Source organism: Stomoxys calcitrans, chromosome 2 (genome assembly GCF_963082655.1).
Source record: "Stomoxys calcitrans chromosome 2, idStoCalc2.1, whole genome shotgun sequence".
In the NCBI taxonomy this organism is placed as follows: Eukaryota; Metazoa; Arthropoda; class Insecta; order Diptera; family Muscidae; genus Stomoxys; species Stomoxys calcitrans.
The window spans coordinates 15,086,378-15,158,466 of NC_081553.1; the positions used below are offsets into that span (position 1 = coordinate 15,086,378).

General features: G+C 37.8%; 3 protein-coding genes across 4 annotated transcripts; 2 read left to right on the forward strand and 1 right to left on the reverse strand.

Moving 5' to 3' along the window:
- Positions 1-17,733: 17,733 nt before the first annotated feature.
- Positions 17,734-26,875, forward strand: LOC131995176 (uncharacterized). Of its 2 annotated transcripts, none has more exons than XM_059363339.1 (3): positions 17,734-17,999; positions 18,129-18,243; positions 25,683-26,875. In XM_059363339.1, the coding sequence occupies exons 2-3, from the start codon at positions 18,227-18,229 to the stop codon at positions 26,494-26,496; spliced, it is 831 nt and encodes a 276-aa protein (XP_059219322.1). In that variant the 5' UTR covers positions 17,734-17,999; positions 18,129-18,226; the 3' UTR covers positions 26,497-26,875. The 2 variants fall into 2 exon arrangements, with proteins under 2 accessions (XP_059219322.1, XP_059219321.1); XM_059363338.1 differs by having other exon boundaries at positions 18,142-18,243.
- A 1,846-nt stretch (positions 26,876-28,721) lies between these two features.
- Positions 28,722-40,114, forward strand: LOC106082200 (uncharacterized). Its single transcript, XM_013244575.2, has 3 exons — positions 28,722-30,479; positions 39,076-39,278; positions 39,342-40,114. Exons 1-3 carry the CDS (start codon positions 28,722-28,724, stop codon positions 39,766-39,768), a joined length of 2,388 nt encoding a protein of 795 aa, XP_013100029.2. The 3' UTR covers positions 39,769-40,114.
- On the reverse strand, positions 40,034-47,094 carry LOC106082205 (alkaline phosphatase 4). The gene is made up of 3 exons (XM_013244580.2): positions 46,668-47,094; positions 43,935-44,710; positions 40,034-40,380 (listed from the first exon to the last, which is right to left on the reverse strand). The coding sequence occupies exons 1-3, from the start codon at positions 47,064-47,066 to the stop codon at positions 40,149-40,151; spliced, it is 1,407 nt and encodes a 468-aa protein (XP_013100034.2). The 5' UTR covers positions 47,067-47,094; the 3' UTR covers positions 40,034-40,148.
- Positions 47,095-72,089: the final 24,995 nt, after the last annotated feature.

Below are 72,089 nucleotides of genomic sequence, written 5' to 3' on the forward strand. Positions count from 1 at the left end.
GTGGGTGGGTGGATTATTATTGCCCACGTATTATCCTTGTGAGTGGTGGTGCCTTGTATGCCTAGAGCCAGAGAGAATGAGTGGATGGTACGATTCCATTGGATTGGTGGTTGTAGTCAACGTCTATTGATAGGTCGTTATGCTTCAGGCTTTGCAACACTCCCCACCTCACATGTGCTGTGGGCCACAGAAATCTAATTTTAAAAATCAGTTGCTGCAGGTGTCCTATAGCGACGCAATTTCAGTTAGCATTCAGTGCTTGGCGACGCGTCCGACAATAAGGATTAAAGTTCTTCATTCAACGGTAGTGTAGTGTGAAAAAAAAAAAACAAAGTAAAAAACAGAATTGAAAAATCAAATACATTGGAAAATTTTCAAATTAAAAGCAAATAGATTTGACAAACAAGCCTGTATTTAAAAAAATTTTAGATCTTATCTGTGCTGAATAACTATAAATGTTATATATTCAAAGGATACGCGAGTGTATTGTTATTAGGCAAAGTGCAATAAAAAACTAAGCAAAATATAGGTAAACAAATTTTTCCACAAAAAAAAATTCCTTAAATAAAACTTAAATTTAGATGACATAATGATGCTGCAAAACCACTTTAATTCTCATTTGGGACAAATTCTTATTAGTGACAGATTTTTGAATTCTAATAGTTATCTCTAACCTTGGTGATAGTAAAGCAGATAAATGTTATTTCTAAAGCTTTATTCTATAGCCACATATCAGTACAACAGATTGCCTCTGAGTGGCATATCGTGTATATCGATCGCAATTTGACCAACAAAAAGGATATTGCAATTTCTATTTAGTTTATTCGGTATTATAATTTAAGATACTGGAATATTTGGTAAAATAAGAGCTAATATTCTTTATTGAGTTGGCTACATCAACCCCGCTTACTTTCAAACGGTTTAAACTACACGTCTAGAATTTTTCAAATTTTTTCTTTGAGAACTTTGAGTGTCAAAGTACAGTGGAACCCCCTTTATCAGAACCTCTATTAACCGCCTACCCCTGTTAACCGGCATGCTAAGGTTTTGGTTTTAAATCTCTATTAACCGTGGTCTTCAAAAATACTCCCTCCGTTAACCGTGCTCACATGATGTTTTTATGTAAAATTCGGGAATTTCCCTTCCTATTTTGAGTTAAAGCTGTAATTGAAAGTTGTCTAGTCAAGGTATTGGGTGGAAAATGGCTCCAACCACTAAAGAGAAAAGAGTACGTAAAGTTCTTTCAATTAAACAAAAATTATGACTGATTACAGTTCACAGTAAAAACATGTCAGAAAAATATGACGTTAGGCAAGTAAACTTCAAGCGATTTAATAAAAAAAGTAAAGAATTTTTAAATATTACTCTTGAAGTAAATCTATGGATGGTTTGCCATTGGATAAGATAAAACTAGATGTAAATCTTCTGATGTTACAGTAATATTTCTTCAAACGAATTCTACAAGCTAAATTCATCCTATGGATCGAGGTGCAATCCGAAGCTTCAAACACTGTAAATTAATCATCCAAAAACTTTTGGCTTCAGACAGCAGACATGATTTTGCTTAGAATATCATTACCACAAGTTTAACCTAATGCTTGGAACAACTTGTTGTCCCAAGATAACGAAAGGCGCATTCTGCTGCTGTTATATAATCAAACATTGTATTGGGTTGCCTAAAAAGTAATGGCGGATTTTTTAAAAGAAAGTAAATGCATTTTTAATAAAACTTAGAATGAACTTTAATCAAATATATAATTGCCATTTTGTTCGATATCCTTTTGCCATCTTCCTGGCAAATTTAGTATTCCACGTTCATAGAACTTCTGGCCTTTATCTGCAAAAAACTGAACCAAGTGCGATTTTATAGCCTCATCATTGCCGAAGTTTTACCATTTAAGGAGTTCTGCAAAGATCGAAATAAATGGTAGTCTGATGGTGCAAGGTCAGGTCCCAGCCAAGCTCACTCAGTTTTTGGCGAGTGACCAAAGATGTGTGCGGTCTAGTGTTGTCCTGGTGGAATATGACACCTTTACGATTGACAAATTCTGGTCGCTTCTACTTGATGGCTGTATTCAATTTGTCCAATTGTTGACAGTAAACATCCGAATTAATCGTTTGGTTCCTTGGAAGCAGCTCAAAATATACCACACCCTTCCAATCCCACCAAACAGACAGCATAACCTTCTTTTGGTGAATATCAGCCTTTGAAGTGGTTTGAGCTGGTTCACCATGCTTCGACCATGATCGTTTTCGACTAACGTTGTTGTAAACAATCCATTTTTCATCTCCAGTTATGATTCGTTTTAAAAACGGATCGAATTCATTGCGTTTAAGGTGCATATCACAAGCGTTGATTCGGTTTGTTAAATGAATTTCTTTCAATACATGTCGTACCCATATTAAAATTAACGCCAAACAAACAAATGTAAACAAAATTTCGCGCACTTTTTTTCTAAATCAAGCTAAAAGTAACAGCTGATAACTAACAGAAGAAAGAATGCAATTACAGAGTCACAAGCCGTTGAAAACATTTGTCCACGCCGACTATATTACTACTATATTACCGACAATTACTTTTTGGGCAACCCAATAGTAACGCTGGATGGTCAATTTATGACTTCCAAAGTAGATGGAGTGCGATGATAATGACACATCCCGTGCTTAATATATAAATTTTATATGTTATCATAGAATCTCTCTATGCTATGAAGATAAATCATAAATAAATAAATATATGAAAAAAAAACTCTTTTAATCGTGTTTTAGATTTTTCTAGCTTTATGTGCAAATTTCAGCCAAATTTGCGCCTTCTAAAGTCTCAATAAGTCATATCTGAATATTGCTTTGTATAAGAGCTATATCAGGTTATAGACCACTTTGGACCATACTTGGCGCGGTTTTTAAGAGTCAGAGCACAACTTTGTGTACCAAATCGCAACCAAATCGGATAATAATTATGCACTCTAGAGGCTCAAGAAGTCAAGATCCAAGATCGGTTTATATGGCAGCCATATAAAAACATGGGCCGATACGGCCCCTTTACCATCCAAACCGACCTACACTAACAGAAAGTGTTTGCGCAAAATTTCAAGCGCTTAACTCTGCTTCTTTGAAAGTTAGCGGGCTTTTGACAGACGGACGGATGGACATGGCTAAATTGACTTAGAATGTTGAGACAATCAAGAATATTTATACGTTGTTAGGTTTCAGACCAATATTTCAATGTATAACAAGCGGAAAAGTGAAATTATTATGAGTATAACCCCATCCTATGGTGGAGGGTAAAAAACTATAAGAGTTTGGAGTTCATGTTCTCATTTTTTTGTAGGTCAATTCGAATTGTAAATGGGCTAAATCGTACATGTTTTTATGAAGCTTCCATATAAACCAATCTCCCCACTTTTTGATCCTCTAGAGGGCTCAATCTTATCCTATTTGCCAAAAATTTGACATTTTGGCGTTTTTTTATGACATGGTCCCTGAAATAACTCCCATAAAAACCGATCTTTGACTTATTAAGACCCTACAGGGCGCAATTCTTATCGCAAATGGCTGAAATTTTGCACGTGGCGTTTTTTATGACTTCCAACAACACTGCCAGATGAGCAGAGTTGTTGGATATAGCTTCGACTGACCTCCCGATTTTTCTTCTTGAGCCATCTAGAAGCCCTGGATAAACTGATATAGCTTCTATTCAACCCAATATCTCGATTTAACGCCTTGAGTACCTAATCTTATACCTTATCTCAATATATGAAAATGTCTATAGGATTTATTACTTCACATTTTATTATAATTTTTATACCCTCCACCACAGGATGGCGGTATACTAAGTTCATCATTTAGTTGTAACACCTCGAAATATGCGTCTAAGATCCCATAAAATATATATATTCTTGATCGTCATGACATTTCAAGTCGAACTAGCCATGTCCATCCGTCTGTCGAAAGCACGCTAACTTTTAAAGGAATAAAGCTAGCCACTTGAAAATTTGCACAAATACTTCTTATTAGTGTAGGTTGGTTGGGATTGTCAATGGGCCAAATCGGTCCATGTTTTGATGGACCGATCCGATTTGACTGAAATTTTATACATAGTGTTTTAATGTCTCTTCCAATAATTGTGCTGAGTATGGTTTAAATCGGTTCATAATCTGATATAGCTGCCATATAAACTTATATTGGGTCTTGACTTCTTGAGCCTCTAGAAGGCGCAATTCTTATCCGTTTTGGCTGAAATTTTGCACATGGTGTTTTGATATCAATTCCAACAACTGTACTAAGTATGGTTTAAATCAGTTCATAACCTGATATAGCTGCCATATAAACCGATTTGGGATCTTGACTTCTTGAGACTCTAGAGAACGCAATTCTCATCCGATTTGGCACAAATTTTGTATAACGGTTCGTCCCATGGCCTTCAACATACGTTTGCAATATGGTCAGAATCGATCTATAGCTTAATACAGTTCCCATATATACCGATCTCCCGATTTTCCTTCTTGAGCCCCGAATCGGACTATAACTTAATATAACTGCTCCTCCGTCCTTACTCATTATTCTTTGTTTGCCTAAAAAGAGATATTGCTTAAAGAACTCGACAGATGCGACCATGGTGGAGGGTATATAAGGTTCGGCTCGGCCGAATTTAACACGCTCTTACTTGTTTAATTTCTGCCTTAGAGAAACCGTGCAAAGAACTTCACAAATGCTTTCCATGGCGGGTGGTATCAGAGATGGTCTGTATGTCGGTTTTTTAGGGTTTCGACTGTCAAAAAGTTGCAAACGTCGAAAACGTCATATACATGTATAAAACGTATACAAAGTAGTAAACGTCATAAGCCTCGAAATTGCTCCGCTTCTTGTTTATTTCAACAACATATCATTGTTTTAGAATTGTTGTTGTTGATATAGAGCCTATGTAAATACTTCAAAATTTCAAATTAGATAAAAACAAATTTTATTTTAAATAAATTTATTAAAAATTAGCGCTCTGCCTTCCGGAGGAATTTGACCACATAACGATGTTCACAAATATTGCCAGTATGCATAGTGAGGGAAAATAAAAATGTTTTCGCCAGGATTGGAAGTCAGACGTTTCTGTTGTAGGCGCAGTTTAGGCTAGGTTTATGTTTCAATATCGCTTCTATGGTTTTCTCTACGTGATTTCATTGCTTCAAATGGCTGGCATTTCTTCAGCTTCAATTGTTTTTGGTAACAAACATCAACAATGTAATGCATTTCAACCAGTTATGTTTTTATACCCACCACCGAAGGATGGGGGTAAATCAATTTTGTCATTCCGTTTGCAACACATCGAAATTTTCGAACCTATAAAGTATTTATATACTTGATCAGCGTAAAAATCTAAGTCGATCTCGCCAAGTCCGTCCGTCTGTCTGTTGAAATCACGCTACAGTTTTTAAAAATAGAGATATTGACCTGAAACTTTGTACAAATTTCTTTTTTTTTTGTCTATAAACAGGTTAAGTTCGAAGATATCTTATTATATTATATATTATTATATCTTATTATATCCCCATATAGACAGATCCGCCGATTTAGAGTCTTAGGCCCATAATAGCCACATTTGGTATCCGATTTTGCTGAAATTTGGGACATCCTTCTTCAGTTTGGCCCAGATCGGTCCAGATTTGGATATAGCTGTCATATAAACCGATCTCTCGATTTAAGGTCTTGGGCCCATAAAAGACATATTTATTGTCCGATTTCACCGAATTTTAGGACAGTGAGTTGCGTTAAAGTCTTGGTCCCATAAATGGCACCAATCAGACCAATATTTTGTTCTACTACATTGAACAATGTCTTGTCCGTATCGAATTTGGTCCAATTCGGACCATATTTCGATATAGCTGCTTTTGGGATCATATATTATGAATTTTTCACCGGGTTGGGACGAAAGATGGTTTTTATAGACACCCGAGATGGTGTGCATTCAAAGTTCAGCCAGATCGAACGTCTTTTTATTTGTTGAAAAAAAAAGAAAAATTTTTCAGTTAAAAAAATTGCACATTTAATTAAAAAAGTAGATTGAAACTTTTTATACTTTGAATTATTTTTTTTATTAAAATTTTCAATTAATTTTTTTAATTGATCCAATTAAAAAATGATAGCGACATTTAAAAATTCCAATTAATTTTTATATTTGATAATTAAATGTGTAACTGGAACATGAACTTGCGTTCTTTTGGCAAAGCTCCGTGGTTCTCAAAAAACATTCGAGTTTCGGGTAGGGGTGCCCTATAGATTTGTTGTTGATATCGAAGCAGTGTGTTGTGCACTGAAGCGGCAGCCTTTGGCCGATTAAGGACTCCATCGGGTTAATTCAGAACATAGAACCGGCTACCATGGTATTGCTATAGATTTGTCGAAATGTTTAAGTAACAAAATAGCCTCTTATTTAAGTTACTTAAGCACCATACCTGAAAAACTGTTAAGAGTCGAAAAAAAAAATAGATGAATCAATTAATTTTTTTAATTGACAATTACAAAATTTTCAACCACGATTTAATTAAAAAAGATTTTCAGATTCAATTAAAAAATTAATTGAAACAAGTAAGAGCGTGCTATGTTCGGCCGGGCTGAATCATATATACACTCAACCATGAATCGCATTTGTCAAGTTCTTTGGGCGGTATATCTTTTTAGGCAATCAAAGAATAATGAATAAAAACTATTAACTATTGGAGATATATCAAGTTATAGAATTGCGCCTTGCGCGGGCTCAAGAAGCAAAATCGGGATATCGGTTTATATGGGAGCTATATCAAGCTATAGATCGATTCAGACCATATTAGACACGTATGTTGAAGGTCATGGGAGAAGAAGTTGTATAAAATTTCTGCCAAATCGGATAAGAATTGCTCCCTCTAGAGCTTCAAGAAGTCAAGACCTTAAATCGGTTTATATGACAGCTATATCAGGTTATGTAACGATTTGCGCCATACTAAGCACAGTTTTTGGAAGTCTTAATAAAACACGTCGTGCAAAATGTCATACTAAGTACAGTTTTTGGAAGTCATAACAAAAGACATCATGGAAAATTTCAGCCAAATCGGATAAGAATTGCACCCTCTAGTGGCTCAATAAGTCAAGACCCAATATCGGTTTATACGGCTGCTATATCAGGTTATGAACCAATTTGAATCATACTTAGCAAAGGTTTTGGAAGTCTTAATGAAACCCCTCATACAAAATTTCAGCCAAATCGGATGAGAATTGCGCCCTCCAGAAGTCAAGATCCAAGATCGGTTTATATGGCAGCTATACCAGGTTATGAACCGATTTGAATCATACTAAGCACAGCTGTTGGAAGTGGTACCAAAACTCCACGTGCAAAGTGGTACCAAAACACCACGTGGTACCAAAACACCACAGCCAAATCGGATAATAATTGCGTCCTCTAGTGGCTCAAGAAGTCAAGACCCCAGATAGGTTTATATGGCAGCTATATCAAAACCCGGCCCGATTCGACCCATTTACAATCCCAACCGACCTACACTTATAAAAAGTATCAATGCAAAATTTCAAGCGGCTAGCTTTACTCCTACGAAAGTTAGCGTGCTTTCGACAGACAGATGGACAGACGGACGGACATAGCTATATATACTTTATGGGGTCTTAGACAAATATTTCGAGGAGTTATAAACAGAATGACGAAATTAGTATAACCCATCCTAATGGTGAAGGGTATAAAAATTATCAAGAGATGCATGCAATAAACAAATTTAAATTTAAATTTAAAGATGTGAATATTCTCATTTCCAAAGAATAGTGAGCTGTTGTAGTGGGAACTTCACCAGATTTTGACTTATATGGATTCTAATTATATCATTGAATATATATTGATAGATGTAAAGGCTAACACAGCTATGAAGATTTGTTTCATTTACAATTCCATGTGTTTCTATTATTACCACAATGACAAACAAAAGCGGATACTCGTACTCGTTAAAAATTTCACAGTCGACTTGAAATCTGACAATACCCACCTGTTTATACCCACCACCCCGACCTAGGGTGGTGGATATAAACAATATTTGTTCCTTGCAAATAGAGGTGCCAAAAGCAACACTTCTCTGAAATGTGAAACTGAACCCATGTAGATTGTAGATTAATACAACTGCAAACAGGCGTGGTATGTCAATAGAAATTTAACACATAAAAAATTTTAACTACTCCCCACATCAGTGAGTTGATACTAGGGTTGCTATATAAATTTCTGGACAATAATGAAAATACAAATTTTTATCAGCAAAAAGTTCGAAGGCGTTAAGTTCGGCCGGGCCAAACTTTGAATACCCACCACCTCGGGTATATATGTAAACCACCTTTCGTCAAAATCCGTTGAAAAATACATACCTTATGTCCCATAGCAGCTATATCGAAATATGTTCCGATTTGGTACGAAGGCGTTAAGGCAGGTCATCTACCGGAGAAGGACGAGGGAGTTGCTGGCGTTCGATAAAAGGTTGATGAGTACTTTGACAGGTGTCATAATCAGACACTGTGGCATAGGCCGCATGGCGGCGCGCATGGGGATACCGCACAATGACTTCTGTAGGAGTTGCCTCGAAGAGGATGAGTAGAAGACTATTCAGCACTTGCTGTGTTCCTGTCCGGGTCTGCAGAGACGTAGGCTCTCCTTTCTGGGGAGCTGCTTCTTCTGTGATCTGGGTGAACATGCAAACGTTCCTCTGACATCTCTCCTGAGGTTTCTTGAGGGAACATGTTGGTTCCGACGGGGGCGTAGCACAAGCTCCGGCGTAGGTAGATCCTTTCTTGCGAAAGGATGGGCGGATCTTCACCCCCCGCTCGGGTTTCTCCACTCCTACTGTCCTTTTCTTTTATTCGTGTATCACCTCTAGTACGAGGTCACATATTTTCTTTTTCTTCCCTTTCTCTAGGGTACCACAATGGATCAAACTGGCCTCCAAGTGGTGGGCGAGCCATTCAACCTAACCTAACCTAACCTACGCTCCTCAATATCCTTCAGTTTCTTCCAAATCTGACCAGATTTTGATATAGCTGCCATATAGATCCATCTCACGATTTAGAGTCTTGGGCCCATAAAAGGCGCATTTATTTTTCCGATTTCGCTGAAATTTGGGACAGTGAGTTGTGTTAGACCCCTAAATATCCTTCTTGAAAATGGCCTAGATCGGTTCAGATTTAGATAAAGCTGCCATATAGATCGACCTCTCGGTTTAAGGTCTTGGCCCCATAAAAGGCACATTTATTATTCGATTTCGTTGAAATTTGACACAATAACATATGTTAGGCTTTTCGACATCCGTGTCCTATATGGTTTAGATAGGTCTATACCTGGATATAGCTGCCAAAAAGACCAATATTGAATAGTGATTTGTATTTGTTACGATTTGCAATTCTATGAAGTGAGTCCTCTTGGTTGTGATGGACACGGTGGCTAAGCCGGCTACTCGTCAGCAAAAGGGCAGATTCTTCCACCAGAGAACACTTCGAAACTGTAACATTAATATTTCGTGTCCAAAATATCATTAATTATCTACGGGATACAGATGAATCGGACTGACAAAGAAAACCCCAAAAAAAACAAGACTAATAAACAGATACGATACGTCCTGGTCGATAATCAGTCAGTCGGTTGGAGCCGCCCTCCCCTTCCGCCGTTTAGCAAACCAGCGGCCTTCGTATTGCTCATGGCTCAAAATCTACAGCAATACCCTATCATAGATAAACTAGTCTGAATGTCTACATTATCTCTTGGTCAGATGAAACCAACAGATAAAGCTTTTATTTTCCTTCGTTTTGTTCCCTCTCTTCATGATCAGCTGTTCGCCAACACCCCCCCACATCAACCAAAGAGAAAAACTTACTCCAACATCATTGTTTTAGCATAATCCATCAAAACGAAACTGTCGTACCATGCAATTCAAAAGAGAACATAGTTCTGTTAATTCTTTATTACTCTCTTCACAAACATTGATAAGAGAAAAATAGAAAAAAAAATGTACAAAGAATGAAAAAGAATACTCTTATGAGATTATTAAAAATAAGTGTTATACATTTAATTTCAACAATAAGAGAAAAGAAAAAAAAAAAAAATAATAATAATAATAAAGAAAGATAACAAAAGTTGTTGTTTATTGCTTAACTCTAAACCTGACTTACCCCTGTTGTAACAGCGCTGTTGTACCCAGGAGAGTATATAAAAAAAAAATCGTAATCTTCGATCTGTTTAGCTTTTTTTTTCTTAGTTTCGTCGAACATTAAGGTAGGGAATATAAACTATGTTTGACATATATTTCAAATTAATATATATGTCTATATATATTTTCTTATATAATTATTTAAATATAATTTATACTCGTTATAAGTAGAAAATTTTAAATTCCTGCATGCATTTATTGACAAAATTTTATATATATTTTTTTTTTCTTTTTGTATAAATGATTTTTTTTTTGTTTTTTTTTTTCTTATTTATTATCTTTATTTTTCAATTATCATAATTATTCTTTTTAATAGCAAAAAAAAAATATTTTTTTTTTTTTTTTTTATAATTTGGAGAGACAAAAAACTCTGATTTTACATTGGCAGCTTTAAATCATTGCATGGCTCCGAATGCTTAGCTCGCTCTCACTCTGAATAGAAAATTACTTGGCTCTTCGTTTTGGATGATTGGACATATGTGTACCCGTGTGTACTAAAAATGCGAAGTCGTCATAGAGGGTACCAGTTTAAACCGTTAAATATATTGTGATTCTGGAGCAAATGCCTTCTTCTTGATAGTTTTATGTATTTCTGGCAATGAGGCACGAATTGATTCCAAAAACAAAAACAATCACAATTTGGAATCTATAAAGTTGTTGTTGTATATTGACATTTTTAGGTACTTTGGAATTTTATTGTCGTGTTGGATGTTTGGTGGTTTTATCACATTTGTTATAATTTCTGATTTTTATCAATCTTATTGTTGTTTGTTCGAGTTTACAATTTATAACATAATTTCTGATTTTTTTTTTTTTCCATTTTTTTTCACAAAGTTTTATCTCTTTTTTTTTTTTTTTTTTTTTAGTATTAATAGAAAATATTTTTCACAAATTTTTTTATGTTTATACGCGTTTCTTTTTTTTGTTATTTTTGTACAACAAAAAAAAACGTGTTGAAATTATTAAAGTACTTAGATTTCTTTTCAAATTTTTTTTTTTTTTTGTTATTTTTCTTTCATTTTTAACTATGAGTTTCAAGGTGACACAACTTGATCGATTCACGATCGCTAAGCCAAAAAAAAACAAAAAAAAATCATCTCGGAAGTTTCCTTAGCTAATTCTCTTCTCCTTCTTCTTCTCACTGAACAATAACTATTATCTTAAATCAACATTGTTGTATTCAACATTCTTTGTCATCGTTTGACCGTTAAATTTAATTTAATATTTAATTATTCCTGCATGCAACACGCTCGCACCCGTCGATACTGGGGAACCAGCATGGAACGTGTGCGTAAAAAAAAACAAGTTCAAAAGAAAAAAAGTACGAAAATCAGCAATCATAGGTATCCGGGTTCAATGTGTGGCATCGACCCACGAACTCAAATAAATATGTCTCTAGCTTCAAACAGCAAATAAGTCCTTACCATGATAAATGCCCATAATCTTTCCATCTTGTCCTGCCAACTTGAACATCGAATTCCCAAGGATTTAACATGGCTAGGCCCAAGTTTCGCGTTATAATTATCTGTCTTTTTACTATGTTTAAAATTTCTGCGAAAAACCATTTGCCCTTTCTTAAATACCGTTGCTTGTGCCCTCAGATTATAATTCTTAGCAGAACGATCATGTGCAATTCTCAAACTATCGTAAATCTTCTCTCTAATCAATTGCAGTCGATCCTCCTTCTGAACTGTCCGAACGTCTATATCTTTTACCGGCCCAAGACTTCTTATTATGTTATAAGTATTGGCTTGTTGGATCATATTTACACCAAACACGGCATAAAATGGTGACATCCCTATCGAACTATGGTAAGTGCTTCGAAGAGCAAAGGCAACGTCGCTCAGATGTTGGTCCCAATTGCGTTGATCTTTGCCAATAAACGACCTTATCATCTGGAGCACCGATCTGTTGACCCTCTCGGCCGCATTCGACTGCGGGGCATATAGGGCTGTTCTGACGTGTTTCACTTCATATCTCTTTAAAAACTGCTGGAATGTATCCGAAACAAATTGCTTTCCATTGTCGGAATGGATCCATTCGGGTACACCGAACATATGAAAAACCCTTTTCTCCATGAAATTGACAACGTTGATTGCAGTGGCCGCCCGCATAGGTTCCAAAAACACGAATTTACTAAAATGATCAAGGCATACAAATATGAATGTATTACCATCCTTGCTCCGCGGATACGGTCCCATAAAATCAATATATAGCCTCTGAAAAGCTCGTTCGGTTAAGAGTTGTTGACCCATTAGCGGTTTCTTAAAGGCATTTGAGGTTTTATTCGCCTTACAGACGTCGCAAGATTTCACTACCTTCTGTACGTCCTTAGCCATGCTTGGCCAGTAATATTTTTCACGTAGGCGTGACAATGTTTTATGTATACCGCCGTGTCCTGAAGAGGGAGAGAAATGTGCAGCTAATATTAAATTTTCTTGAAGTTCCGTAGGAACCCACAACTTCCAGGTTTTGTCCTCTTCGAGCAAATCTCCAGGATAAAAGCTGGTCCTTTTGTAGATAAAGTTGTCCGAAACGCATAAGTCGGGTATTTTCCCCTCTTCCTTTAGAATATTACTCCGAAGACGAGCGTATTCCTCACTCTCAAAGTATGGGCTTGACAGGTCAACGTCCAGGAGTCTAGAGTCTATCAATATTTCCTCCATATGTATCCTTGATAATGTATCTGCCACTACATTAAGGGAACCTTTGCGATGTTGGATATCGAATTCGAAAGCTTGCAGTTTCAAGCTCCATCTCGCAAGCCTGCCTGACAACTCCGATTGGCTCATCAGCCACTTGAGGCTGGAGTGGTCGGTGATGATGGTAAACGGCAGTCCTTCGATATAGGGACGGAACTTCTTTACGCCCAGAACCGCGGCATAGCATTCAAGTTCCGTCACACTATAATTACGTTGCGCCTTATTCAACTTAGCCGACATATAGGCGATGGGATGCTCGTTGCCATCGTCATCCACTTGGAATAGCACACCTCCAACCCCAAGTGTTGATGCGTCACATTGCACGAAGAACCGACGGCCAAAATCGGGGTTTACTAGGACAGGAGCCGAGGTCAGGCAATCCTTAAGACCCTCAAAGGACTCTGTCGCTTCCTTGGTCAAAGAAAAGTTGCGTATACGGTCCTTCGTCAAACAGTCATGAAGTGGCGCTGCTATAGTCGCATAATCGCGTATGAAACGGCGATACCACCCGCACATACCAAGGAATCGCCGGAGTTGTTTTGGCGTTTTAGGAAGCGGAAAATCCCTTACAGCTTCCACTTTGGCAGTGTCTGTTCGGATACATCCATCTCCAACGACGAATCCTAAATACCGCACCTCCTTCTGGCAAAATTTACTCTTTTCTACATTAATAGTAAGTCCTGCTCCACTCAACAGTAAGGCAACGTCCAGCAACAGCTTCAGGTGCGCATCAAAATCAGCCGATACCACTAGAAGGTCATCGAGGTAGACGAAAACACTCTCCCTGATGGATGCAGGTATAACCTTATCCATCAGGCGGCACATTCGCTGGGCGGCATTGCACAATCCAAAAGGCATAACTGTATATTGGTACAATGGCCGCCCAGGGACTGTGAATGCTGTCTTCTCCCTCGATTTCTCTTCCAGTGGTATTTGCCAGAATGCGTCTTTAAGGTCGATTGCCGAAATAAATTTTGTATCCTGAAGCCTACTGAGTATACCTTCAATATGAGGCAGTGGATATGCATCCTTTATGGTCCTGGCATTCACCTTTCTGGCATCGAGGCATAATCTAATCTTGGACTCCTTACGCACTAAAGTAACTGGAGAACTCCAGCTGCTATTACTTGGCTCAATAACACCTAATGCAAGCATGTCGTCTAGTTTATCGTAAAGGACCTTCTGTATTGCCGGCGATACAGGGTAGTGCCGCTGTTTGATTGGTATGCCTTCGTCTGTCACCTCGATAACATGCTGCTCTAAGTGGGTGCGACCCAAACCTAATACCGCAAATGAAGGAAATTTACCCTTTACCTCAGACAACCGTGTATATTGTTCCTCCGTCAATTGATGCATACCCTTATCTTCAAAATGGATCTCACTAATGGAATTATATGTCGTCTTTAATTCTGAGTTACTCATCCTGTTGGACACTAAAGGTCCTACTACAGACAAATTGAAAGCTCGCCAAAATCCAATACCAAAATAGCATTCCTGTTCCAACTCAGGCACAATTAAAAAATCCAAATCTTTAGTAAGATTGTTCCATAAAACTGGCAAGGTAATAACACCCTCTACGATGACCTGTCCTCCATTAGCTGTCTTCACCGTTTGGTTCTTCAGCTTCAAGACCTGATGTTCTAAACCCCTCAAAAATTCATTTGCATTACGGCCAATACAACAGGCACCGGCACCAGAGTCTAGCAAAGCTACTACCTTCTTACCTCCTACAAGCGTGCTAGCAAAAAATCGGTTATCATCACCCAATGTTACTACTGTTTCTATTATCATTCTCTTCGCTCTTTTTAACATCGTGGCTTTCTTTCTTAATTTTCCAATTTTACGATAATTTCTACTACTAACTTTCAATTCCCCCAAAAAAATCCTTGCTCTAGCTATCTCATACTCTTGTTTTCTAATATGGAGAGGTTTTCTATGCGACAGAATGGGATTCTTCTCCTCCACACGGCCATCACTGTCTCTGGTCATTATAGCTATTGTTGTTGGGGCTCCGGGATTTTGGGGTTCTGGCAGCAGTTTCCCGTCAACTCCGCCACCTGAGCATTTTTTGGGACATATTCGCAAAATGAATCGGACCTTCCACATGAAAAACATTTCATATCGTGAAATGTCGATTTACAGAAATTTTCCTGTTTCAAGTTTTGGGCATTTTTCCGATAAAAATCTCCGGGCATACCGCATGTGAAACAGAGATTCATGTGAAAAGGTGACAAGCAAAAACCGGCACCTACGTCCTTACCGGCAGGTTGCTGAAAAGAGTTACTTGTCGTTGATTTGTGCTGTAAGTCATAAGAGTTACTTGTCGATGGTCTTTGCTGTAAGTCGTAAGATCTAGTAACTGTCTTGGGATTGGAAGAATTTGAACCCGACATATACCCACGCTGTCTTTCTCGAATCGACATAGCCTCGATGTTCAGAATGTCTTCCTCTTCAACCTTCGGATCAAACACATTCAGCTCGCTCACAGGTTTTGGCCTCTGTCTACTGTCCTTCACCAATTTCTCAGCCCGCTTACATTCCCTTTTCAACTCCTTTATAGTCTCCACGGTCGAAGAAAAGATAAGGCTTGCGATATTACTTTTAAGATTTCCTCTTACTATTTGCACTAATTCTTTTTCTGGGATCCTCTTCTGTAAGCGAAATGTTAAATTGTGAATTTCGGTGTAAAAATCCTCAAAGCCTTCTCCAGGTTGTTGTTTTCTGTCCATAATTTCCCGGATTATTTCGTAGTCAGAATCAGCGGATTTAAAATGATTTAACAATTCTCTCTTCAAAGCGAAATAGTCAAAGTTAACCTGATCGGCATGGTCTTCCAAAATCTGCCAGTACCATTTGGCTGCACTTCCCGAAACGAGACAATGAAAGTCACTGAACAATTGGTCGTGCGTCAAATTGTATTGTTGACGCAACTTTTCAATCCGAAAAAGAAAACTTTCCACCGTCATATCACGCCCAATTCCATCAAACTTCACATGCCATCTATCTAAGTCCACTGGCTTTCGATTGTTAAGTTCGCGATGGCTATATGATATACCAAGATTATCTCGATTTCCGGCTTGGTCTTGGTTCCTGTGTCCCTCAGATGTGGAATGTCTTCCTGGAGGGGTTTGATCGCGATTGGTGTTGGTCTCCACTCTCTCTACGTTCTCTCGTCGACAAGATGTCGCATCCCCTGGGGTAGAACTAAAACCCAAATCATCCAAGCGCGGGTCAGTCGACTTATTTTCCACCTCCACTACACGATGGTTAAGAGACTCTACTTCTCCCCGTATTTGACGAAGTTCGGTCATATAGTCATTCATTAGTCTATTTTGATGAGCAATCATGGACATTATCTGCGCCATAGCGTTATCTTGCTGATCTGTACCTGCCGGTACGGCTGCTGCACCTTCTTCATGAGACATGTTGCAAGCTCTTTCTAATTTGCGTGAAAAACTGAGAGATAATTCGTTCGGACCTATAATAATTTCGTCAGTAACCCTTACCACTGAATCGTTACCACCAGATGATGTTCTGCCAAAAATTACTTCGGTACACCTATTCAAATAATCGGTTGGAATGAAATCAACGGGTCTGGGGATGCCGGTATCTATCTGGTTTAAAATCGAGCCCACTACTTGGTTGTCTAAAGCGCGAGAAACACTCCGAGTAATACGCCTATCTTGAGAAATTATACCAGTAAACGGACGTTCCGGAATTTCCTTCCTATCCATATATAGAAATATCCTGATAAAATCGTGAAAAACTTATAAATCTTGTAAAAATCAAAAAAGAAGAAAAATATGGTCGATGTTTTGGGTGCTGGTCAAAAAGCAAAATCATATTGAAAATTGGGAAACAAAAGAAAACAGAACAATTCACACTCACATGCGGTTCCACACACATCCTTATATTCCATTCTGAAATAAAATAAAAGGGCTGTCCAGAAAACAAAAAAAACAAACAAACCCCCTATTAACCCAAGAAACATTCATGCACTCATTAAAGTGTGCACGAAGATTCTTTCAAAAAAACATCCTACAAAGTAAAGTACTCAATTTGGCCAGTTAAACAAACTAACTCCAAAGCAGCACTCTAAGACATAAAATAAGTCCACTAAAGTCATACTAACGACCCGGTTCAGATCCTTAATGCCCTCTAATCGACGTAAGACAATATACTAGTTAAGGTATCCGGTCGTTGGGCGCCATATGTTACGATTTGCAATTCTATGAAGTGAGTCCTCTTGGTTGTGATGGACACGGTGGCTAAGCCGGCTACTCGTCAGCAAAAGGGCAGATTCTTCCACCAGAGAACACTTCGAAACTGTAACATTAATATTTCGTGTCCAAAATATCATTAATTATCTACGGGATACAGATGAATCGGACTGACAAAGAAAACCCCAAAAAAAACAAGACTAATAAACAGATACGATACGTCCTGGTCGATAATCAGTCAGTCGGTTGGAGCCGCCCTCCCCTTCCGCCGTTTAGCAAACCAGCGGCCTTCGTATTGCTCATGGCTCAAAATCTACAGCAATACCCTATCATAGATAAACTAGTCTGAATGTCTACATTATCTCTTGGTCAGATGAAACCAACAGATAAAGCTTTTATTTTCCTTCGTTTTGTTCCCTCTCTTCATGATCAGCTGTTCGCCAACACCCCCCCACATCAACCAAAGAGAAAAACTTACTCCAACATCATTGTTTTAGCATAATCCATCAAAACGAAACTGTCGTACCATGCAATTCAAAAGAGAACATAGTTCTGTTAATTCTTTATTACTGTTGAACTGTGTTCAACAAAGTAGGTTAAGTTTAATAATAAGTTAATAATGAATTACTCTTATAATGAATGTGGATTTTTAAATTGAATTTAACGGTTAAAATATTAGCTAGTTTGCATCAATGGAAACCCTTGGCACAATCAACCTCACCAAAGGCTAGAGCTTTCGCTCAAATTGCCCAATAGTTTCCATCTTGAAATAATATTCCAATTCACCTTGCGCTGAATTAGCCCTTTTGCTATGTATGAAATACTTTGTCTCTTCACTTAAAAAGAAACCAGCTTACTCTACGGTAAGAACGAAGCTCTTTACGGAGACCAAAAAATAAACTTTGAATTGCATAAACCTAACTCTGGCTTTTTCTATTTTTTTTGTTCTATTTGCATGGGTTTACAATTGTGAGTTTCACACTAAAATACAGTCCACTATTGCAGAAAACCTCACAATTGTACATGGTCCTTTTCGAGCCTTTTACGAGGAAATTGACAGCTAATAAATAGAAGTTACTTATATTTGGAGATGAGCCAAAAACACAGGTACGTTAAGTTTGGATGAAAAAGAATAGTACGGTTTGGCAAACTCGGCAAAATATAAGTGTTATGGTAACCCCTTGAACGCTCATTTAATTGTTTTTTACGAAACGAGAAAATTAAAAAAAAAATCTGGATTACATATCCATGTGCATTTCTACGAATGTTACATCATAGCCTTGCTAAGGAAAGAGATACGAACCTAAAGAGCGTAATCAGCGTAATTTAGAATTTGGCGCATCATATCTGAATGTTTAGCAACATTTTTTTTAAATGCCCTCGTGCGGAAGCTCTTACATTTTCTCTTGGTAATTAGTGCATGTCCGTCTGGTTTGCTCTTTAAGAGGTTGACTGATTGCTTGATGTAGGAGTCACTGTTGGCAAGAGATCTTACTGTCGTCTCTTATTTTCATCGACACTGTTACTCTGGTTCAGATAACGTAACCGGTTTTTTGTTGTGACTGAGTTTAAATTGTTATTCCATCTATGCATAGTTATTTTGTTTTTGCGCTTTATCTATTACTTCCTCCTTCTATTCTTTCGCAGTTGAGCGAAGACCTTTGGGGGCGTTTATGAAGTAAATGTCAGTTGACAGCTTGGTTTGACGGTTATGGTCTCCACTGCACCCATCGTTTCACGTGTGAATGACAAGTATGCCAAAATTGATTTGTGGAGTTTTAATTTATTAATTAAGTGGAATGAGACAAAATTTTAAGACTATATGTCGCAACAGCTTAGAGAGGGAGAATTAATTTGAAAGTGAATGATAGTGAAGACTACACTAATGAGTGTAACTAGTGGCGATTGAATGAACAAGTGCATATACATAGGAGAGCGAGAGGATTGATGCATACAGTTTGGCAGCTTGCTTTGCCCATCGAATTCATGAGGAGGAAGTGTCAACAATTTTCTGTCCACGAAAATTAGGTATACCAAGCCAGCGAAAGAGATTTGGCTCCGTACCATAAGGTGGGTCAGAACTTTGAAGTACTAAATATTTTGCAAGAATTATGAATTTTAACTGTAAATAAATATTTGGATCTGGAATTATAAATGAACAAGTTATTTTATACGTAATTTTATCAAAGTTATATGTTGGTTTTCCATCTTATGCGAATTTATGAACCAGAGTATATCTAGAAGATTGGTATTAAATAGAGGAAGAGGATTGATGTTTCCTTGACCTTTGAGAGACGAAAGTGGAAGAGATTTTCTTGACTTAGAAGGAAGGCCTGATGAATTTCTTAAATACCTAGTGTCTCGAGATGAGTGCATTGAATTATACGTGAAATATTGGTTTCTTATGTGGCATTACCATAGAAGATTGGATTTGAAAACACATTCGGAGCGTGCTACCCGGTAGAAGAAACAGCGACAGCTATGTTCAATGTTAGATATGCGAACAGTGGAATGCTTAAATAGATTGTTCTATTTTACTAATAAACCTATTCTAGGTTTAAATTAAATACCTATATTTGGTTTGAGGCCAAATGATAGAAATGCATTTCTATGCGAATTCGTACGCCTATTAGTCTGTCGAGAAGAAACTGCTTTCAGGAACGTAGATTGGAAGCTAATTTTACACCTGCTGTGATCAAAACTTGACGGTTATATTAGATTTATTCGCTGAGAAAGCCGAGTAAGAGCTTTTTAAAGGAAGAGAAATTGTTTGGTATCTTTCTTTCAGAAGTTGTTTGGAATTAGGTTTTGAGGAATAGATACTCTGATTTTACCTGCTGCGAAAGTAAAAGGTAAAACGATTTATTTTTCTTGATATAGAAACCATTTCAGTGCCTTGTCGGATATTTGGTGGAAATTTTTTTTTATAATTTTGTTTGATTTTATGACCTTATATTAAGAGAAATGATTTTTTAGCTCATTTCTTTATTTCGCCAGTTCAAACTGCATTGAATACCCCTTTCCTGACTCGGGCTAGAATTTTTCTAGGATAGCACTACGCTTAGATACTTTTATACCCAGTCGGCTTTGATTGTATTAGGCGACATAATTTTGAAACGGATATAGCTGATTTAAGGTGGATATTGTATTGGATAATAAGAGGGATACTGGCCTGACACAAATACTGTTTACGCAGTATTTTTAGATAAAATCCCTTATTTGATAATTTGATCAACTATACGGTTGATATTTCTGTTATTGTGGGTAAAGGGAGACAAGATACTTAAGAGATGAATTCACAAAGATTCGTTTTCTTTTCGGACCAAGTGGTCACATTTTGCGCGGCATTCGCTGACATACCAATTCAAGATCATACGACCTCTAGTTTGGAAGTAGAGTTGGATGATTTAGAACGTCGATGGCGTCAATTGGTGCAGATATATGAGTCTGAGATGACGTCAGATGACCCGGCGTATACAAAAGAGATGAGGCAATCGACTCATTCAAAATTTTCTGTATCATGTAAAACCTACAAGGGATGTAAGGCACAGATATTGGATTTGCTTCAGATTGAAAGACAAAAGGCGACCAAGGTGCCTATCGGTTCGGAGACTGCTGGGGCATCTCCACTTGACACATCATTTTCGTTGAAGCTTCCACCGTGTGATACGGAGATCTTTTCTGGGGGATATGAAAAATGGCCAAGTTTTCGCGATATGTTCTCGGCTATTTACGATAAGCACCCAAAGCTATCTGCCGCTCAGAAATTGTTTCACCTTAGAGCTAAGACACGCGGAGAGGCCGGCCAAATAGTGAAACAATTCGCCCTTTCGGACGACAATTATAGATTGGCATGGAATGCGTTGGTACAGAGATATGAGAATAGACGAATTCTCATTAATAACCAATTGAGGAAGATTTTTGCCCTGGAGAATGTAGTTTCTGAGAAAAGCAAATCCTTACGGAATTTGCAATACACTATGAATAACTCGATTTCGATTTTGAGGACATATAACATTTCTGTTTTGGCATGGGATCCTATTTTGGTATATTGGGTGTCTTCGAAGCTGCCGGAGGAGACACTGACGGCATGGGAAAATTCCATTGATGACCATAAGGAGATGCCTTCATGGAACCGATTGAATGAATTTATATCGAAGAGACTGGACTTATTGGAGTCTATATCCGATATTCGCAGACCTGGGTCGAACTCGAACGCGGGGGTGCAACGGTCCCAAAATCATCATGTCAGTTCTGACGGTACATATCGCCAATGTAGAATCTGTGGTGAGGAGCATAGACTCAGAAAGTGTCCTCAATTCCAGGCTATGACAGTTTCCGAGCGGAGGAAATATGCTGAGCAGAACCAGGTGTGTTTTAATTGCTTGACACATGGACACAGTGTGAACAGCTGTCGTAGTAGTAGCCGATGTCAGGTTTGTCAGGCGACACACCACACCTTTTTGCATGCTGAATCGACTCAAAATTCTCGACGGTATCAAACCCGTTCTATGAGTTCTCAGGTTCAATCCCAGTCATTTCATCTTGATTCTAATCAGGACGGACCTCCGGCCGAGATAATGTCTCATTCGGGTCTCGATAATGACGTGCAGGTTAATTTGTCTCAGTCGGGGCATCGTACTGTACTTCCTACTGCATTAGTGGATATCGACCACTTGGGCCACCGGTTTACGGTACGTGCTTTTATTGACCAAGGCTCTCAGGAGACATTCTTGGCGAGTGGGGTCGTTGAGAGATTTTCAATCCCTACGATGAGATCAATTACAAGGATATCCGGCCTTGGCGGTACACCCCTTGAGAACTCTTCACGAGTATGTCGGATAAATCTCAGGTCTCGTAGATCCGACTTCTCATTACCGGCCACGGCTGTTGTGATTAGGAGTCTGAATCATTTTATGCCAACCGAACATACTAGGATCACTGATTGGAGTGATCTGGAATCTTTGGAGTTAGCGGATCCTTATTTTTATAAGCCGGCCCAAATAGACCTACTGATTGGCAGTGATATTCTGCCACAGATATTGAAACCAGGTATTCGCCGGAATATCTCGGGTGGACTCATGGCACAAGACTCTGAATTCGGATGGTTTGTGAGTGGTCCTCCAGAGGAGAGAATTGTGACTTCATTTGCGACGTGGACTTCAGATGTGTCTTTGGACGAGGCGGTGAGAAAGTTCTGGGAGACGGAAGAGATTCCTGAAAAAATTCAGAAATCTGATTCGGAACTATGGTGCGAGAAGTATTTTCGAGAAACGACAATACGTCGTGATGATGGACGGTATGTGGTTCGGTTGCCATTTAAACCTGGATTTCCAAGGGATGTTCACTTGGGTAGTTCCCGTAGGACGGCCTTGGGCCAATACTTCCGAATGGAGAAATCCTTGCGGAATTCATCCAATCTTGGTCACGAATATTCTGCCGTACTTAACGAGTATTTACAGCTCGATCACATGACCTTGACGGATTCTAGTGAGATTACCGATGGTGCGCGGTATTTTTCGTTCTACCTCCCACATCATGCCGTTATACGACAGGAAAGTAGATCTACAAAAATTCGAGTAGTCTTCAATGCTTCGAAGAAGACTACTAGTGGTTTTTCCTTGAATGATGTACTTTATACGGGTCCGGCACTACAAAATGATCTTATGAACGTCATTTTACGATGGCGGTTATTTAGATTTGTGTTTGGAGGAGATATCCAGAAAATGTATCGGCAAATACTTGTCGATGAAAGGGACCATCAATATCAGAGGATTTTATTCCGGGAGTCTGTTTCTGATACAGTTAAAGATTATGCTTTGAAGACGGTCACATTTGGAGTTAATTGCGCTCCATATTTGGCGATACGGACACTGCTGCAGCTAAGTGAGGACAACATTCAAAGTTATCCTGTGGCCGCAGCTATCCTTAAAGATCAGACATATGTTGATGACATACTGTCTGGTGGGCATAGTTTGGAGGAAGCAAGGACAGCGCTCTTCGAGCTGAAATATGTACTGGAGTCAGCGGGATTTCCGCTCAAAAAGATTATGGCAAATAATACGAAGTTGCTAGAAGGAATTCCAAAAGACGATCTTTTTGACGAAGATTTTTTGATGTTTGAAGATAGTAGTGAGACGAAAATTTTGGGAATACGATGGAACGCTATGACTGACGACTTTTTCTATAGCGTTTGCGCTATTGATCTGCCTCCGCGGAATATCACAAAGCGAACAATTCTGTCTTTGGTGGCGAAATTGTTTGACCCAGCTGGATGGTTATCACCAATCATTATTGTTGCCAAGATGCTATTACAACAGTTATGGATTGATGGTACCAGCTGGGACGAGGAAGTCAGGCCGCATTCGTTGGAGAGATGGGCATCATTCGTTCAGAATTTTTGTGATATCGCCGATTTCAGAATCCCTAGATGGGTACATTGCACTCAGAATGAGAATGTTGAACTACACGGTTTTTGCGATGCTTCTGAGAAGGCATATTGCGCCTGTGTTTACATAAAGACGTCGAATGGGGACAATGGAAACTCTTCATTCCTCTTGGTGGCCAAGAGCAAGGTGGCGCCTTTGAAGACAATTAGCCTACCGAGGCTTGAACTATGCGGTGCTGTTTTGTTGGCAAGGCTTATAAAGTCTATTGGCGAGAATTTAAAATTTAAAGACTGCCATATTTTTTTGTGGTCAGATTCGACCATTACGTTGTCGTGGTTAAGAAAACCCCCCTTCGAATGGAATACCTATGTCGCAAATAGGATTTCAAGGATCTTGGACAATGTTGGAAATGCTAGTTGGATGCATGTTCCAAGTGGTGACAACCCAGCGGATATTGGGTCTCGAGGATGTACGGCCGTGGAGTTGAGAAACAGACGACTCTGGTGGAACGGACCTGATTGGTTGCTGAAAGAACCAACGGAGTGGCCAGAACAGCCAACATTAGCTGAAGTTAATTGCGAAAGGAAAACTAAGGCATTTACCATACAGAGCGACCAAGAGGACATTTTGGAAAGGTTCTCTTCTTACAATAGGGCATTGCGCGTCTATTGTTACGTATTTCGGTTTGCACAGAGATGCCAGCGCAAACCATTGTTGGAAAACCGGAAGGACTACATCACCGCTGCTGAATTATTGTTTGTGAAGTACCGATTGGTAAAATTGGCACAGATTGCGTATTTCCCTTCTGAATATAGGGCCCTAGAGAATAACTTACCTATCAGTCAAAAAAGTAGGCTGCTGACACTAAATCCGTTTCGTGACGAAGAAGGACTTTTGAGAGTTAACGGCCGTTTATCTGATTCCAACTTAAGCTTCAATGAAAGGCATCCCATTATAATGCCGGAAAGGGCTAGACTTTGCAAACTCTTTATAGAATTTACCCATAGGGTTTTACTTCATGCGGAAAATAACCTGATGCTTCGAGCAATTCGACAAGAATTTTACGTTATACGGTTAAAAAATTCTGTCAAACAGTGCGTTAGAAATTGCAAGATTTGTACGATTTACAAACATAGGATTCATAATCAAATCATGGCCGCCTTACCCCCTGAGCGTTGCACGTTTTCTTTACCTTTTACCTATACGGGTATTGACTTTGCTGGGCCGTTTGATGTCAAAACATCTCGATTGAGAAATTCAAAGATACAGAAAGGATACGCCGCCATATTCGTTTGTTTTTCAACACGCGCTATTCATTTAGAATCATGTTCGGAACTGACATCAGAGGCCTTCCTTGCAACCTTTGACAGGTTTGTTGGACGGAGAGGACTACCTGCTAAAGTATTTTCGGACAACGGAACCAATTTCGTTGGGGCCAGCCGGGCGCTACAAAGAGAGTATCGCCAGTTTCTTCAGAAGTCCGAAGAACATATTGTGAATAAATTTGGCTTACATGGGTTCACTTGGAATTTTATTCCGCCCCACGCACCCCACATGGGGGGGTTGTGGGAAGCCGGAGTAAAGAGTATGAAATCTCATATGAGGAAGACTGCTGGAAATATCAAATTTACGTTTGAGGAATTTACGACCCTACTGGTACGCATTGAAAGTGTCCTTAACTCCCGGCCACTTTCTCCAATAAGCGAAGATCCCTCTGAGCTCATTCCGCTGACGCCTGGGCATTTATTAAAAGGAGCACCATTAGTTGCTGTTCCGGAATGTTATTCAGACAATTTGTCGCTCATCAACCGTTGGCAAAAATTAAAGATCTTACAGATCCATTTTGCTAAACGATGGAAAAACGAGTACATCTCGGATATGCAAAGGCGGTATAAGTGGAAAACAGCTCAGGCTAATTTGAAGAAGGACGATTTCGTCGTAGTGAAAGATGATCTTTTGCCGCCAACAGAATGGCGACTAGGAAGGGTTGAAAGAGTTTTTATGGGTTCTGATTCCAGGGTTCGAGTAGCAGAAATCCGGACTCAAAATGGACTCGTCACTCGACCATTAACCAAGCTTTGTATTTTGCCAGTTGCCTGATTTATAAAGCCGTATTGTCTCTTTTCTTTTCAAACTTAACCCTAATTTCCTCAACAGCCAAGCCAAATGTCGAGTATGTTCAAGTCAACATCATCTGAGATTGTGTCCTGATTTTAATCGAATGTCAGTAGCAGCACGATGGGAAGCTGTCAAAAGCCGTGGCTATTGTTTTAATTGCCTTTGCCTATCACATACTCGGGAATGGTGTCGCTCTCGTAATAAATGTGAAGTATGTAACAAAGCGCACCACACTAAGCTTCATACCGACAAAATACAACAACAGTCAGAGGAAAACCGAAGTAAAAATCTGTCCAACCCGGTCACACAATGTAAGAACTCCATGTCGAAAAAGGAACAGGGGACTAGAAAACCAGTCCAAGAAAGACTAGGCAAAAAATTACCTACCAATGTTTTTATGCCAACCGCTTTGGCCAAAATTATTACAACAGAGGGACCCCAAAAGGCAAGATTATTGATAAGCTCCGGTCAAGTACAAACACTCATTGCAAAGTCGCTTGTACATCGTTTAAGTCTTCCAACAACTATAGCCGACGATAAAGAGTTCTGTATTGTGTATCTTCTGTCATACCACGACCATACGACCAAATTGCAGGTGCGCGGTTTAGTTAAAAACCACCTATCAATTACTATGCCACCAACATCCTCCGATAAAAAATTCCAAAGCATATATGGCCACATAATCGACTTAGCCGATCCTCACTTTTATAATCCCAAGGATGTCGAAATAATTATTGGTAGCGACTTGGTGGCCTCCGTTCTACGGGCTGGTCTTATACAGACTTCAAAGAATATGCCAGTATTACAAAGCACCATTTTCGGTTGGGTGGTTTCAGGAGCTTGTACTCTCTAATTTTGCACTGCGGCAAGAGGTGGCGCCATGTTGAACTGTGTTCAACAAAGTAGGTTAAGTTTAATAATAAGTTAATAATGAATTACTCTTATAATGAATGTGGATTTTTAAATTGAATTTAACGGTTAAAATATTAGCTAGTTTGCATCAATGGAAACCCTTGGCACAATCAACCTCACCAAAGGCTAGAGCTTTCGCTCAAATTGCCCAATAGTTTCCATCTTGAAATAATATTCCAATTCACCTTGCGCTGAATTAGCCCTTTTGCTATGTATGAAATACTTTGTCTCTTCACTTAAAAAGAAACCAGCTTACTCTACGGTAAGAACGAAGCTCTTTACGGAGACCAAAAAATAAACTTTGAATTGCATAAACCTAACTCTGGCTTTTTCTATTTTTTTTGTTCTATTTGCATGGGTTTACAATTGTGAGTTTCACACTAAAATACAGTCCACTATTGCAGAAAACCTCACAATTGTACAATTACTCTCTTCACAAACATTGATAAGAGAAAAATAGAAAAAAAAATGTACAAAGAATGAAAAAGAATACTCTTATGAGATTATTAAAAATAAGTGTTATACATTTAATTTCAACAATAAGAGAAAAGAAAAAAAAAAAATAATAATAATAATAAAGAAAGATAACAAAAGTTGTTGTTTATTGCTTAACTCTAAACCTGACTTACCCCTGTTGTAACAGCGCTGTTGTACCCAGGAGAGTATATAAGAAAAAAATCGTAATCTTCGATCTGTTTAGCTTTTTTTTTCTTAGTTTCGTCGAACATTAAGGTAGGGAATATAAACTATGTTTGACATATATTTCAAATTAATATATATGTCTATATATATTTTCTTATATAATTATTTAAATATAATTTATACTCGTTATAAGTAGAAAATTTTAAATTCCTGCATGCATTTATTGACAAAATTTTATATATATTTTTTTTTTCTTTTTGTATAAATGATTTTTTTTTTGTTTTTTTTTTTTCTTATTTATTATCTTTATTTTTCAATTATCATAATTATTCTTTTTAATAGCAAAAAAAAAATATTTTTTTTTTTTTTTTTATAATTTGGAGAGACAAAAAACTCTGATTTTACATTGGCAGCTTTAAATCATTGCATGGCTCCGAATGCTTAGCTCGCTCTCACTCTGAATAGAAAATTACTTGGCTCTTCGTTTTGGATGATTGGACATATGTGTACCCGTGTGTACTAAAAATGCGAAGTCGTCATAGAGGGTACCAGTTTAAACCGTTAAATATATTGTGATTCTGGAGCAAATGCCTTCTTCTTGATAGTTTTATGTATTTCTGGCAATGAGGCACGAATTGATTCCAAAAACAAAAACAATCACAATTTGGAATCTATAAAGTTGTTGTTGTATATTGACATTTTTAGGTACTTTGGAATTTTATTGTCGTGTTGGATGTTTGGTGGTTTTATCACATTTGTTATAATTTCTGATTTTTATCAATCTTATTGTTGTTTGTTCGAGTTTACAATTTATAACATAATTTCTGATTTTTTTTTTTTTCCATTTTTTTTCACAAAGTTTTATCTCTTTTTTTTTTTTTTTTTTTTTAGTATTAATAGAAAATATTTTTCACAAATTTTTTTATGTTTATACGTGTTTCTTTTTTTTGTTATTTTTGTACAACAAAAAAAAAACGTGTTGAAATTATTAAAGTACTTAGATTTCTTTTCAAATTTTTTTTTTTTTTGTTATTTTTCTTTCATTTTTAACTATGAGTTTCAAGGTGACACAACTTGATCGATTCACGATCGCTAAGCCAAAAAAAAACAAAAAAAAATCATCTCGGAAGTTTCCTTAGCTAATTCTCTTCTCCTTCTTCTTCTCACTGAACAATAACTATTATCTTAAATCAACATTGTTGTATTCAACATTCTTTGTCATCGTTTGACCGTTAAATTTAATTTAATATTTAATTATTCCTGCATGCAACATATTTATTAGACCACTCAATGCCCTTGCCGAATTTGGTCCTAATATGATTATATTTGGATAAAGCTGTTATGCATAAATAATGAATTTTTCACCGGATAATGACGAGAGTTGATTTACATACATGCCCGAGGTGGTGGACATCCAAAGTTCGGCCCGATCGAACTTAACGCCTTTTTATTACTTGTTCTTCTTGTTATTAACTTTCTTACTCTAATTTCATTTCCTTCATCTTTTCGCAGTAAAAATTGAAAATGATGAACGAAAATTATACGGAATGCCGAATATTACCAGCCATCAATGAGACATTTCCCCAGTTTAGTGCAAGACCACCAACATTGCAACAGCACTTACAACCCCCGCCCCCTCTACCATCACAATTGCCACCAGTGCCACTCCTCCCACCACATTACCAGCAACAGCAAGCCCAAAGACAAATAGCTTCGGTAAACAATTTGATACTCTCCCCACTGGATCTCTCACTAAGGGCAGGAGTTAATATTGTGCCCATTACACCACCCTCAACACCATCTCCACCCAGAAAGAGGTCGCGATTTATGACAGACGAACATTATTTGTGGCGGCCGCATGTCATGGGAACCACATCGCACCAGGACGAGGCAAACAATACGGTGAGAAGTCCACACAATGTAGCCAAGGCAACGGAGCATCAAAATTACCCAACGGCGATAATGACCTACACAAGACGTGAGGAATTATCCTCCTACTCTAGCCAGCAGGCAGAAGAATATGAAACATCACCGCAGCACCGCACCTTTGAGGATAACAGGAGCAATGTGACCACAACTATGGAAAATAGAGAAGAAGGAGCAGTAGAGCAAAGAATGTCCATTAGCAATTTTTGCGAAATACCAAAAAGTCAGCGAAGCGTTACAATGACGTTAGAGGAGTATCACAGGCAACCATTCCCAAACCAAAGAATGGCAACAATTTATGTGGACGATGAGACTATTGTCCTCACTGAGGATGAGGACGATGAAGAAGAAGAAGAAGAGGAGGAGGATGTAGAAGGTGAAGGAGAGGCAAAACTTCATGCTGCAGTTCACGAAAATGATGAGGATGAAGATAGAGAAGATGCTGCTGAGGAGCTCGAAGAGGAAAATGAAACACTTGTCAGTTCTCAGGAGCTTAACGAAGACCTAGAATCTAATGAGGCACAACAACATCTTGATTACCATTCTCATGCTAGGCAGCAGGCTGCGAATTCCTTAGAAGCCACACAAGGCAACTACTCCGAGAAACCTCAATCTGAGGAGGATGAGGACGATGAAGAAGAGGAATATGTTGACATTCTAAGTAACGATGACGATGACATAAATCCTTTGTCCAGCAAAGCCATCACTATGCTGCGACTACAAAGCCAAATGGATTTGGAGCAGGACTTGGCCAAGACGGGCCAAGTGTTGACACGCAACAAATTGGTCTACGAAAATGAAGAATTACACAATCGTGCTGTTGATGGCCTGGCCAAATTATTCGATAGAGATTTTCCGGAAAATACCAACAAAGAGAAAACCTACATCGACTTGACAAATTGCCCAAAGACCAGCGAAAATCCTGCGTATGTGGAACGCACAAATGAACCCAAGGAGATAATGATAACCTCCTCCCATGTACCTACAGCGTCCAATACCAACAACAACGTTCACACTCGTCCCCCCTATAAGCCGCACAAAACAGAACGTAAGCGGATGAAACTACGCAAGCACATGTCCTTGGATGAGGAGACCATAAGTCCGGTTTCTGGCACCATCATACGCAAGTTACGCGATGACGAGGAGCTGGTTGTCCGCAAAGGTGACATTGATCCAGCTTTCAATGTTGTCGAAGTCACCGAGGAGGCAAAAGCGATTTTGGCCAGTATTGATAATAAGATTGGAGCATATTTGTGCCAACTGTGTCGCACGCTGTACGACGATGCTTTCAAGTTGGCTCAACATCGATGTCCTCGCATTGTTCACATTGAATATAAATGTTCGGAGTGTGAAAAGGTAAGATTTTCTAAGGAAATGTTTTATGGCATAGAAGAAAAGAATAAGACTTTTTAAAGTGAAATAAACGATAATAGAGGAATATTTTGGATAATTTCCAATTGTTTAAAATGCATAAAATTTAAGAGCGTATGTTACATTCGTATGGATAGATTTTAATAAAATTATGATACAGATTTTTAAGTAAATATCGTTGGCAATAGGGAGTAGCAAGTTTAGTTTTGTGTATCAATCAACCTAGAGGCGGCCAACTAAGCACAGAGGTTATCATGTCCTATGACGTTTAATGACGTTATGACGAAAAAAAAATGTTCGGGATGATTTTTTATGAATCTGAACCGATATGACCAAATTTCAATCCCTTATGACCTACATCAATAAGAAGTCTCTGTGCAAAATATCAAGCGGATATTTTTATTCGCTCGACCGCATCGTGATTTTAACAGACGGAGGGACTGACGGACATGGCTAGATTGACTTTAGACCGAAATAAGACGCGTTGTTGTTAAGCTTCCATGGCATGAGTTATGGCTGGTACTATGTTCGCTTTTCACCGGTGAAAACACATGTTCTTTACGGTTACTTTTTTTAAACCCTACAAAAATCCCAAAGATAACATATTCTTATAAAGGGTGATTTTTTTGAGGTTAGGATTTTCATGCATTAGTATTTGACAGATCAAGTGGGATTTCAGACATGGTGTCAAAGAGAAAGATGCTCAGTATGCTTTGACATTTCATCATGAATAGACTTACTAACGAACAACGCTTGCAAATCATTGAATTTTATTACCAAAATCAGTGTTCGGTTCGAAATGTGTTCATTCACCGTAACGTTGCGTCCAACAGCATCTTTGAAAAAATACGGTCCAATGATTCCACCAGCGTACAAACCACACCAAACAGTGCATTTTTCGGGATGCATGGGCAGTTCTTGAACGGCTTCTGGTTGCTCTTCACTCCAAATGCGGCAATTTTGCTTATTTACGTAGCCATTCAACCAGAAATGAGCCTCATCGCTGAACAAAATTTCGAACCGAACACTGATTTTGGTAATAAAATTCAATGATTTGCAAGCGTTGCTCGTTAGTAAGTCTATTCATGATGAAATGTCAAAGCATACTGAGCATCTTTCTCTTTGACACCATGTCTGAAATCCCACGTGATCTGTCAAATACTAATGCATGAAAATCCTAACCTCAAAAAAATCACCCTTTATATAAAAATCAATTTGTGTTTGTTTGTTTGTATGTTTGTGTGTTCCTTATAGACTCAGAAACGGCTGAACCGATTTTCTTGAAATTTTCACAGATGGTGCATAATGATCCCGTGGTGAAAATAGGGTACTACATTTTTTGATATCTGAAGGGGGGCGGACCCTCCCCCTTACCCTAATTTTCAGAAACACCAGATCTCGGAGATGGGTGGTGCGATTTAAGCGAAATTTTGTGTGCTCTCATATAGTACCCTAAAAATAAAAATTTGGTGTCCAAATTTCGGATGGGGTACCAAGGGGGGCCGCCCCACCCTAAAACCTACCAAACATATATTTAGACCAATCACGACAATATGTGACTCAAATGAAAGGTATTTAGGATAAGAAAACGTATCTGATATCTATTTGTCGGACCAAGTGCTAGGGGGACCACCCCAACTCCGAAGACACCGCTAAATCGGACATATTTACCGACCATGGCAATATGGGACTCAAATGAAAGGTATTTGCGAGTAGGATACGAATCTGATATCCAAATGTGGGACCACGTTTCTTGGGGTCCACCCCTTCCCCAAAACACCCCCCAAACAAGACTTATTTACAGACCATGGAAATATGGGCCTCAAATTAAAGGGTTTTCAGTGTAGAATTCGAATCTGATATCCAAATATGGGATCAAGTGTTTGGGGGCCGCCTCTTACCAAAAACATTCCCCAAAGGCGACAAATTTACGACCATAGCAATATGGGGCTCAAATGAAAGATCTTTGGGAGTAAAGCACGAATTTGATATCAATATTCGGAAAAATTGTCTATGGGGCCATCCCACCCGCACAACACCTCCCAACCCCCAAAACATCCCTAAATCGGACATATACCGATCATGGCAATATGGGACTCAAATGAAAGGTATTTGCGAGTAGAATACGAATCTAATATCCAAATGTGGGACCCCGTTTCTGGGGGTCCACCCCTTTCCCAAAACACCCCCCAAACAGGACTTATTTACCATGGGAATATTGGCTTAAATAAAAGGTACTTGAATGTTGAATACGAATCTGATATCCAAATATGGGACCAAGTGTTTGGGGGGCCGCCTCTTACCAAAAACATCCCCCAAAGGGTACAAATTTACGACCATAGCAATATGGGGCCCAAATAGAGGTCTTTGGGAGTAAAGCACGAATTTTAATATCAATATTCGGGAAAGTGTCTATGGGGCCACCCCACCCCCACTACACCACCCAAATAGTAAGTATTTGCTGACTTTTGCAATATGAGGCTCAAATAAGAGGGTTTTTAGAGTGGAACACGAATCCGATATATATTTTCAAGGCCAACTCACAGAGTGGCCGCCCATCCCACAAAACACCCCCAAGTCGGTCATGTTTGCCGACCATAACAATGTGGGCCTAAATGAAAAATATTGGGGCTAGAGTAAGAATTGATACTCATTTTCGGAACCAATTTTCTGAGGGTCTACCCCTTTCCCAAAACAGCAATTTTTGAGTGACCATCGCAATATGGGGCTCAAATAAAGGTATTTGGGAGTATAATACGAATTTGATATCTAAATGTAGGCCAATGTATTTAGGGCATCACCCCTTTCCCAAAACACGCCCAAAGGGAAAAAATTTTTCGGCCATGCCAATATGTGGCTCAAATGAAAGGTATTTGAGATTAGAAAACGAAATTTGATAACCTATTTTGGGGCCATGTGTTTGGGGGACGCCTCATCCTGTAAACTCCTCTTAAGCCAATGGCAATATGGGGTTTAAATAAATGGTATTTGAGAAAAGAGCACGATGCTGATATTTTTTCAGGGCCATGCATCTGGAAGTACACCTTACATCCAAACTTAAAATCGTAGACCAATAATGATCATATGGGATTCAGATAACGGCACTTATATTGTTAAACTGCTAGTCAAGCGATATACTATTTTCGTAGCATGGTATTTCACTAAAAAATCTTTAATTTTCGAAAATAAATATTCCAAGGACACTTTTGTTCCATATAAAGTAAAAGAAGGCGCAGCGGAGCGGGCCCGGGTCAGCATGTAGTTTTATAAAAATTTGTTCATAAGTAATTGGGGAATGTCCTACTGAATGAAATCAGCAAGTTTTTTTGCTTCAAAATCTATTATGTAAAAAAACTAATCGTGAAAAAATACCACCCTTTGGCTCTGATATAGGCAAATCCTCCTGCAGTGATAAAGAAGGACATCTGAGAAAAGATAAATAAAGTGTACATATTTCCCAGCTTTGGTTTCTGTCCGATTGTAGCGGCGAAGCTAAAACGAACACGCATGTAACACCGTTGATATCGTGAACTATATTTAGGTCGGGTGTCAGGAGGCTAAAAATAACTCACTGTTTAAAATTTTAGCGAAATCGGTTAAAAACAAAGTTTTATGGACCTAGTCCCCTTATCGGCAGATTGGTCTATATGGCAGCTATATCTAAATATAGTCCGATCTGTACCATATTTAGGTAGGATGTTGGGAGGTTTAAAACTGCGCACTATTCCAAATTTCAACGAAATCGGATAAAAAATAAAGATTTTATGGGCTTCAGACCCTTTATTGGGAGATCGGTGTATATGGCAGCTATATCTAAATAAAGTCCGATCTGAACCATATTTAGGTCAGATGTCGGGAGGTTTGAAACTGCGCACTATTCCAAATTTCAGCGAAATCGCATAAAAAATAAAGCTTTTATGGGCTTCAGACCCTTTATGGGGAGATCAGTGTATATGGCAGCTATATCTAAATAAAAGTCGATCTGAACCATATTTAGGTCAGATGTCGGGAGGCTAAAAATAACCCACTGTTTTAAATATCTGCGAAATCGAGTTAATGAATAAAACTTTTATGGGCTTCAGACCCTTTACCGGGAGATCGATCTAGGTGGGGACACAATACCAGACATGAACCAACTTAGGGGCGTGTTATGAAACACATTTAGCACGAAATTCGAATTTATTATACCCTCCACCACTGGATGGGGGTATACAAATTTCGTCATTCTGTTTGTAACACCTTTAAATATGTGTCTGAGACCACATAAAGTATATATATTTTTGATCGTCATATCATTTTAAGTCGATCTAGCCAGGTCCGTCCGTCCGTCTGTCTGTCTGTCCGTCCGTCCATCCGTCCTTCTGTCGGTCTGTCCGTCTGTCCGTCCGTCCGTCTGTCGAAAGCTCGCTAACTTGCGAAGGAGTAAAGCTAGCCGCTTGAAATTTTGCACAAATACTTTTTATTAGTGTAGGTCGGTTGGGATTGTAAATAGGCCAAATCGGTCCGTGTTTTGATATAGCTGCCATAAACCGATCTTGGGTGTTGACTTCTTGATCAATTCTCGTCCGATTTAACTGAAATTTTGCACATGGTGTTTTGGTATCACTTCTAACAACTGCCCTTAGTATGGTTCAAATCGGTTAATGTTTTGATATAGCACCCATATAAACCGATCTTGGGTCTTGACTTCTTGAGCCTCTAGAGGGCGCAATTCTCATCCGATTTGGAAAAAATTTTTTACAACGTCATCTCTCATGACCTTCAACATACGTGTCTAATATCGTCTGAATATATCAATAGCTTGATACAGTTCCCATATAAACCGATCTCCCGATTTTGCTTCTTGAGCCCCCACAAGACGCAATTCTTATCCGAATGAGCTGAAATATTACACAATGGCTTCTAAAATGTTTAGCATTCATCTATGACTAGAACTTGTTTTTTCTAGGTTACTTTTTTAGAATTTAGAACGCACAATAAACCGATTATGATTAGGTTAGGTTGAGTGGGTTGCCCACCATAGATGAGTTCACTCTGAAGTCAGTTTGGCCCATTGTGGTACCCTGGAAAAAAAGACACGAAAAAGAAGATGAGAGACCTTACACAAGAATAAAAGAAAAACAGGAAGAATGGAGAGATGTACTTGCGCCGGAGCTTATGGCACCACCCGTCGGAACCTCCTGTTCCGTCAACAAATCTCAGGAGACCTACCAGAAGTACGTTCGCAAGTTCACCCAGATCGCAGAAGATATGGCTCCCCAGAAAGGAGAGCCTACGCCCCTGCAGATCCGGACATGAACACAATAATTGCTCGATAGTCTCCTCGACATCGAGGCAAATCTAGTAGAAGTCATTGTGCGATATTCCTATGAGCGCCATCATGCGGCCTATGGCACAGTGACCGGTTATGACCCCTGTTAACGTACTAATAGACCTCTTATCGAACGCCAGCAACTCCTTTGTCCTTCATCCCGTGATTGAAAGTATGTCCAGTTCGATGCCTCAGATGTTATGGAGAGTATGGTTAACCACCATCTTGTGAGATACCTAGATTCCATTGGCCTTCTTAGCGATAGACAGTATGGATTTCGCAGAAATCGATCCACGGGAGGCATTTCTTTCGGAACGTTGGAGTCGCTAGTTTGGTGAGAGTATGGTAGTGGTTCTGGATATCTCCAAGGCATTTGATAGAGTCTGGCACGATTTTAAAATTTTAGCTGCGAAGGATGCCTACGTTGTCGACCCGCATGTGTAACCAGACTCACCGTCTGGTTAGCCGAACTACTTCAGTCTTTTGTGTGGCCATCTTTAGTCTGCGTTCGTGAAGTAAGTTCCTCGAGCGGATCATGACCTGCGTTAGCTTACGCTGTGCCTCTTTGGTGCAACTGTACGACTGCCGCAACGTCATCTGCATAGCCTACAAGAAAGGCCTTGTCAGGCAATTCCATCCTTAGGATGTTATCGTAGATGATGTTCCATAGGTCCGGGCCGAGGATGGACCCTTGAGCTGCTCCTGACGTTAGCTATAATCTCTTCGTTTCAGAACTCGTTTCGTAGACCATAGTTCTATCTCAAACATAGCTTTTGATTATTCCTAAAAGATACCGGAGGACATTGTGGCGAGAAGTTTAGCATGTCCGCCTGTGACGCAGATCCCCTAGGTTCAAATCTCGCCGGTAACATCAGAAAAATTTTCAGCAGTGGTTATCCTCTTACTAATTTGGGAGGTATCATGTCATGTTAAAACTTCTCTACCAAGACACGCCATTCGAGCTCGGCATAAAATAGGAAGCCCCTTATCAATGTGCTTTTAGACATTAAGCGGACTGCACTCATTGATATGAGAGAGGTATCTCCTGTTCCTTAATGGAATGTTCAGAGAAATTTAGTAGTAATATTAGATACAATAGTATTTTAACCTTCCTTTCCTTCCTTTTTTCCGCCTATATCTATAAAAAGTCACATCAAGTGTAGCCAGCTGTGTTGTGTAGCCTGCTGTGTTGGTTTTTTTCCTCGTGCACTTAGAACCTCGTCGACATCTTTGGGTGCGCCGACAGTTGATTTTCCTTGGCGGAAACCGCGCTGCCTTGCGGATAACCTTCCTTCCGTGTTTATAGCTTCTTCCTGTCTGGGTTCTATAAGTCTCTCGAGTAGTGGAGGTCTGAAGACGAGAGTGTTAGTTTGTCTTCTAACTAACTTCTGTTCTTTTCACCATTCTTTCCTTCAGCAAGACACGTAGTATACATACTTAGGGGTATCTCCAGCACCTCTGTTGGTATTCCATCAGGACCTGGTGTTTTCTCATTTTTCAGAGTTGCAGTTGCCGAATTAAGTCTTAGACCCCACAAAGTATATACTTGATTGTCATGACATGTAAAATCGACCTAGCTATGCCCGACCGTCTGTCTTACTTTCGAAGATTAGTGCTTAAAATTTTGCGAAAATACTTTTTATTAGAGTAAGTCAGTTGGGATTGTAAATGGGCCATATGGACCATATTGAGATATAGCTTCCATACAAACTGATCTCCCGCTTAAACTTTTTGGGCATCTTGAGGGTGTAATTCTTGTCCAAATTGACGGAAATTTTTCACAGTGACTTTTTCTATGATCTTAGAGATCGCACTATACTAGTTGTTGCAGATGTGTTCTCATCCGATGAGTATACAGGTGTGCCACAAGGCTCTGTTCTTTTCCCTTCCCTTTTCCTTATTTTGATTGGCGACCTATTGGGTCAGATTTCGAATTCAGTCTACTCATATTTCGATGACAGTAGTTCGTGTCATTCATATTCATTCGACCATGGGCCCAGTCCTCAAGAAATTGCGGACAGGAGGCGCTTTATGGATGAGACGCTCTGCCAAGATTTGTAGGCCATTTCCGAGTTGGGTAGAATGAATAGAGTAGACTTTAACACACGGAAGACGCAGTGTTGTTTCTTTTCCCATAAGCAATACACTGACCAGATACAATCGTCACTATCTATCGAGGGTATAGACACTGAGCAGTCAGATGCTCTTGATGTTCTGGACATGAAGATACAGTGTGAAGAACGTTGGTCAAAACTCGCAGTGTCGAAAGAAGCCCACAAGTGTTTGGGCTTTCTTAAGCGGTGCAAGAAATATTTCACCTCTTCTGATCTTCTTAATATCTACACCACCTGCATCGGGCAGAAGATGAAATATAACTCTCATATATGGGCCGGAGCTCTAAGGTCATCCTTGGAACTGGGTAGAGTTATACTGCTCTATCGTTACTACTCATGGCGTGTGTTCCGGGGATATGCGTCTTTGTATTCCTGACGTTAGGATGTTCACCAGGAATGGAAGGCTTGCCAGGAACTCACACCCGTTTGTAATTGATTGGCCAGTTGGCCGGATCATGCATTACCGAGAGAATTCATTTTTCGTCCGAACCATTCGTATGTGGAATCGACTTTCGGCTAATGTCTTTCCCACCAACATTGACGTTCAAAAATTTAAACTCCCTCTTTCCCCTCCCTTATCCTAACGCAATGCACTGCGTTTATAGGGGACATCCTCTGAGTGTTGGTTAAGAGAAAAAAAAATAGCAAATGAGAGTAAAGGCTGTTCTAATTCGCTTGTAGAGTTTTTAAGGGCGAATGTTTACCGGAAAGGTACGCGAACAGACCTATTGTTTAAAAGGTCAGCTGTTTAACCAAAGGCAGCTTAAAAATTTGTTATGACTTCTAATGGCCATGACAATTAACATTCATCCATCAACCGTACTCCGCTTTTGTAAATGTCATTCAAAGAACTTGTTACATGAGATTCATGGTGGATGGCAGATAAAACCTCATATTTCTATTTTTCTACCAAAAACGCATGAAATACTCATTTTAAGCCGATCTAGCTAAGTTCATTTAGACATTGGTGATCAAATGATTGACCACTGACCACTGCTAATTTCGCGCAAATACTTCTCACTGAGGTAAAATTTTAATTTTTATGGCGTAATTGCAAACTTACTTCATATTCTGATTCGAGATACAAACTAGCTGAACGTAACGTCAGTCAATTGTGACTGTTAATCAATTATGTAAAATACACTTCATTTTTCAGGTTTTCAATTGTCCAGCAAATTTGGCTTCCCATCGTCGTTGGCATAAACCCAAATCAGAACTTTTGGCAAACAGCCAGGCCAAGAAAAGACAACACCCAGAACGAATTCCTGCACCACCAAGACATTCACCAGATAAAAATGTGACAGACGATGGAATGGATGGCATATATCCCTGCAATCAATGTGGTAAAACATTTCGAAGGTTAGATTTACATAGCAAATTTAAAAATAGATATTAACTTAAATTGTCTTCTTCTTGTTCCAGGCAAGCCTATTTAAAGAAACATCAGGCTTCACATCAAATGTTGGAAAATCTTAAATCCTTGGATATTTTCAAAAATTCCAACAACAATGGCAGTGGTCAGCTTACAACAAATGGGGCATCCCATTTGAATTCCACACTTCACCCAACGGCCAACAGAATGTCAGCAAATCCCATTTACCCACCTATGTTACAAGCACGGCCATATCATACAGCACGCTTTGGAGCATTTCCATTTGGTGCACCATTCGATCACAGACGTTTCTATACACTGGGAGAATTCTACTTGTCTCAGCAGCTGGAACGTTCCTCGGCCTTTCAATATGTTCAGGCTAATCATTTGCGTAATCTAAGCAATGCTGCCGCTGGTAACTTTGCCGCAAATCGTCCAGTGGTGCCTTCTCCCATTATACCGCTGCCAGTGAAATGACAAAATATTCTACGTCCGGTGCCCAGAATAGCGGCAGCAGTTACATCAACCATTACTGCGACCACCACCATAAGTCAGGAGTTGACAGCAGGGCCCACGATAAATCCTGCAGCTGCTCCAGGGCTACCTCATGCCAGTCCTTCAAACTTATCCTCGCCCACAAAGCCATTCTCATCTATGTCATCACTTGGCTATAATTGTAATAATTCCAATTCTCGAACCGATTATAATGATGTATAAAAAAAGTGAAATGGAGATATTTTTTTTCTGTCTGTACGAATGTGTGTAGTTAAGGTCACTTTATTTAAAATAATTATTGTTAGCCAAATATTTGAAAAATTTACAATCGAATAAAATCAACACAAACTGTTATTACATCTTTAGTCGTTGCTGTGTGTTCTTTTCTGGAGTTTGTTTGCCACCCGAAATGGTCCCATTTTTAAGGAATAAGAAACTACATGAGCCAAATAGGTCATCTCGTGTATGCTATGGAACAAATGCGAATTGGGTCCCTTGGCAAATAGCAGAATATCGGCAGGGACTACGGGGTCTTTAGATGATTGTGTAAAATCCATGAATGCAACCAATACCAATGTGTCTTCGGTGGAAAAACTAGAAAAGAAATGGAAAAATTAAAAAAAGTAAAAAGCCGTTAAGTTCGGCCGGGCCGAACTTTTGATACCCACCACCTCGGGTATATATGTAAACCAACTTTCGTCAAAATCCGGTGAAAAATGCATACCTTATGCCCCATAGCAGCTATATCGAAATATGTTCCGAATTGGACCAAATACTATTAAGTACAAGTCATTGTTCAAATGTGTATAACGAAATATTGGTCTTTTTAGTAGCGATATCTAAAATTAAACCGATCTAAACCATATACGAAACGGATGTCGCTCCTTTTATGGCGCCAAGACTATAAATCGAAATATTAGTCTATATGGCAGCTATATCCAAATCTGGACCGATTGGAACCACATTGAAGAAAAATGTCGAAGGGCCTAATGAATGCGCCTTTTATGGGCCCAAAACCTTAAATCGAAATATCGGTCTATATGGCAGCTATATCCAAATCTGGACCGATTGGAGCCAAATTGAAGAAGAATGCCGAAGGGCCTAACACACCTCACTGTCCAAACTTCGGCAACATCGAATAATGAATGCGCCTTTTATGGGCCCAAAACCTTAAATCGAAAGATCGGTCTATAAGGCAGCTATATTCAAATCTGAACCAATCTGGGCCAAATAGAAGAAGGATGTTAAATGGCCTAACACAACTCACTGTCCTAAATTTCGGCGACATCAGACAATAAATGAGCATTTTATGGGCCCAAAATCCTAAATCGAGAGATCGGTCTATATGGCAGCTATATTCAAATCTGAACCGATCTAGGCCAAATTGAAGAAGGATGTCGAAGGACCTAACACAACTCACTGACCCAAATTTCAGCAAAATCGGATAACAAATGTAGCCTTTATGGGCCTAAGTCCCTAAATCGAGAGATCGGTCCATATGGCAGCTATATCCAAATCTAGACCGATCTGGTTCAAATTGAAGACGGAAGTCGAAGGACCTAACACAACTCACTGACCCAAACTTCAGCATAATCGGATAATATTGTAAATGTGGCTAACACCCTAAATTGGCGGATCAGTCTATATGACAGCTATATCCAAATCTGGACCGATCTGATTGAAGAAGGATGTCGAAGAGCCTAACACAACTCACTGTTCCAAATTTCAGCAAAATCGAATAATAAATGTTGCTTTTATTGGCCTAAGACCCTAAACCGGCGGATCGGTCTATATGGGGGATATATCAATATATAGTCCGATATTGGTCATCTTCGAACTTAACCTGCTTATGGACAAAAAAAAAAAAAAGAATCTGCGCAAAGTTTCAGCTCAATATCTCTATTTTTATAGACTGTAGCGTGATTGCAACAGACAGACATGGACGGACATGGCTAGATCGTCTTAAATTTTTACGCTGATCAAGAATATATATACGTTATAGGGTCGGAAATGGATATTTCAAGGTGTTGAATGACAAAATTAATATACCCCCATCCTTCGGTGGTGGGTATAAAAAAGTAAAAAACCATTAAGTTTGGCCAGCTGAAATTGGGTATCCACACAACCTAGGATACAGATATTCACCACATTTTGTCAAAATCAGATGGAAAATGCACCATGTCTGAACTCTAGCAGCCTATCGAAAAAAGGTCCAATCTGGACAAAACATGGAGGTCGAGGGTTCTAACACACTCATTGTGCCACATTCGTGTAATAAATGGGCCTTATATGAGGTTAAGACCGTAAATTGGGATTTCGATATAAATGGAGGCTATATTCAAATAAAGCCCGGTCTGTACCACATTCAGGTAGGATGTGTAACGGGCTAATTCAACATACTGTACAAAAATTCAGCTAAATCATCGGATAATAAAAGCGGCAGCAATTCAGGGTGAAAGACCTTTTATCGGCAGACTAGTTAGTGGTGAGGCTATATTAAAATATGGTCCAATCCGAATCATATTCTGCACGGGCATCGATAAGATTATTATAACTCACTGTGCCAAATTTCAGCAAAATCGAGTAATTCATGGTCTTTAATGGTCTATCTCTCTCTCTCTCTTTCTTTTAAAAGCAGCGTAGACATTTTCGTCCATTGTGATACCACAGGAAGAGAAGAAGGAAGATGACTTCTAGGTCTTACCGTTGAACCATCCAAATGGGCTTTAAAAACCCAATAACTTGCGAATGTTCACATCTGCTAAATCAGACAGGTTCTTAAAGAAATGAGAACTTTAAGTGGAACTCCTAGCCAATGACAGTAAAGTCTAGGTTAGGCCACATAGTTTTGGAATGCTCACAGCCCCCTCTTTGTGACCATCTATCATTTGTTGTCCTTCGGGCCTGGTCATGAAAACTTAGCTTACATACCGTTAGAGGCATACCCACAGATTCCAGTATCCCCGGAATGTGTAGGGTACTTCCTAGTCTCGCAAGCTCATCCGCTTTACAATTCCCTGGAATGGCTCTGTGGCCCGGCACCCAGAACAGGTGAATTTTGAACTGTTCAGCTATCACACTGAGAGATCAGCGACAGTCGAGGGTGATTTTTGTGTTCAGAAATACGTTCTCCAGGGATTTAATGGATGTCTGGCTGTCTGAGAAGATATTTATGCTAATCGTCGTAATTACATTATATCTTAGCCATTCCACCACCTCCTTAATTGCAAGGATCTCCGCTTGATACACACTGCAGTGGTCGGGTAACCTTTTAGATATGACCAGTTCTAGATGTTTAGAGTACACCCCAAAGCCCACCAAGCAGTTTAATTTGGAACCATCCGTATAGAAGTCTATGTAACTTCTGTTTCCAGAGATATCGTAGTTCCAATCGGTTCTATTAGAAATAGTGGTACCGTGATTTTTCTCAAATAGCGGCTCAAGTAGGATGAAATCCACACTGCCTGGAACATCGGATATTGTATCAAGGATAACACAGTGTCCGTAGCCGCTGCATGACCAATGAGAAAGCTCGCTTAACCTCATGGCAGTGGTCACTACAATTTGGGTAGTCACAATGTTCAGAGGCATAAGAAGTAGCATTAAATTCAGTGCATCAGATGGTGTCGTACTCAGTGCGGCAGCCATCCTTTGGATCCGTTTAAGTATTGAGCAGTAGGTGATCATCAGCTTTCGCGACCACTTTTACGCCTTTTTCTTCCAGAGACAATAATATATTGTTAATGGCTATATTCCAAAGTAGAGGAGATTGTACACCTCATTGAGGTGTACCTCTGCTGACCCATCTTTTTAGATCCACAGATCCCAAGCCCGTCGTAATGCATTTTTTAGTAATTAAGTTATTAATAAACATTCTTACGGTAGAGTTGATGCCTAGAAACTTCAACTCCTTCATGATTTTCGTCGGTTTTACATTATTGAAAGTAACTTCAATGTCAAGAAATGCTTCCATTGTATATTCCTTGACAGCGAGAGCACCCTCTATGTAGCCGACTAGGTCGTGAAAGGATAGCATGGTATAGCATGATGTGGCATGTCATAGCAAAGTATGTATGTATGGCTTTGAATGGCATGGTATTGTTGTCAGAAATATCTCATATCATCCGTCTTCGATATTAAATGCTTACCTTTCATCTCCAATTGTCTCTGCAATAGTTTCATTGAGTTCCATTAAAGTATCCTGAAAAGCTCTGATGCCTGAACCTTCAGCTTTTGTCTCAGCCACCAAAACATAACCCACATCAGGTCGGGTTAAAACCTCTATTGACTTGGAAACTAATTTCTTGAGACCAGGTTCACGATGTACCAAATTGCCATTGGCAAAAATTCCCGTCACAAAATCCCGAGTAGCGCCATTGAATCTCTTTAAATCTTTACTCGTCTCAAGCATTTTAAAATTTGCACCAGTTTCTATTTTTAGAGATTTCCAATCCTGCAAAAGATTTCGTTTATCCTTAGAATCACATGCTGACGCATCTACATCAGTGTCATTGGGTGGACGTGAGACTAAAGTTTGTGCTCCTCCACCCATTATGACATTTAGTTGTTGTCCTGTCTGGCCAGTCATTAATTGTGTGGCTACATCCTGACATTCATTGTTAAGAAGTTTCTCTTTGGGCATACTAGCATCGCATTCCCATTTGGTGTCCGAGGTATGGGCATATAAGGCGGATAGGGGGGCACTGGTTACTCTTTTTGTGGTTACAAATCCAGTGCGCAGATTGGCGTTTTGGGCCTGTTCCAGAATACTACGGACTTGGTATTTTTTCTCATTGGCTTGACTGCAGTTTTGCCATTGAACACGCTTGTCAAGGCCTCCCAGACCTGGCTGGGTTTGTACACCTCCGAAGAGTGCGGTTCCAATGGTGAAAATATCGCAATCATACATAAAACCACAGCTGCTCTGAAAAAAGTAGAAAAAAAAACAAGTAAAAGCGTGCCTAGTTGGGCCAGGCCGAATCTTATATACCCTCCACCATGGATCGCATTTGTCGAGTTCTATGCGCGGTATCCCTTTTTAGGTAAACAAAGAATATTGAATAAGAACTGGAGCTATATAAAGTTATAGTCCGATTCGGACCATAAATGAATGCCGAACATTGAAAATGTCATTGTGTAATATTTCAGTTCATTCGGATAAGAATTGCGCCATATAGGGGCTCAAGAAGCATATTCGGGAGATCGGTTTATATGGGAGCTGTATCAGTCTATAGATTGATTAATACCACATTTGACACGTATGTTGAAGGTCATGGGAGAAGCAGTTGTACAAAATTTAAGCAAAATCGGATATGAATTGCGCCCTCTAGAGGCTCAAAAAGTCAAGATCCCAGATCGGTTTATATGTCAACTATATCAGGTTATGTACCGATTTGAACCATATTTATCGCAGTTGGTGGAAGTCACAACAAAAGACTTCAAGCAAAATTTTAGCCAAATCGGATAAGAATTGCGCCCTCTAATGGCGCAAGAAGTCAAGTTCCAAGTTCGGTTTATATGGCAGCTATATCAGTTTATGAACCGATTTGAACTATACTTTGCATTGTTGTTGGAAGTCATAATGAACAACTTAATGCAAAATTTCAGCCAAATCGGGTGAGAATTGCGCCCTCTATTGGCTCAATAAGTCAAGACCCCAGATCGGTTTATATGACCACTATATCAGGTTATGGACCGATCTCACCCATACTTTTCACAGTTGTTGAAAATCATAATAAAACACCTCATGCAAAATTTCAGCCAAATCGGAAAAGAAGTTCGTGCTCTAGTGGCTCAAGAAGTCACGATCCAAGATCGGTTTATATGGCAGCTATATCAGGTTATTGACCGATTTGAACCATACTTTGCATAGTTGTTGGAAGTCATGACGAAACACGTCGTGCAAATTTTCAGCCATATCGGAGAATAATTGCGCCCTCTAAAGGCTCAAGAAATCAAGACCCCAGATTGGTTTAAATGACAGCTATATCAGATTATGGACCGATTTGAACCATACTTGGCACAGTTGTTGGAAGTCATGACGGAACACGTCGTGCAAAATTTCAGCCATATCGGATAAGAATTGCGCCCTTTAAATGCTTAAGAAATCAAGGCCCCAGATCGGTTTACATGACAGCTATATCACGTTATATACCGATTTCAACCATACTTATCAGAGTTGTTGGAAATCATAACAAAACACTTCATGCAAAATTTCAGTGAAATCGGATAAAAATTGCGCCCTGTAGTGGCTTAAGAAGTCAAGATCTAAGATCGGACCGTTATGGCCCATTTACAATCCCGACCGACCTACACTAGTAAGAAGTATTTGTGCAAAATTGCATGCATCTAGCTTTATTCCTTCGAAAGTTAGCATGCTTTCGATAGATGGACGGACGGACATGGCTAGATCGACTTAGAATGTCATGACGATCAAGAATATATTGGGTTGCCCAAAAAGTAATTGCGGATTTTTCATATAGTCGGCGTTGACAAATTTGTTCACAGCTTGTGACTCTGTAATTACATTCTTTCTTCTGTCAGTTATCAGCTGTTACTTTTAGCTTGCTTTAGAAAAACAGTGCAAAAAAGTAGAAAAATTGAGAAAATTTGCTTAAAAACTCAAAAAAAATTATACCACAACATATGTATAACAGTTTTAAAACTGTTATAACAGTTTGGTTTGCATAGTATAACAGTTTGGTTTGCAAGAAATACTCAAGAAAAGAGTCTTTTTTTTCCCAAATAAAAAACAAATGTTATTAAGACCAAGCAAGCACTTGTCAATGATAACAGCTAAAATTAACTTTGACTAAATATCATGATTTGAAGCAGAGGCAATAAAGATAACCACTCATTGAATTTCATACACAAATACCTACTTTCAGTACTCCTAAATGGGGAAATGAATCCCATATAAAATCCTTTACATTTGCTTGTTCTCCAAATCTTGCTCCTGCCAACATATCTGTGGTCACACCATCTGCCAGAAACACCAACACATTTTTCACCTTTCCATGTTCAAACTGTGTACCCTTCGAGGTTAAGCGCAAATCTTCAATGCCTCTTTGAAACCATTCTTCCTGTTCCGGTGGCAGATCCATTGACCAATATGGAATACTTCCAGCATCCACAGTATCAGTAATGACTTCATAGCGCACGGTCAAACCAATGCATATCAATGATATGGCCATTGTCATCAGCACCGTACCGGCCACTATGAAGATTTGTGTTGATTTTAATTTAATTACACTTTTCACCGTACTCTTGTTGGGTTGCATGGTGGTAAGACAACTATGACAATATGACAGCGACTACTGAGATGTATTCATCAAGCCCTTTTTTGCAAATGCTCAATTGATCAAGTTGTTTTGGAGATGCATGAAGTGTTGCCAGATGTGTTGATCTTTTTTTTTTGTCTTAAATCGGATTGGGATCATTTTGCCTCTACAGCCAATTTACTGAAAAAAAATGATATTTTAGGGATTTTTGTAAAAAAAAATTCGAACAAAATTTATTTTTAATTTTTTAAGACACTTTCATCTGCAAAATTCAAAAAGAATTATCAAGATATCTTCATTCATTTCTTTCTTAGAATTTTTGCAAATTTTAATTTTCAGGACTTTGCACATGATCTCAATAACGCCTCAGCTCTAACCATTAAAGAGTTATCTCTATCCATTCTCAAATTCCATATTTTTTTGAATTTTTTTCGATTCTATTCCAAGCTTCAAGCAATTGTTGTGACCATGATATATCAGCGCAATGACAAACATTGCCTTCTCCATGGTTGATGCTTTGAAGTTCGCACGCATTGAGCGACCAGCAGTCTCGAAATGCTACTGAACCCAAGAATACAACAAAAAGAACAATCCCACAGTTTGTAGCAATACGGCAAGGGAAAAAGAGATTGCGGGAAAAAAGGAGACAGGAGAAGCATATACTTCGCAGGAAGAAGAGAGAAAACGAAAGATTTGGTGGCAAAATCGGAAATGTAGACTGTTAACCTATATATCTTAAACTCGATAGCTAGAAGCCATGATCATACAATCGTCCGTCTATGATACGTTGTTAACGCAATCTGGAGAAACAAAATAGAAGATAGGTAGAGGTTAAACAGCGCCATAAAAAATATCCTACCTTGGGGAACTGATTGTTTCATTCTACGAGGCCTCGACTTCTTATGCCTTATGCCATAAACTTTAACATAGCCCCACAAAAAATAGTCTAGGCGATCAATTAACCGGTCGCGAATGTAAAATAAAATGTTTAACGAACTTGCCACTCAATAAGTCCATTGTTACGCGTGCTGTGTGGCATGTGGCACCGTCTTATTGAAACCACATGTCATGCAGGTCAAGCTACTGAGTTTTGAGCAAAAAAAAAAAAAAATGTGGATATCATCTCACGATAGCGGTCACCCTTCACAGTTACGTTACGATTCATATCAACTTTTCAGAAGCACAGTCCAATGATGCCACCAGCCCATAAACCACACTAAACTGTGACTTTTTCTGGATGAACTTTTTTAACAGAGCACGCATTTTTTGATAATAAAATTCAATAATTTGCAAGCGTTGTTTGTTTGGGAGACTATTCATGATTAAATTATAGACCAAACTGAAGATGTTTGATGGTGAAACAAAACACGAAACTCGCTGTTTAAACCAGTGTTGCCAAAAAGATAATAGCTGAAAAATCACCCTTTAGTTTGTAAGCTTCGCTAGATTTACCCTCTATATATAGTTCTAAATGTATCAATCGGCCAAAAAATACAAGAGGGATATATCTGAATCTGAACCAATTCCCATGAAAATCGCTAGTAAAGTTACAAGTTGAAATGGTATACTCTATGTCGAAAATCGTGATACATTTTTAACAAATGTATATAGTGTTGCAGTATATGTAGAATTTGGCTAATATATATAAATTAGAGCTATATCATTACTTAAACCTTTGACTTCCAAATCTAAAAGGCTTCATCTTTGGTCCTCAAAAATTGAATCAAGTGGTAATTCTGAGTCAATCGTTTCACTGAACTATGGTTCTGTCTTTTCTTCTTTCTTAATACTCTACACCACAGTATTGATTAACAAGTAAGAACGTGCTAAGTTCGGCCGGGCCGAATCTTATATACCCTCCACCATGGATATCATTTGTCGAGTTCTATGCGAATAAGAAGTATTATGCTATTGGAGCTATATCAAGTCAAAGTCCGATTCGGACCATAAATGAATGCTGAACATTGTAAAAGTCATTGTGTAATATTTCAGTTTATTCGGTTAAGAATTACGCCTTGTAGGGGCTCAAAAAGCAAAATCGGGAGATCGTTTTATATGGGAGCTGTATCAAGTTATTGATCGATTCAGATCATATTAGACACGTATGTTGAAGGTCATGGGAGAAGCCGTTGTACAAAACTTCTGCCAAATTGGATGAGAATTGCGCCCTCTAGAGGCTCAAGAAGCCAAGATCATAGACCGGTTAATATGACAGCTATACCAAATTATGAACCGATTTTAACCATACTGAACACAGTTGTTGGAAGTGATACCAGAACACTACGTGCAAAATTTCAGTCAAATCGGACGGGAATTGCGCCCTCTAGAGGCTCAAGAAGTCAAGACCCAAGATCGGTTTATACGGCAGCTAAATCAAAACATAGACCGATTTCAACCATACTTAGCACTGTTGGTGGAAGTAATACCAAAACACCACATGCAAAATGTCAGTCAAATCGGTAGAGAATTGCGCCCTGTAGAGAAGAAGGGCGTGCAAGAAGTCAAGACCCAAGATCGGTTTATATGGCAGCTATATTAAAACATGGACCGATATGGCCCATTTACAATCCCAGCCGACCCACACTAATAAATAGAAATTTGTGCAAAATTTCAAGCGGCTAGATTTACTCCTTCGAAAGTTAGCGTGAGTTACGTATAATCATACTACCCCTGATAAAATTGATAAGTTCTTGGAAACAATTAGCCAATAAAACGTGTACAATTATTGCACTGTAAGCATAAGTGAATTTGACATTCTTTAGTTTGACTTTATTTTATTTTTCCAGTTAAAACTGTCTGGAGCTGAGTATACAATTATTTACAAAAGTGTGTTAATCAAATTTCATTTAAAATAAACTTATGCTAACACTGCAATAATTAATTAACAAATAATACCTGTAGAATAAGTAAATTAAAAATGTAAAAGTCAGTCTTAGTTCCATCCTCTTAGTCGCAAGTCGACGAATAAATAAATAAAAGAAAGAAAAAAACAATTGTTTTTTTAATAAACATAATTAATCAGGTTATCTAATTGGCGCAGTCGGTAGGATCCTTTAGGAATTAAAAAGGATCCAGTGAAACGTACCTAAATTATAAATAATTAAATAAATTCTGCGAATCCTACGGGACCCTCCAGGATTATAAAATAAACAATAGTGCAGTGAATAATTCAAAAAATTGAACACCACTAAAATAAACAATAGTGCAGTGAATAATTCAAAAAATTGAACACCACTAAAATAAACAATAGTGCAGTGAACATTTAAGTTAAGTGGACACCACTAGATAAAGGAAGTCAATCCTTTTTTTTTCTTTTAAAAGTGTATTCGCAAAGGCAAAAAGTCTTCGACAAACGAAGAAGAATGGAGGAACAAGCTCACATCGCATCCGTAAATGTGGCAGAAGAACTAGCCAGAAAGGATCAACAATTGGAACGGTTACGCCAAGCATATCTAGAATTGCAACAGCAAACACAAGAACTACAACAACAACAGCGTAACCCGGTGTTATATGATACACAATCAAATAATGCAAAAGACAACATTTTAAAAACGATAAATCATCTACCCATTTTCACCGGCACCGGAGAAGTAACGGTGAACAGCTTTTTTAGTAGCACTGAGTACTTGCTGTCAACTATACAAGATGAAAATATTAAGAAAGAGGCCATAAGAACAATATTCTATAAAATAATCCAGGGACAAGCTAAAGACGTCATAATAAACATACCCACACCGGACAACTGGCAACTAATCAAGGAGACTTTAAAACTAAGGTATAGACCGAACGTGGAACCACACAATATATATAGGATGATAGCCAACTTAAAAGTAAATTCGGTAAGTGAATTAATAATAGAGTTGCAGAATCTAAAATATAAGGCAGATGAGTTAATAGTTTATTACCGAAATGACCACTATATTGACTTATCAAACGTGGACAGTCTTTTAGTAAATACAGTTAAGGAAATGACACAAGGTACACTGTTAGACAAAATTTACGAAGAAAGAAACATTAATGATATATTAAAAATATTGACAAGAAGGAGATTTGAAGACACATGCATTAGGCCAGAATATAGGAAGTTTAGGACTAAAGACGACGTAACATTTAGACAAAATCGGTCGCAAAATAGGAATAATTTTAATCCGCAGATTAACAGTAATAACCAGGGATATAATCAACGGAATTGGTTAGGACAAAATAATTTTAGGTCGGATATTAGACAAGAACGAAATAATAATGATAATAATAAAACCTATAATAATAATAATAACGATTACTATAATAGGAATAGAAACTTTAATCATTCAGGACAGTATAGAGTCCAACAAAATAACAGTTATAATAATAACTATAATAATAGGAATCAAAATGGAAATTTTAATCATTCAGGACAGTATAGAGTCCAACAAAGTAACTATAATAATATGTCGGGAAATTTCAGAAGGTTTCAGCAACAGGTAGGAAACCCTAGACCAAATTTCAGCCAAAATCGCTTGAATCAACCTAGGCAAGACCAGCAGGAACCTATGGAAATAGACAATATAGAAGTAGATAATTATCGAGTAGTAGGAAACTCTGAACCAAATTTACATCAGGATAACGGACAAGACCAAAGACAAAATAATTTTTTTCGGAAACAACCTCCGATTGTTTACCTACCATAACCATTACGATTAATAAAAGGAAATATAAAGCTTTGATTGATACAGGCGCAAACTTAAGCCTGATTGACAGTAAGGTAAAAGATTTTGAACGAGTTTTACTAAAACAACCTATAGAATTTAGCACCATAACTAGGAAGGACATAATTAAATTTGAAGTTATAACTGACGCACCTATGGAATTTAACTTACCAAATTATACAAAAATTAAGTGGAAAATGCAAGAGTTAAAAGGAAGAAAGTACAATTTTATTATAGGAGTTGATTTACTAAACCATTTTAACACGATGATAAATTTAATAGACGGACACATAACATTTAATAACGAGATTACAAAATTTTTAATTAATCCATATAGGGATTTGGAAATATGTTCATTGGAAAAACTGGAAGTTGACTTGGACAGAATTCAGTTGAATCATTTAAATGCAGAGGAGCATTTAGAAGTTACGAGAATTTTAAGAAGATTCGACAAAATATTTTTTAAAGAAGGGGACCAATTGACAAGTACAATGACAATAAAACATGAAATAAGAACGACAACAAATGAACAGATAAATTCCAAATTATACAGATATCCGCCACAACATGAAGAAGAAGTACGACGACAGATCAGGGAAATGGAGGAACAGGGCATAATTAGGAAAAGTTGTTCAAGATATTCAAGCCCATTAATAGTAGTACCCAAGAAAATAGATAATTCTGGAGAGCGTAAATATAGATTAGTGGTAGATTATAGGAAGCTTAATGAAGTGACGATCGATGATAAATATCCACTACCGAACATAGATTCAATTTTAGATAAACTAGGACGAGCACAATATTTTACTACCTTGGATCTAGCCAAGGGATACCATCAAATTCTAATAAGAGAACAGGACAGAGAGAAAACAGCTTTTGTGACACCTCACGGATTATATGAATTCATAAGAATGCCGTTTGGGTTAAAAAATGCCCCAGCGACATTCCAACGATTAATGAATGAAACACTAAGAGATTTCATTAATAAAACATGTGTAGTTTATCTGGACGATATACTTATTTTTAGTACTTCTCTTAAGGAACACGTTAAAGCCATAACGGACATTTTCACGGTATTGGAACGGGCAAATTTAAAAATACAAATCGACAAATGTAATTTCATGAAAAGAGAGACGGAATTTTTGGGGCATATTCTGACAAAGGAAGGACTAAAACCAAACCCCAATAAAATTAAGGTTATTCAAGAATTAGATTTACCTAAAACAGAAAAACAAATCAAAAGTTTCCTGGGATTAACGGGATATTATAGAAAATTTGTGAGAGATTATGCTAAAGTCGCACAGCCAATAACAAAATACTTAAAGAAAGGTGTAAAAATAAATTTAAGGGACCCTACATACATAGAAGCTTTTGAAAAATTAAAATCTTTAATTAGCTCTCATCCAATTTTAAGATACCCAAATTATGAAAGACAATTTACATTAACTACAGATGCGTCGAATTACGCAATCGGTGCTGTCCTGTCACAGGAGGGACATCCAATTTGTTTTGCATCAAGAACGCTTAACAATCACGAAAGAAATTATTCGGCAACGGACAAAGAATTTCTAGCAATATTATGGAGCGTTAATTATTTGAGACCATACCTCTATGGTCGAAAATTTAAAATATTTACGGATCACCAACCCATCAGATTTTTACACACAAAATATAGAGGGAAAGACATGTCACCCAGGCACCAGCGATGGTTTTTGAAATTAGGAGAATACGATTTTAATATAGAATACATAAAAGGCAAGGAAAACAAGGTGGCAGATTTTCTAAGTAGAATTGAGAAAGATAATGAAGATGATACCATTTCAGATAAGGTACAAAATTCGGAGAATAATTCAGAATTGAGAATAATAAATAATATTGAGGATGATGATGATGTATCAATGATTACAATTCATTCAGCTGATGAAAATTTACAAGATCATTTCTTTATAAAAGAAGAAATAGTGAATAAGTACAGGACACAGATTATACTTACAAATGATAAAGTTCAGGAAATAAAACATTTACATAATAAAAGGATAATTTTCATAGCGGAAAGTGATTTTCACGAAATGGGGGAAATATTTAGAAAGTATATTACCAAAGGAAAAATAGGTATATTTTCGGAAGTATCGGAGAGAAGCTATAATACTGTTCAGGAAAAACTAATAGAAATGTACTCTAATGAGAAACAAGTGGAATTTATTAAATGCACTATCAGGGCTCAAGATATAGAAACAGAAGTGGAGGCGGTGAAACAGATATCATTATATCATGTAAAAGAAAGTATGCACTCGGGCATACAGGAAACCTATAACCAAATAAAAAATAAAATTTATTACCCAAGATTAATGGAACTAATTCAATTAGTTATAAATCAATGTGAAGTTTGTCAGGAGATAAAATATGATAGAAATCCAATTAAATTGAAATTCTCATACACAGAAACACCGTCGACGAAAAACGAAATAATACATATTGACACATATGTGATTAAAAGATTTCATTTTTTGACAATAATTGATAAATTTTCTAAATTCGGTGCAGCGTATCCATTGAATGATAGAAATCATTTAACAATAATGGAGCAATTAGATGATCATTTTACAAAGGTAGGGAAGCCAAGGAAAATAATAGCCGATAATGAATTTAAAGCCACTAGACTAAAGGAATTCTTAGGCAATGAAAATATAGAATTGCATCTGACCAAACCTAATAGTCACACGGGAAACGCCGACATAGAACGATTTCACAACACAATTGCGGAAAAGTTTAGGATAATGTATAAAGCAAATAAGGAAATACCGGTGAAACAATTAATTCAGAGATCAATTAGAAATTACAACGAACGATATCACTCAACTATTAAATGTACTCCTAAAGAGGTTCAACAAGGAAAAATGGATGAAAATAAAGTTAGAAAGTATTTAGAGGACAGTAAAAGAAAAATAATAGATAAAATAAATAACTCTAGAGAAGATTATAAGGAAAATAGAAAAGAAGGGTTTATAAAAAATTATAAGGCCGTCCGACATAAGGAACAACCGAAATATAAAAAGACAAAACTGGAGCGAATACATCCGTGCAATATTAAAAGACCTTTGAAATTTGCAGATTTGGACAATACTGATGATACTAATATGGATACCACAGACTAGAGGGATAATTACTACAAAATTTCTGACAGAACAAAGAGGATATATGGACATTTGCATGGGAAATCAGAAAATTGTTAATGAATCGGACATAATTTTACATATAATCAATCTTCACGAAATTGAAACAATTTTAGATGACATAACAGATAACATTATTCTAATGAAAATCGAAAACAAAGAATTACTTGAGTTAGAACTATTAGATGCCAGAAATAAATTAATGACGTTGATACCCAAACAAAATAGAAAAAGACGTGGACTAATTAACGGTATAGGAAGTATGACCAAATGGTTATTTGGGACGATGGACGATGAAGACAGACGGAACATACAAGAACATCTTCTTAATATTAATGAAATTAAGGAAAATAATAATCAACAGATTGTAATTAATGATTATTTCAATATAACTTTAAGTCATTTAAAGATGGTAATTAAGAATGATAGAAAGAAAATAGAACAAGAATTAAACTCTATAAACAAATTTTTAGAGGAAGAAAATAATAAAAGTTTATACTTAGAACAATTGACTAATATACAATTAATTAAGAATAAGATAGAGCATTTGCAAGACAATGTAATTTCTGCAAAATACGGGATTGTACACCCAAGTATTTTAACAAGTAGAGAAATAAGAAAATATGAAATAGATTATAACAAACTTAAATATATTCAGTTTGGAACAACATTTCTTAACAACTCTTATCTTGTGTTTGGAATAAAAATACCTAAACAATTTATAACAGTAAAATTAAGATTTATTGTACCAATACCAGATAATGAAAATAATGAAATAGAATCTAATATGGAAAGATTTTTTGAATTTCAAAATAAAACTTATAAATTTGAAGAGAATAAACATTTAAAAGATTTAAAGTTAAGTCATCATTGTTTAATAAAGAATAATTGTCAATTGATAAAAAATAAAGACTTTGAAATTATACAGTTAGATATAGACACAATTATAATTAAAAATGCAATAAACACGACTGTAAATCAAACTTGTAACTTTGAAAAAATTTTGTTAAATGGAAATTATTTAATTAATTTTAATAATTGTTCAGTTAGGATAAAAGATTATTATTTTTCAAATATTGCAGAAATTACAAAAGAAAGACAAATAATTGAAAATACAAACAAAACTCAAAATTTTAAACATAAGATATCGTTTGAACAAATTGAAAAAGAACATCAATACAATGTAAGAAATATCGGAAAATTAAAATACCACACTAAAATAACATATGTATGTAATATTTCTATAGTAATTGTAATAATTATTTTAATTTTCATAATCATAACAAAACATAAATATATAACTGTAAAATTAAATAAAAGAATTCAGGAGAATTCTAGTCTAAAGGGGGGAGTAGTTACGTATAATCATACTACCCCTGATAAAATTGATAAGTTCTTGGAAACAATTAGCCAATAAAACGTGTACAATTATTGCACTGTAAGCATAAGTGAATTTGACATTCTTTAGTTTGACTTTATTTTATTTTTCCAGTTAAAACTGTCTGGAGCTGAGTATACAATTATTTACAAAAGTGTGTTAATCAAATTTCATTTAAAATAAACTTATGCTAACACTGCAATAATTAATTAACAAATAATACCTGTAGAATAAGTAAATTAAAAATGTAAAAGTCAGTCTTAGTTCCATCCTCTTAGTCGCAAGTCGACGAATAAATAAATAAAAGAAAGAAAAAAACAATTGTTTTTTTAATAAACATAATTAATCAGGTTATCTAATTCGTGCTTTTGACAGACAGACGAACGGACAGATGGACGGACATGGCTAGATCAACTTAAAATGACATGACGATCAAGAATATATATACTTTATGGGATCTCGGACGCATATTTCGAAGTGTTACAAATAGTAAGTGACGAAATTAATATACCCCCATCCTATGGTGGAGGGAATAAAAATATATAAGTATGGCAACTATCTATTCATAGTGAGAATTATTCTATTAAATTTTATCTTCTCCAAAGAAATTCGTTATATGATGTGTCAACAGAGATAATTCCACTTTCATTGTAGTATTGAAATAAACATTTTACTCACAGCCACTCGTACTGAATGGCGGATAAATGATTTATCTGCCATACGTACTACATGAGTGTACCTAACAATTAAGCCATAACAACAATAATAATAACAAACACATTTATTTATTTAGTAAAACTGTTGTTAAAATGCTTTAAACTGAATGCAGTGAGCTAAGGGACGTGATGGATGTCGTCGGCTTACATCTGATCAAGTGTTAGATAAACAATGAAATTCTTAACTGTGGTAGTTCCCCCGGCGTGAATAGACTTTTAATTATGCAGCTAACATAACTGGCTTTGAAAATATGAGTTATGTCATAGTTTATAGTTAATGCGTATAACAATGAGATTTAAAATAACAATTCCAAAGGGTTTAAAATAGAATCTTTAAAGTTGTAATTGATCACGCCACTATTACGAGTGTTTTGAATTTTAAAAAAATTTCTAGCTGGACCCGGCCCGCTCTGCTGCGCCTTCTTTTACTTTATATGGAACGAAATTTTCCTTGACATATTTATTTTCGACAATTAAAAAGCTTTTATTGAAATACCATGCTTCGAAAATAGTATATCGCTTGACAAACAGTTTAGCAATATAAGTGCCTCTATTTGAATCCCATATGATCTTCTACGAATTTAAGTTTGAATGTAAGGTGTACTCCATTCTTAAAATACTTTATTTAAGCTCGATATTCTCATGATGTCTGATTTAGGGTTTTTTTCGGGCGTAAGGTGGTCCGCCAGACACTTGGCCCTGAAAAAATATCAACATCGTGCTCTTCTCTCAAATACCAATTATTTAAACCCCATATAGCCATTGGGTTTGAGGGGAGTTTACAGAATGAGCCGTCCCCCAAACACATGGTCCCAAAATTGGTTATCCAATTCGTTTTCTAATCTCAAATACCTTTCATTTGAGCCACAGTCGAAAATTTTTCACCCTTTGGGATTGTTTTGGGGAAGGGGTGATGCCTAAAATACAATTTGGATATCAAATTCGTATTCTACTCCTAAATACCTTTATTTGAGCCCCATATTGCGATGGTCAGTAAAAGTTTGCTGTTTGTGGGGTATTTTGAGAAAGAGGTAGACCCCCAGAAAATTGGTCCCGAAAATGGGTATCAATTCTTGCTCAACCCCCCAATACCTTTCATTTTAGTCCACATTGACATGGTTGGTAAATATGCCCGATTTATAGGTGTAATGGGGAGTGGGGTGGTCCCCCAAACACTAGGTTAGGTCGAAAAGTGGGTGCAGTTATTACTCCGCCCCATGCCACTATGGACATACACCTAAGCCATGTCAATGTGTCTAATAACTAGAGTGCACAACAAGCCCCACATTGACATGGTCAGTAAATATGCCCGATTTAGAGGTATATTGGGGAGTGGGGTGGTCCCCCAAACACTTAGCCCTGAGAATATATCAGAAACGTGCTCACTTCTCATATATTTGAACCCCATATAGCCATTGGCCTCAAAATTGGATATCAACTCCATATTGAAAAGCCAGCAAATATGTCCGGTTTGGGGTATGGGCCCTAAAAACTATGAATATCGAGCTCCACTGTCTTGAAGACCCGAATTGTCTTGGTGAGCAAATACGTCCTACTTGGGAGTTGTTATGGGTGTGGGACGTCCCCTAGACAGTTGGTCCCGAATGTTGATGTCAGATCCATTTTTCCATAGTCGACAAAAATGGCCGGTTTGGGGGGTGCTTTAGGAAATGGCCGGCCGGACTCAGTGACTTTGGAAATACATGTGAGATTCGTGTTCTACTTCAAATGCTTCTTATTTGAGCCTCATATTACAATGGTCATCAAATACTTCCTATTTGGGTGGTGTTATGGGGGTGGGTTGGCCCCATAGACACTTTTCCCGAACATTGATATCAGATTCGTGCTTTACTTCCAAAGACCTTTCATTTGAGTCCCATATTGCTATGGTCGTACATTTCGGATGGGTTACCCCCTAGGTAACCCATCCGAAATTTCAATACCAATTTTTTGTTTGTAGGTTACTATAAGAGAGTACACAATGTTTCGCTCAAATTGCACCATTCATCTCCGAGATCACGTTTCTAAAAATTAGGGTAAGGGGGAGGGTCCGCTCCCCCTTCAGATATCAAAAAAATGTAGCACCCCATTTTCACCACGGGATCATTATGCATAATCAGTGAAATTTTAAGAAAATCGGTTCAGTCGTTTCCGAGTCTATAAGGAACACACAAACAAACACAAATTTATTTTTATTCCCACCACCGAAGGATGGGGGTATATTAATTTTGTCATTCCGTTTGCAACACATCGAAATATCCATTTCCGACCCTATAAAGTATTATATATACATCTTTGATCAGCGTAAAAATCTAAGACGATCTAGACATGCCCGTCCGTCTGTCTGTTGAAATCACGTTACAGTCTTTAAAAATAGAGGTATTAAGCTGAAATTTTTCGCATATTCTTTTTTTGTTCACAAGAAGGTTAAGTTCGAAGATGGCCTATATCAGACTATATCTTCATATAGCCTCCATATAGACTGATCCGCCGATTTAGGGTCTTAGGCCCATAAAAGCCACATTTATTATCCGATTTTGCTGAAATTTAGGATAGTGAGTTGTGTTAGGCCAATTAACACCTTTCCTCAATTTGCTCCAGATTGGTCTAGATTTGGATATAGCTGCCATATAGACCGATATTCCGATATCCGGATTTAAGGTTTTGGGCCATCAAAGGCGCATTTATTATCCGATTTTGCCAAAAATTGGGACAGTGAGTTAAATTAGGCCCGTCGACATTTTTGTGCAATATGGTCTAGATCGGTCCAGATTTGGATATAGCTACCATATAGACCATAAATCTGATTTCGTCGAAATTGGGACAGTGAGTTGTGTAAAGCACTCGATATAATATGCTGCCACATAGACCAATCCGCCGATTTAGGGTCTTAGGCCCATAAAAGGTGCATTTATTATCCGATGTCGCCGAATTTAGGAACAGTGAGTTGTGTTAAGGCATTCGACATTCCTCTTCAATTTCAATAGTATATTTGCCATACCGAAATATTTAATATATATTAATAGCAAAGTTCTCCCATCTGGTATACGAGTTTCACAAAGACAACTCAACTAATATTAAAGTTGTTAATCTTTCATCAATAATTAACATTGCAAATAATAAATAATTTATTTGACAATTTTTCAATTGGCCCCAATAACAATTATGCACTTTTACCTACATTTGTTCAAATATTCTTTACCATTCAATTCAGGCTGGACATTTAATATTAAAACAAGTTGACAATGCAGTATGGAGGTGAAGGAAAGAATAACCAATGTGAGTGTCTTCTATGTAATTAATGCAAATGCACTGCAAAGTATTAGGGGTAAGCATAAATACAATAACAACTAAAAACTTCATGCCACAAGTAAAGGCGCGTTAAGTTCGGATGGGCTGAACATTGGATACTACCATGGGTTCTAACAGAAATGTAATGTAAAATATACGTGCATAGACCTATATACATATACGAGGGTTGTTGTTTGTTTTGTTTACAGTAACTTAAAAGATTCATCTCGCCCAACAAATGGTAGTCTGTATCTATATATATATATACGTGCATAAACCTTTATACATATACGAGGGTTGCCTTTTATATTTCGGGACTGGACAACCCTTGTGTTGCAATCTGCCAACTAACAGCTCTATCGTAAAGCTTCACATTTTTGAGGTTATACGTTCTCAGAACGTTTTGTCATACGACCGCTATTTGTTTTGTTTACAGTAACTTAAAAGATTCATCTCGCCCAACAAATGGAATTAAATCGTAAACATTTTCGTGCGATTATTTTTTACAACTTTCGACGTGGGTTAACTCAACAACATTGCATCGATGAAATTAATTCAATTTTTGGCAATGAAGCTCCCTCAAGGACAAGTGTTTATCGATGGTATGGTGAACTCAACCGAGGTCGTAGTTCACCCTAAGACGAATGTCTTGAAGGTCAACATTTTTCGACACCTGAAGAAGCGGTTGATGCTTTCAGAAATCATGTTTTGGTGATACCTCAGTCAGAGTGGTAAAAGTGCTTTGACAATTGATTCAAACTCATGCAAAATTGTATAGATCTTAATGAGGAATATTTTGAAAAACAATAAAACGATTTTCAATGATTAATATTTGTTTTTGTGTTATTTAATCCCGAAATATAATAGGTAGCCCTCGTATGTATATTGGCATCAATCGAGAGATATGTTTCTTCAGATGAGACGAATATCTATGAAAATTAATTTTCCTTAAAGATAAGCCATGAAAATGAGGAATTAATTTTCAATAAAAGAAAAGGAAGCGTAAACACAGCAAATTGTTGTTGTTTTTTTTTTCTTAAGCATTCGCTATAAGTAGTAGAGGCGTGGTCCTGCTTGGCATAGGCCAGCCCATTCTTTAAGACTCGGCTTTGGCGTGCTAGGCATTTGCATTTTTGTTGTTGTTTGTATTACATTTGCCTGCACAGCAGTAAAAGCGAGTTTGTGGAATATATTACGGCCAAATCGAATAATGAAATTAGCATGAATCGAGAAATATTTTTCCAGAGATGGGAATATATATAAGTAACCAGTCAAGGGTTTTACAAAGGCGATTTTGTAGGACATACTAAGGCTAAATGGCTGAATGGATTTTGAAATAATTGGCAGCAACCGAGAGATATTTTTTTAGATATGTGCAAATATATATGAAAACAAGTAAAAGCGTGTTAAGTTCGGCCGGGCCGGATCTTATATACCCTCCACCATGGATCGCATTTATCGAGCTTTTGCCACGGTATCTCTTTTTATGCAAACATAGGATACAAGAAAAGAATTGCTATGTTATTGGAACAATATCAAGTTATAGTTAATTTCGGACCATAATTAACCTGAATATTGGAGACCATAGTAGAAGTCATGGCGTAAAATTTCAGCAAAATCTAGTAAGAATTGCGCACTTTAGGGACTAAAAGAAGTAAAACAGGGAGATCCGTTTATAAGGGAAATGCATTAGACTATAAGTCGATTCATGCCACTTCGACATGTATGTGAAAGGTCATAAGAGAAGCCGTTGCATAAAATTTCAGCTAAATCGGATAATAATTGCATCCTCTAGAATCTCAAGAAATCAAGACCCCAGATCGGTTTATATAGCAGCTATGTCAGGTTATGGACCGATTTGAACCATTCTCAATACAGTTGTTGAAAGTGATAACAAAACACACCATGCAAAATTTCAGCCAAATCGGATAATAATTGCGTTCTCTAGAGGCTCCAGACCCCAGATCGGTTTATATGGCAGCTATGTCAGGTTATGGACCGACTTGAACCATACTCAGCACAGTTGTTGGAAGTCATAACAAAACACCTCATGCAAAATTTCAGTCAAATCGGATAAGAGTTGTGCCCTCTAGCGGCTCAAGAAGTCAAGATCCAAAATCGGTTTATGTGGCAGCTATATCAAAACATGGACCGATATGGCCCAATTACAATACCAACCGACCTACACTAATAAGAAGTATTTGTGCAAAATTTCCAGCGGCTGGCTTTACTCCTTCGGAAGTTAGCGTGTTTTCGACACGCTGTTATATATATATATATATATATATATATATTAGTATACCCCCCTCCACAAAGAGGTGTTGTACTGCGGCACGGCGTTCGGACTCTGCTTTAAAAAGGAGGCCCCTTATCATTGACCTTTAACTTGAATCGCATATTACTAATAAAATCTTAATGGTCAAATTTACATATGAGGGTATTAAACTTTACCTGGACTGCACTCATTGATAAGTGTAAAGTTTGCCCCTGTTCCTTAGTGGACTGTCCATGGCCAATATTTGCATTTTTGTGTATGGACCGTTGTGGACCATAATTGGAACAGTTGTTGGCAGTCATAACAGAACACTATGTGCTCGGTGTGCACTTCGTTTAGGGGATCAAGAAATTATGTCGAATTTATGCTCCCATATAAAGTGGTCCTTCGTAGTGATCCAAATCTGAACCGATATGGCCCACTTGCAATCCCCAATTTTCGAGCAGCTAGCTTTACGCGTTCGACCGCTAACGTGATTTCTACAGACGGACAGACATGGCTTGATCGATTCAGACTTTCGAGGCGATCAAAGTTATATATTCTTTATGGGGAGCAGAGTGTACAACTTAAAAAAAAAATCGGTTCTACCGTTTTCAAGTCTATATAGTGTATTTTGTATCATAGAATGTAATTCAAATAAAAAAGGCAATTTCTGTTGCTTACCCCTAAGACATGCACACACTCATTAACCCCCGGGGTCAGGCCAATAGTAAAGTACAATTGATTTGTTGCCATTGCAAATAAATCGTCATAAAATGTGAACTCTTGTTGGCATTCAACAGTATGCGAATAATTCTGACCCCAAAGACTTGACCAACAACTGTCCGCCAATCTAGTGGCATTTTATTGCGAGGGATTGAAACCATTCCGAAACGTCCCTTGCCATTTACCACTCGACAGAATAGTTGGCACAGCAGGGTAAAAATTGGTAGGCAGTTTTCTTTTTCGAAAATTCATATGCAATTAATGAACATTTATGGACAAAAGAAAAAATTGATATTGTATTGTGGTAGAAATGTGATGGGCCAAAAGGAGCAGTTTTTTTTACTTTTTTCGTATGGGAGGAGTTCACAGTTTGAGGACAATTTTCAAACAAACAAATTGTCATATTGTCAAATACTATGAAAAAAAGACGAAAATAGTTGTTGTTTAATTTATACTAGTAGACCGTTTAGGTTAGGACTTTGTTGTCGACTTTGGTTTCTACACCCTACACTACCACTGAGGACATGATAATGGTATCGAGTAGTTTGCCATGTCAGTGAAAAGAGAGAAACCCCTTTACGACATACATAGATACAAGTCCATGATTGGTGGACAAAGAAACTAGGGCTTTAGTTTGGATGTTAAAAAATTTACTCTTGTTCCGATCTACCTATATACCAGCACTAGCCGAACCTTTCTAATATCTTTTAGGGTGGGGACACTTCGTCCTGAATGCGGATATCGAATTCGTGCCATTGTAGCATATGACGCTGAATGCGTTCGAATCCTGGCGAGAACATCGGAAAAAGCGGTGTTTATCCCCTCTTAATGTTGGCGACATTTGCGAGGTACAATGCCATGCATGGTCATTTAAAAAATTTTCCCCAAAAAGAGGTGTCGCACTGCGGGGCGCCATTCGGACTCGGCTATAAAAAGAAGTCCCTTATCATTGAGTTTAAACTTGCACTGAAAATAGACATCAAATTCTTTTTTTATTCCCAACGGAAATTAAGTTCAGTTTAGGGGGTGCTTTAGGGCGTACCCCATAACACTTGGCACCAAAATTGCATATCAAATTTGATTTCTACTCTCAAATATCTTTCATTTGAGTCCCATATTGTCATAATGGGTCAAATAACCCATTTGACTTATCTTTAGGAGGAAAAACGCCACCTATACTTGAACGCAAATTTTAATGTCATAATTGAAATCTACTCCCTAATACCTTTCATTTGAGTCCCATATAGCCAAGGTCGTCTAATATGCCCATTTGGGGGTATTTGGAGGTGGGCGACCTCCCATTACTTGCACTTAATGTTTGATGCCATATCTACTGCCTAATACTTTTCATTTGAGACCCATATTGTCGTGAACTTCGAATATATTTGTTTAGAGGAGTTTTGGCGTTGGGATTGGGGGAGAGGGACCGCTGGGTACTTGGACCCAAATTTTAATAGCATATTCGTTTTCTGCTCTCCAATACCTTCCATTTGATACCCTTACTGTGAACATCAGACCACTTTCGGATATGGGTGGCGTTTTTGGGGTAAGGGGGAGGGTCCGCCTCCACCCGATATCTACAAATTATATAGCCTATGTTTCCTTTCGGACAAACGTACATAATCTATGAAAATTTTAAGAAAATCCGTTCAGCCAAGCATCATATAGTCATAAGAGGGTCCAATGGCGTTTTTGATGGGTGGCGTGACCCCCAATACTGATTTTGTATGCCACATTCGAAATCTACTCCCGATTATCTTTCATTTGAAGCCCATATTGAAGCCAATATGTCTGTTTGGGGTAGTTTTGGGGTTGAGGCGGCCCGATGTGTACTTAGTCTCAAATTTTAATACCATATTCGTATTCTACTTTCCAATATCTTTCATTTGATACCTATATTGTCCCGATCGATCCACTTTTGATTTTGGGTTGTGTTCTTGGCATAAGGAGGAGGGTCCGTCCCCCTTCCGATACCCAAAAATTATATAGCCTATGTTTCCTTCCAGACCAACCTACACAATATGCGAAAATTTCAAGAAAGTCGGTTCGGCTGTTTTTCAGTCTATACGAAACAAACAAACCGAATCCCACATATCAGTGATTGGCTAATGTGGCCTTTTTTGACGTTTTTGTGGGGTTGGGGTAACCCCCTTTACTTCGACATGAATTGGTATGCCAATTTCGTTATCTACTCCCGCGTACTTTTCATTTGATACCCATATTGTCCTTATGACCGAAAAGGACAATATGGGTATCAAATGACTTTGATTTTGGGTGGTGTTTTTGGGGTAACGGTGGAGAGTCCGGCCCCTTCCGTTATCAAAAAATTATAAAGCCTATTCCTACTTCCTGACCATATTCGTTATCTACTGCCGAATACCTTTCATTTGAGTTCCATATTGCCATGATCATCAAATAAACCTTGGGGCTGGGGCGGCACCCTAGGTACTTAAAACCAACTTTTATTATAAAATTAGTACTCTACTCTTGAATACCTTTCATTTGAATCCCATATTGTCCCTATCGCTCCACTTTTATTTTTGGATAGTACTTTTGTGGTAAGGGGAGGGTCCGCTCCGTTATCAATAAATTATAAAGCCTATTCCTACTTCCTAACCATATTCGTTATCTACTCCCGAATACCTTCCATTTGAGTCCCATATTGTCATGACCGTCAAATAAACCTATTTTAAGGGGTTTTGGAGCTGGGGCGGCCCCCCAGGTACTTAAACCCAACTTTTATTATGAAATTCGTACTCTACTCTTGAATACCTTTCATTTGAATACCATATTGTCCCGAACGGTCCACTTTTATTTTTGGGTAATACCTTTAATGTAAGGGGGAGGGTCCGCTCGATATTTAAAAATTATATAGCCTATGTTTCCTTCCAGACCAACCTACACAATCTGTGAAAATTGGGGGTCCGCCCCAGCTCCAAAACCCCTTAAAATAGGTTTATTTGACGGTCATGACAATATGGGACTCAAATGGAAGGTATTCGGGAGTAGATAACGAATATGGTTAGGAAATAGGAATAGGCTTTATAATTTATTGATAACGGAAGGGGGCGGACCCTCCCCTTACCACAAAAGTACTACCCAAAAATAAAAGTGGAGCGATAGGGAAAATTGTGGTGCCCATATCGTCGTGAATATGTCACATTTCAGTTTGAGAGGTTTTGGGAGTGGGTCATTTACCAAAGTTATATATAAGAATACTGTAGGTTGTAATATAGTCGTTGCAGAGTTACTATGTCCTCCCCGTGATATTTTTAGTTCCAACTGCCAGTCTGTCTTTTTTCCTTTTTTGTGTGGTGACGGATGTGTTCGCTTACAACCTTTTTTAAATTGTTTTCGAATACCCAATTTGTAAGGATATGGCATGTGGTCAATTTGTCCTTAAAGGTTCATGCTCCCATGTTCCCACTCGAAAGGTTGAAAAGGGAATGCGATGATACAAACAGACAAGCAGTCCCATTTTGGTTTGGGCTTTTATGGAGTTTTTTTTTATTGTCCTTACAACAAATTGTCATATAATTTCACAAATTTGTCATATTATTTTGTGTTATTGACATTTAAAACAAACAAGCCACACCGGAAGTGTGGTAACATTTCATTCATATCATTTCCATTTTGGTCGTTTTTCACATAGGTGGACAATTTCTTTTTTTTCAAGTGATTGAAGAAAATTGATTTTTTTGTTGTTCCGATTGTTAAAATGTCAATAACATGAATGTATAGAGAGAGAGGTTGATGATATTTCTGTTGTGATTGCTTCCATTAAATATATCACAATAAGGGTGGTGAATAATTGAAAATGTTAAAGAAAAGTAATATGAGTGCTTGAAGTGCTAGGGCAATAATTACCAATGTCAAAATTGTTTTCAGTTATTTAGGGAAAATTGGCAGTAGCAAAGGAAAGTATTTAGTAAGTCGATTGAGCATTGTCCATCCGTCTACTGTATACAATGAGCTGTCTTTCAGATATTTTACTGTTTAATTTTGGCTGAATAAGTTTGCGTCCTCGATTTGATCTGGCAAATTGCAGGTGTTCATAAAAGTACTCAGGTTCATTGGTCTTGATAACCTTGGCATTGGCCCTTCGACTAGGCTTGCCAGGTCCTCAGACCAGGAAGTCGGGAAGCTCAATCTTATGTATCGGGATTAGTCGAGATTCTCAAAAACAAACAAAATCAAAGTCAAAATTCAGTTTTATTAACAAACAAGTAAAATGGCATTTAGTTCGGTCGGGCCGATTTCGCACATTTCCATTTCGTCATAATCCGGTGAAAATTTAAGCACCCAAATTCGGCACGGACAATATATATGTCACTATTCAATTTTGTAGAATAAAATATTGGTCTTTTTGGTAGATATATCCAATTATAAACCGATCTGAACCATATTAAGGTTGGATATCGGATATCACTGTTTTTTTAGCGAAATCGGTTAATAAATAAGGCTTTTATGGGCTTCAGTCCCCTTATCGACAGATCGGTCTACATGGCAGATATATCTAAATATAGTCCGATCAGAACCGTATTAAGGTCGGATATTGGTAGGTCTTAACCTACTCACTGTTTAAATTTTCAGCGAAATCGGGTAATAAATAAAGCTTTTATTTGCTTCAGACCCTTTATCGGCAGATCGGTCTATATGACAGCTATATATAAATATAGTCCGATCTGTACTATAATTGGGTCGGATGTCGGGAAGCTTAAAATAGCCCACTGTTTTAAATCTGAACTATATTCGGATCAGATGTCGGGAGTACAAAGACTACTCTCTCTTTCAAATTTCAGCGAAATTTATGGGCATTAGACCCTTTATCGGAAAATGAGTCTATATAGCAGCTATATCCAAATATGGTCCGATTTGGGCCGTTCAAGAAAAAGACGTATCTGTGTCAAATTTGACTTTGTAGGGTCGGAAATTGATATTTCGATGTGTTGCAAACGGAATGACTGAATTAATATATCCCCTATCCTACGGTGGTGGGTATAAAAAAACAAAGAGCGCGTGAAGTTCGGCCTGGCCAAACTCTTTTATTCCTTCCTCCACGGATAGAATTTCTCAAGTCCTTTGAACAAAATGTAGTAGGCAAATCAGGTGATTACAATTAGGTTATGTATCCAGTTATAAACCGATTAAAGTCATACTGGTTTTTTTTCACTTTCACTTTTTTGTCAAATGGGATGGATGGTTTTTGGAGGTTGAAAGCCATAGCAAAGCACCATGTCTAAAGTTTCAAACAAATCAGATTATGAAACCGTCGCCATGGAGCCAAAGAAGTCATATACGGATATCGGATTATGTGGGAGATATTTCAGGTTAAATGAAAGAAGGACCAACTGGTAGTTGATCCTGTAATAAAAAAAACAGTGTGAAAAATTTCAGGTTACTAATACAAATACAAATTTTGCCCATGAATATTCCACTAAGGAACAGGGGACCTTTCGTTTGAGACTCACATTGCGCTGATCAGTCTACATCCAAGCTCCATAAATACGTATAGCTCTCGTGTAAACCTTGTTTGACTAGAAGCCTAAATTTTGTTAACTATTTGCATTCGAATATTTTATAATTTGCCTTGTATTCTTTTCTACCAATCGTTGTCCTTATCATTCCATTTAACAGAATGTTAAGTGCATACCAAAGCTTTCGTTTTCGCTTGTATTTAACATCTTTGCACACAACCTTTTATTATTGGCAAAAGCATTTAGTTTAGTTTTGCACCGTCAGTCAATGTAAGTGAAGCATTAAGCGCCTTACAGTATAAAGCTTTTTTGTTAACATAGCTTGTCAGCAACAGTTATGACTGTTAAAAGCAATTTGAACTTATCAAAGTTCATTTTAAATAAATTGTTAATATACATGTCATTTACTCGTCGGGGAACATGAGCAGAGATAAAACTTAAAGAAAAAATTTAGCAAAAATCTAATAATATTTGGACCATTCTTGGTTTGGTTGTTATAAATGAAAGCAAATCTGCAAATTTGCCCATGAACATTCCATTAAGGAATAGGGTCAAAGTTCTCACGTATCAATGAGCGATACAAATTTAAGCTCAATGATGATGAAAGCAGACCAGAGTGAAAAAACTGAATAAGATTTACACTATCCAGCTACTCAAGAAGTGAGAATATCTGCTTATATGGAAACTGTACCAGAATATAAACCGATGTGAATCATACTTGGTACGGGTATTAGGGGTCATAGCGGTATTTAAAATTCAAAATTTAAAAGAACAAATAAAAACGACGTTAAGTTCGGCCAGGCCGAACTTTGGATACCCACCACCTCGAGTATATATGCAAATCATCTTTTGTCAAAATCCAGTGAAAAATGCATACCTTATGCAGCTATATCGAAATATGTTCCGATTTGGACCAAATACTAGTTATTGTTCAACTGTGTATAACAAAAAAATGGTATTTTTAGTAGCTATATCTAAAAATAAACTGATCTGAACCATTCATATACGATACATATGTCAAGAAGCCTAACATAACTCACTGTGTCAAATTTCACTTAAATCAGATTATAAATGAGCCTTTTATGGGGCCAGACTTTAAATCAAGATATGGGTCTATATGACAGCTATATCCAATTGTCCACCGATTTGAGCCAAGTTGAAGAAAAATGTAGAAGGGCCCAAAACAACTCACTGTCTCAAATTTCGAAGACATCGGACGATAAATGCGCCTCTTATCCCAAAATCATAAATCAAGCGACCGGTCTATATGTGGCAGCTATAACTAAATCTGGCTCGATCTGGACCAAATTGAAGAATAATGTTGAAGGATCCAAGAAAACTCACTGTCCCAAATATCGGACACTTTGAACAATAAATGCGCCTTTTATAGGCACAAAACCTCGAATCAATAGATCGGTCTATATGGCAGCTATATGCAAATCTTAATCTATCTAGGCCAAATTGAAGATATATGTCGAGGGGCTTAGCATACCCCACTGTCCCAAATTTCGGCGACATCGGACAATAAATGCGCCTTTTCTAGTCCCAAAATCTTAAATCGAGAGATCGGTCTATATGGCAACTACATCCAAATCTGGACCGATCTATGCCTTTTATGGGCCCTAAACCTTGAATCGAGAGATCGGTCTATATGGCAGCTATAACCAAATCTGAACCGATCTGGACCAAATTGAAGAAGAATGATGAAGGACCTAACACAACTCACTGTTCCAAATTTCAGCAAAATCGGACAATAAATGTGACTTTTATCGGCCTAAGACCCTAAATCGTCGGATCGGTCTATATGGGGGGTATATCCAGATATAGTCCGATGTAGCACATTTTCTCACTTAACCTGCTTATGGACAAAAAAAAAAAGAATCTATGCAACGTTTCAATTCAATTTCTGTATTTTTAAGGACTGTAGCGTGATTTCAACAGACAGACGAACAGACTGACGGACAGACGGACTGACATGGCGAAATTGTCGTAGATTTTTTCGCTGATCAAGAATATATATACTTTATAGGGTTGGAAGTTGATATTTCGATTTGTTTCCTTCGGTTAAATGCAAATTTTGCCCATGAACATTCCATTAAGGAACAAGGGCAAACTTCTCACATATCAATGAGTACAGTCCGATTCAAGTTTAAGCTCAATGATAAGGGGCCTCCTTTTTATAGCCGAGTCCGAACGGCGTGCCGCAGTGCGACACCTCTTTGGAGAGAAGTTTTACATGGCCATAGTACCTCACAAATGTTGCCAGCATTAGGAGGGGAAAACCACCGCTGAAAATTTGTTTTGATGGTCTCGCCAGGATTCGAACCCAGGCGTTCAGCGTCATAGGCGGACATGCTAACCTCTTCGCTACGGAGGCCTCCTTCGGTGGTGGGTAAAAAAATTGGGTTGGGGAGCTTAATATATATTTACCTACATCAAAAAGAAAGAAATGAGCTATTGTATAAATTTGGAGTGGTGCAGAAGATAGATCGACTAAGGATGTCAAAAAGTATTACCAGTTCAAACGACCACTTTTTATATCCAACACCACTATTGTGTTTCAGCATGTTACAACTTAATGAATTTGCTTATAACACCCAGAAGGAAGAGACCTAGAGCCATTGATAAGCATACCGCCTCAGAATCATTTCCTCAATCGATTTAGCTTCTTCCGCCCGTCTGTCTGTCCGTATTAATTTGTGTACAAAGTACAGTTCGCAATTTGTATGTGATCTTCTTCAAATTTGGCACGGCATCTGTTTTTGCCTATATACAAAGCCTATTGAAATTGGAAAGTATCAGATCAGATTTGGATGTAGCTCCCATATATATGTTTCCATAGGAATTGGTCCAGACACACCAACACTTCCAAAGCCTTTGCAAGAGCATGATTCAACCGATTTTCCCTAAACTTTGCACTACGCTTTAGTCTATGACTATCACAAAACGTGCGGATTTTCATCGAAATCGGTTCAGATTTGGTTATAGGCCTTATATATATCGTCCGATTTGAACTAATATTACAATAACGTGGTCATTTGTTAACCGTTTCACTGAGTTCCCTTGTGACTTTCATTATTTCATATAAATCGGTTCTTATTCGCATATAGCCCCCATATATATGTATTAACCGACTTTCACTTTTAGAGTCTTTGTCAGAGTATTTCTGAACAGATTTTCTCCATATTTTGCTCAATGCCTTTTTCTATTATTCTCACTACGTATGTCGATTTTACTGCAGTAGACAGGTCAAACTCGTCCCAGTTTGCATCCGTTATAGGTGGCGGTAAAATGCCCCTTGTGACGTGGCTTTAACCAGA

What these genes read in the sequence shown, in the direction of transcription:
- LOC106082200 (XM_013244575.2), top strand. Translation starts at nt 28,722, where the DNA reads ATGATGAACGAAAATTATACGGAATGCCGAATATTACCAGCCATCAAT. An exon ending in AATGTTCGGAGTGTGAAAAG is followed by an intron (nt 30,480 to 39,075) that starts GTAAGATTTTCT and finishes TTCATTTTTCAG; the next exon opens with GTTTTCAATTGTCCAGCAAA. An exon ending in TGTGGTAAAACATTTCGAAG is followed by an intron (nt 39,279 to 39,341) that starts GTTAGATTTACA and finishes TTCTTGTTCCAG; the next exon opens with GCAAGCCTATTTAAAGAAAC.
- LOC106082205 (XM_013244580.2), bottom strand. Translation starts at nt 47,066, where the DNA reads ATGCAACCCAACAAGAGTACGGTGAAAAGTGTAATTAAATTAAAATCA. An exon ending in CCCATTTAGGAGTACTGAAA is followed by an intron (nt 44,711 to 46,667) that starts GTAGGTATTTGT and finishes TACTTTTTTCAG; the next exon opens with AGCAGCTGTGGTTTTATGTA. An exon ending in GAGACAATTGGAGATGAAAG is followed by an intron (nt 40,381 to 43,934) that starts GTAAGCATTTAA and finishes TTTCTTTTCTAG; the next exon opens with TTTTTCCACCGAAGACACAT.